At 38.0% G+C, this 72,089-nt stretch overlaps 2 protein-coding genes and 2 long non-coding RNA genes across 4 annotated transcripts; 2 read left to right on the forward strand and 2 right to left on the reverse strand.

Moving 5' to 3' along the window:
- Window positions 1-31,897: 31,897 nt before the first annotated feature.
- Window positions 31,898-32,738, reverse strand: LOC110890486 (REF/SRPP-like protein At3g05500). The gene is made up of 2 exons (XM_022138093.2): window positions 32,433-32,738; window positions 31,898-32,338 (listed from the first exon to the last, which is right to left on the reverse strand). The coding sequence occupies exons 1-2, from the start codon at window positions 32,649-32,651 to the stop codon at window positions 31,913-31,915; spliced, it is 645 nt and encodes a 214-aa protein (XP_021993785.1). The 5' UTR covers window positions 32,652-32,738; the 3' UTR covers window positions 31,898-31,912.
- A 13,687-nt stretch (window positions 32,739-46,425) lies between these two features.
- Window positions 46,426-48,669, forward strand: LOC110890485. The gene is made up of 3 exons (XR_002564529.2): window positions 46,426-46,635; window positions 47,596-47,655; window positions 48,459-48,669. It is a non-coding gene; the product is annotated as an uncharacterized LOC110890485 (long non-coding RNA).
- Window positions 48,670-54,684: 6,015 nt separating this feature from the next.
- On the forward strand, window positions 54,685-60,690 carry LOC110890484. Its single transcript, XR_002564528.2, has 3 exons — window positions 54,685-58,501; window positions 59,465-59,524; window positions 60,328-60,690. It is a non-coding gene; the product is annotated as an uncharacterized LOC110890484 (long non-coding RNA).
- An 825-nt stretch (window positions 60,691-61,515) lies between these two features.
- LOC110890483 (REF/SRPP-like protein At3g05500) lies at window positions 61,516-63,372 on the reverse strand. Its single transcript, XM_022138092.2, has 3 exons — window positions 63,186-63,372; window positions 62,172-62,396; window positions 61,516-62,075 (listed from the first exon to the last, which is right to left on the reverse strand). Exons 1-3 carry the CDS (start codon window positions 63,222-63,224, stop codon window positions 61,650-61,652), a joined length of 690 nt encoding a protein of 229 aa, XP_021993784.1. The 5' UTR covers window positions 63,225-63,372; the 3' UTR covers window positions 61,516-61,649.
- Between the last annotated feature and the right edge of the window lie 8,717 nt (window positions 63,373-72,089).

A 72,089-nucleotide genomic window follows, 5' to 3' on the forward strand; every position in this document is an offset into this window, starting at 1 on the left:
TCAAGGACTGATCAACTTTGAAGAAACCACTGAGTGTCAAACATCAGTGCTTGACATGCAACAATGGAAGGAAGAAGCAGTAGTTTAGTTTATCACTGTTCGGTTAAAATAGTGTTGTTAATGATATGTTTTGAAACCATTTTTGGGTTAACACTGTTTGAAACTACTGTTGATTTAAGGACAGTGTTTGAAACCAATGTTTTAAACCCAAAGTGTTTTCAAAACAGTTTTTTAACAACACTAAGTATAATTCACCAATCTATCATTGTTTGTATCTTCAATGGTCACACAACTTGAATCATCAAATCATAACATTGGGAGCAGCCCATTAACAAATATTACAAACTGTATTCTCTATAGAGTTTTCTTATAACTATTAATCATTCATTGAGAGCCCCTAAATTCATTTTTTGCTTTTTTCTTAAAAAATCTAATAATTCAAATTAATTCTTTTATTCTTAAATAAATGCAATCTAATAATTAACTCTTTTTAAATAAATGCAATATAATAATTAAATGTATAATATATAAAACAAATTATTAAAGCCTAAATTCCCTTTTATTTTTAAATAAATGCAATCTAATAAATGCAATATAATAATTAAATGTATACTATAAATAACAAATTATTAAAGCCTAAACTGTATATTAAACGTAAACTTTTAATACATACAATACAGAGACAAAACGCCATATCAACTTCGTAGACTTGACGGAACTTACAGACTCGATAACAAAAGACCGTAACATACAATACAGAGACAAAACGTCATACCAACTTCGTAGACTTGACGGAACTTACAGACTCGATAACAAAAGACCGTAACATACAATACGGAGACAAAACGTCAAAGATCCACAAGCAATTGTGGATCTTTACTGACGGGCGCACTTCGGAAAGTAGCAGATATGAATGAATACAACCCCAGTGTAGGTAATTACATATCTGCCACTGGGGTTATGAATGAATATAACCCAAGTGGTAGATATGTAATTAGCGAGCTCTGGAATTTCAAGGAAAATCGAAGAGCTACACTGGGGTTATATTCATTCATATCAATCACTTCCTTATGTGCACCGCGCCATCTTCTAGGAGGTTGTCAAGTGTTCTCGCCTTCGTAGTTGGTGTTTTGCGTATCTTTACATCCGCAGCCATTCTGTACAACAAAACACATTCAAATGAGGAACACATTCAATCCGAAACTGATCCGATCAGTTCTTAATATGAGGAATCCAAATCATCAAATCAAACCAAAAAATCAATATGATGAACACACAAGAATCAAAACCAAAACACATTGAAAACCACTGATCCGATCAGTTCTTAATATGAGGAACCCAAATCATGGAATCAAACCAAAAATCAAAACCAAAATGCATTCAAACCCTCTGTTTTGATACCTGTAACAACTCTCATCAAAAGTTATATTTATTTAAATAAATTGTCCAATAAGAAACCCTAATTGAGAAACCCAAGTGATTCTGAACAAACCCTAAAATTTTCAGAACATTTGGAATCAGGATCAGGGCCCCTAAAACTAGGGGGGTAAACCCTAAGTGATAATTATCTACAGAAAACGCTGTCAAAAATGAAATTGCATGCAACGTCGACTCATCAGGGCTAGATAGGTAACGAAGCATGCCTAGTCTACATTGACATCTCAGGCGAGTCGCGACAGGACCAGGGACATCTTCCGCGACACGCGGGAGGTGCAAATTTAGGGTATAAATACAGGGGCTTGGGACTTGATTCCTGGCTTCAGTTCGACGTTGAAATTCCTTACGTATACAAAGTTAGACACTGTTTACTACAAAAACACACACTGATTATAATTACAGTGATTAAGTTTATGTAATCGCCAAATTACAGCCAGTATGTGGGGTATTGTGCACATTACTACTGTTTTAATCACATTAGGTGGGCGAACCTAAAATTAAGTGATATACGTCATTCATTGGGGCAGCCAATGGTGATATGACCACAGTCACAGATCCGGTCGAGTGACAAATACTGTGGGTAGTTGGTAGATATCAGAAACATATGTAAAAACTCTTAATACTGTAAATTATAATAAACGAGTCGTTTTAGTAAACTGAATGATTCACTCAGTATTTTCCCGCTGACAAAATCTTTTTCAAACATGTTTCAGGTGATCTATTGTAATTCAGGAAAAGTGCTGGGGAGCATTTCAAGCTTAAGATAGTGGCTCATTATAAAATAAAGAAATATGTTTTGTAAAAATAAAGATTTCTCAGTAAAATCATGTTATTGTAAATTATCGGAGTTTTATCCCGAATTGTGAAATAAAATAATCGGGAAAAAGTTTTTAGCTTTACAACAATCCTGATGATAAAATTCCGCTGCTAAAATCACATAAATAAATGTCACGGGATTTCTGTCCCGCGGCTCCTGAAGCGGGTCAAACCGGGTCGGGGGCCGTGACAGAAATGAGGTGGTATCAGAGCCACTGAATTAAGCTAATTAAGTATTTAGAGATACTTAATTTTTTCCTGATTACTATTATGTGATTATGTGTTTTATAAACTGATTATTTGTTAGTTACAGTATGGGTAAGCAAAAGCTGCAAGATATCTATCTTAAATTAGATAGGTCAGGCTATGAAGAAGGAAGTTCATCTTTAAAACTCCCTACAATTCCTGAAGAAGGAATATTTGTGCGAAAGGCACAATATGAAAAACCGCTTTCTCCTAGAAAAAGGAGTATGATTATTAAGAAAAGTAAAGAGCAAATCCGAGAAAAGAGGATTAAAAAGGAAACCCAGGAATTAATCAATAAATCACCTTGGGAAGACAAGCTAGATGAGAAATGGGCAAATTTGTATATGCTAGCCACAGTAGCAGAACATGAAGATCTTTAAAAAACCCTAAGTTTAGTAATAGCACTTCCCAGTAAATAAATAAATAAATCCAAGTGTGTTCTTTCCTGTTATTTTGTACAAATAGTGTGCAATAAAACTTTAATGTTTATTTGTTAAACTTTGTTCCAAAGTTTTAACTTAGTATTTTTGTGCATTTTGCATATATGCTACACAGCATGAATGAGATATCTGAAGCCTTTCAGAACCTCGATCTTTACCCGGTGAATGTAGAAGTTTCCAAAGAATTCACTGGATACTTTGCTGATGTGGAACAACCTGTAGAATTCAATGCTCCACCTTTGACAAAGCCAAAACGAAAGAAAAGAAAGAATTATGTATGGGGTAGTCGTATCCGTAGGAAAAATCCAGCCACAAAACTTCCTAAAATAAACAACCCTTTAGAAAAAGGAAAAGAAATTGTAATCAAAGAAAATACTAAACAGCAAGAGATGGAAACTGAAGTCAAGAAAGATTCTAGGCAAATGGAAAAACAGTTTGAGGAATATTCTAAAGATATAGAAATGGAAGTAGGACAAGGTTCTAGACCAACTCAGATAGAAATTGGAGAGAGCTCAAACCAAAACCAAAACTAGGGAATAACTTTTCAGGATGAAATAGATTTTCTATTGGCAAACTGTGAGACTATTCAGCCTGTCAATACGAATGTTTTTACCTATCCTAGTGAAAATCCACTCCCTATGAATTTTGAACCAGCAATCCCAGAACCAATAGTCCATTCCCAACCTGTAGAAATGGACGAATGGTGGTCGAATGATTGGCAATTTCAGAATATTGTCAACGACCCTTATTCCTTTCTTCCACAATTCGATCCAGAACCCCTACCTAATCTACCAATGAGTAACGAAAATATGGTTGAACTTCGCCATTATGGTGAGGAATTGGTGGATGCAGGAAATAGAATCAGGGAGATAGGGGGCCAAATTGCCTGGAAGTATGATGAAAGGGAACTTCGTTTTTAGGATGACAAGTGACGAGAGATAAGAGGGTGGTAAAACTATAGTTGTGTAATAGTAAAAGAAATAGTGAAATCAGTCTGTAACATAACTACGAATAAAACTTTGTAAAATATTGGTGTGTATTGATGCATACTATAACCAATATAAAATGGAATCGAGAAATCGATAGTTTTGACTATACGTGTATTGTAAATTGTCTGATTGTTTGTGTATAATTGCTATTTATCAGATACTAATAAAATACTGTATATATAATCAGATGGCAAATATTGGTAATGAACCAGTAAATGAGGTTAATCAGTCGGAGCAACATCCAGGAGATCAATATATGACTAGACAAGATATTGAAAATATGGGTGGGGTTCGGCTACAAAGTCCATTTTTCCTACAAAGTGTACAAAGTCATAAAACACCACAATTTCAGCCATAAAACACACTCAAAACCCACAAATAACAGAGTGAAGATCACTAAAACACAATATCCAAACCTTAAGAGTCCATAAAAACTTCAAACACACCATCGTAGAACTATGAATATAAAACACAACATGATAATCAACATAAAACACACTAATATTAGTCATTCGATAATCAAAGCCTTATCATCCAAAACACAACAAAAAACCCACAAATATGGTGTTTTAGTAATCTCCACTTTTTTATTTGTGAGTTTTGAGTGTGTTTTACGACTGAAATCGTGATGTTTTATGACTTTTTACACTTTGTAGGAAAAATAGACTTTGTAGCCAACTCCCACCCTTGAAAATATTGTTGCTCAAGGGATAGCCAATGCTATTCCAGCATTCGTTGCTGCTATAAAAAGTCCAATCGAACCGCAACATATCATTCCTAGTAAACGTACTTCTGAAGATAACTTCAGTAATAGTATAAACGGGGTCAATAATCATGTTAATCATGATAATGAATCCCAGCACACGCCGCTCCCTAAGAAACTGAAAGCTGCAACACCTGGTTGCACTTTCAAAGAATTCCTTGCTTGTAAACCTACTGAATTTGCAGGCAATGAAGGGGCAACTGCATCACTGCGTTGGTTAGAGAAAACCGAAGCAGTAATTGCAATAAGTAAGTGTGCCAAAGATGATCAGGTCATGTACGCATCAAATCTGTTTAAAGAAGGAGCACTCGAATGGTGGAACACTGTGTTACAAGCTAAAAGAAGAAATAGGGCTTATGCTATGACTTGGGAAGAATTTAAGAATCTTGTAGAAAGAAAATTCTGTCCTGAGTATGAAAAGGAACAAATGGCAAATAAGTTCCTAACTCATCGGATGTTAGGTGTGGATTGTCGTGGTTATACTTCGACATTCTTTGAATATGCTAGAGTGGTACCAACACTGGCTTCGCCAGAACCGGTACTCATTTCTCGCTATATTTGGGGATTAATTAGCGAAATTCGCAATATCGTTAAGGCTGTGAGACCTCGCACTATTGACGATGCTGTAGAATTAGCTAACACCCTAACTGATGAATTGATACGCACAAGAGATGAAGACAGAAAGAAGGAACTAGCTCAGAAAATTACCCAAGGATTTAGGGTGGGTAATAGTAGTTTCAAGAAAAGAGGAGCAGGGCAATCTTCAACTTTGCCATTCTGCAAAATTTGCAAAAAGAAACATTTTGAAAAATGTAACAAACTTTGCAAAACGATAGGACATCGTGAAGAGAACTGCAGAAAGAAATCCGTAATTTGTTACAATTGTGGAGAAGCCGGACATTTCAAAACAGAATGTCCTAAGTTAGCCAAACCAGTAGACAACAAAACCAAGACGACCGAAGGAGCTACTAAGAAGAATGCCAGAGCATTCCAGCTAACCACTCAAGAAGCAGAGCTCATCCCAGATGTGATAGCCGGTACGTTTTTAGTTCACGACGTTTATGCAAAAGTATTATTTGACTCTGGTGCAAACCAAAGTTTTATAAATACTTCATTCTGCCAAGCTCTTAAGTTACCCTTAACTACCAGTAGGCAAATTTTTACAGTCGAAACTGCAGATGGGAATTCAGTAAAAATCAATCAGGTTTTGCAAAAAGTAGAAATAGAACTTTCAGGTCATAAATTTGCTGCAAACCTATTACCTATGAAATTAGTTGAATTTGATGTTGTGTTAGGAATGGATTGGTTAATAGCCAACCATGCTCAAATCATTTGTGATAAAAACTCTATAGAAATTCAAACACCTACTGGAGAAGTAATCATGATTACAGGAGATAAACCTCGAAAGCCACTGAAGTTCATATCAGTAATGAAAGTTGCTAATTATGAACGAAAACAAGGAATAGTATATATGATTTCAGTAATCATTAGTACTAAAGGTAAGGAACTTTAGGAAATTCCTGTAGTCTCATAATACCCAGATATATTTCCGGAAGATTTACCTGGGTTACCACCAGATAGGGAGGTAGAATTTAGGATTCATCTAATTCCAGGAACTACACTGATAGCCAAAGCACCCTATCGATTAGCTCCTACCGAAATGCTAGAATTGAAGAAGCAATTAGATGAATTACTAAGCAAAGGATTTATACAACCTAGTTCATCCCCTTGGGGTGCACCAGTGTTGTTTGTGAAAAAGAAAGATGGATCAATGAGAATGTGTATTGATTATAGAGAGCTAAATAAGGTTACAATTAAGAATCGATACCCATTACCTAGGATTGATGATCTTTTTGATCAATTACAAGGCGCTAGGTACTTTTCTAAGATAGACTTGCGCTCCGGATATCATCAATTAAAGGTTCAAGAAGAAGACATACCTAAAACTGCTTTTAAAACTAGGTATGGGCATTATGAGTTTACAGTTATGCCCTTTGGGTTAACTAATGCACCTGCAGCATTCATGGACATGATGAACAGAATCTGTAAACCATATTTGGATAAATTTGTAATTGTTTTCATAGACGATATACTTATTTATTCAAAAAGTCAGGACGAACATTGTCAACACTTGCATGCACTCTTAACTTTGTTAAGAAAAGAAAAATTGTATGCCAAATTTTCGAAGTGTGAATTTTGGCTACAAGAAGTGCAATACTTAGGACACATGGTGAATCATGAAGGTATTCACGTAGATCCTGCTAAGATAGAAGCAATTACCAATTGGAAGGTTCCGCAAACAGCAATGGAAATTAGAAGTTTTATAGGTTTAGCCGGATATTATAGACGGTTTATTAAGGATTTTTCCAAGATAGCTGTACCATTAACTAAGCTAACCTGTAAAGCCATTAAGTTTGAATGGGGACCTAAACAAGAAGAAGCCTTTAGAATCTTGAAGCAGAAATTAACCAATGCACCAATCTTAGCCTTACCAGAAGGAACAGAAGACTTTGAAGTATATTGTGATGCTTCAAAATTAGGATTCGGATGTGTGTTAATGCAATGCAAGAAGGTAATTGCGTATGCTTCCAGACAATTGAAGAAGCACGAGGAAAACTATACGACTCATGATTTAGAATTAGGAGCTATAGTTTTTGCCCTTAAGATATGGAGACATTATCTGTATGGAAGTAAGTTTACTATTTATACAGATCATAAAAGTTTAAGGTATATATTTGGGCAAAAAGAGTTAAATATGAGGCAAAGAAGATGGATGGAAATCCTGAGTGATTACGACTGTGATATTCAATATCACGAAGGAAAGACAAACGTAGTCGCAGATGCCTTAAGTCGTAAGTATCATGAGAAGCAAAGGCGAGTCCATGCTCTTAGAATAAATCTACAAGTAGATTTAATGGAACAATTAAAGGAAATTCAGGAAACGGCAATCAAGGACGATGCCGAAGGAATGAAGGGTTACCTAAAAGAATTGGAACAAGGAAATGATGGAATTTGGAAATTCCACAAAAGCAGAATTTGGGTACCTAAACAGGGAAATTTAAGATCGAAGATTTTAGAGGAAGCTCATAAATCTAGGTATACTGTACATCCAGGAAAAAATAAGATGTACCAAGATCTAAGAAAGAATTTCTGGTGGATAGGAATGAAAAAGGATATAGCAGAATACGTATCTAAGTGTCTAACCTGTTCACAAGTTAAAGCCGAACACCAGAAACCTTCAGGACTACTACAACAATTAGAAATGCCTGTATGGAAATGGGAACTCATAACAATGGACTTTGTTACTAAGTTACCCAAAACCAAAAAAGGTAACGATGCGATTTGGGTAATTGTGGATCGATTAACCAAATCTGCTCATATTCTACCTATGAAAGAAACCTTTAGCATGGAAAGGTTAGCCAAATTGTATGTGGATGAAGTAGTATCCTTACATGGAGTCCCACTCTCCATTGTATCGGATAGAGATAGTCGTTTCACTTCCCGTTTCTGGACAAGCTTCCAAGAAGCAATGGGAACCCGACTCAATTTAAGTACTGCATATCATCCACAAACAGACGGGCAAAGTGAAAGGACGATCCAAACTCTAGAAGACATGCTCTGAGCATGTGTAATTGACTTTGGTGGTAATTGGGATAACCATTTACCATTAATCGAATTCTCCTATAACAATAGTTATCACTCAAGCATCGAAGCCGCTCCATTCGAAGCACTGTATGGACGCAAGTGCAGAACTCCCGTATGTTGGGCAAAATAAGAGAAAGTCAATTATCAGGTCCAGAGATCGTACAAGAAACCACTGACAAGATAACTCAAATCAAAGAAAGATTGAAGACAGCCAGAGATCGTCAGAAAAGCTATGCAGATAATCGCCGCAAGCCACTAGAATTCCAGATAGGAGACAAAGTACTATTGAAAGTTTCTCCTTGGAAAGGAGTAGTACGATTCGGTAAGAAAGGAAAACTGAGTCCAAGATATGTTGGACCATTCCCAGTGATCCAACGAATAGGACCAGTAGCTTATCGCTTACAACTACCAGAAGAACTAGCTGGAGTACATGATGTATTTCATGTATCTAATCTCAAGAAATGTCTATCAGACGAATCCCTGTTAGTACCTCTTCAAGATGTGGAGGTAAATGAAAAGCTGAAATTCATAGAGAAACCCTTACAAATAGAAGATCGGAAAGTCAAGTTTCTCAAACACAAGCGACTAGTACTGGTAAAAGTCAAATGGAATTCAAAGAGGGGACCAGAATATACTTGGGAGCTAGAATCAGAAATGAAGCGGAAATACCCTCATCTATTTCAGGCGGGAGGTGCAAATTTAGGGTATAAATACAGGGGCTTGGGACTTGATTCCTGGCTTCAGTTCGACGTTGAAATTCCTTACGTATACAAAGTTAGACACTGTTTACTACAAAAACACACACTGATCACGAAGTGCTACCACAATTCAGGATAATAACTCGATCGCTATTACGATTCATTTTCCGACTGATCAATATATCCAATGGATGTTTAAGTGCCGCCCACATAGGGTTATACTTTGTCGTTCGTCGTTAAATCGATGGATGTTTAAGTATTGCACTTTGTCGTTCGTTGTGAGAATTTGATCTCGTGAGTTATCGTAACTGCTGTATTGATCACTAACCCGGTTTTGTGTGCATTATTATTAAATTAGGTTAACAAGGCTAAATCATATTCCGTCCGTGTTAAATCTGCAATGTGAGTCATTCTCTTTTTATCAAATGTTTTACAATACTCCAAATTATTTTCAGAATTATAATTACAGTGATTAAGTTTATGTAATCGCCAAATTACAGCCAGTATGTGGGGTATTGTGTACATTACTACTGTTTTAATCACATTAGGTGGGCGAACCTAAAATTAAGTGATATACGTCATTCATTGGGGCAGCCAATGGTGATATGAGCACAGTCACAGATCCGGTCGAGTGACAAATACTGTGGGTAGTTGGTAGATATCAGAAACATATGTAAAAACTCTTAATACTGTAAATTATAATAAACGAGTCGTTTTAGTAAACTGAATGATTCACTCAGTATTTTCCCGCTGACAAAATCTTTTTCAAACATGTTTCAGGTGATCTATTGTAATTCAGGAAAAGTGCTGGGGAGCATTTCAAGCTTAAGATAGTGGCTCATTATAAAATAAAGAAATATGTTTTGTAAAAATAAAGATTTCTCAGTAAAATCATGTTATTGTAAATTATCGGGGTTTTATCCCGAATTGTGAAATAAAATAATCGGGAAAAAGTTTTTAGCTTTACAACGATCCTGATGATAAAATCCCGCTGCTAAAATCACATAAATAAATATCACGGGATTTCTGTCCCGCGGCTCCTGAAACGGGTCAAACCGGGTCGGGGGCCGTGACAATACCCTAACACATTCAAACCAAAAATCAAAACCAAAACACATTCAAACCAAAAATCAAAACCAAAACACATTCAAACCCTCTGTTTTGATACCCTAACACATTCAAACCAAAAATCAAAACCAAAACACATTCAAACCCACATTCAAACCCTCTGTTTTGATACCCTAACACATTCAAACCCATAAGAATCAAAACCAAAACACATTCAAACCCACATTCAAACCCTCTGTTTTGATACCCTAACACATTCAAACCAAAAATCAAAACCAAAACACATCAAACCCACATTCAAACCCACAAGAATCAAAACCAAAACACATTCAAACCCACATTCAAACCCTCTGTTTTGATACCCTAAACCCTAAACCCACAAGAATCAAAACCAAAACAGATTCAAAACCTCTGTTTTGATGCATTTTTATACCCTAAACCCTAAACCCACAAGAATCAAAACCAAAACAGATTCATCGAATGGAACCCAAAATCAAGCCCAAAATCATCGAATGGAACCCGAAATCAACCCTCTGTTTTTTTCAAAGTCAACCCAAAATCATCGAATAGAACCCAAAATCAATCCTCTGTTTTTTCACAATATAAAGACATTCAAATCATCGAATCAAACCAAAAATCAATATGAGGATGAAGATGAACCTGATCTGTTCGATGATGAAGATGTTCGATGAAGATGATGAAGATGATCTGTTGAAGATGATGATGATGATGATCAATGAAGATGATCTATTGAAGATGATGATGATGATCTTGGGAGTTGGGAGAGGTATTGGGAGTTGGGAGAACTGTTGATGATGATAATGAAACTGATTGTCTGTTATTAAGTGTAGATATTAAGGGTGGGGGGTATTATGGACTTTTCCATTTTAACTTGTATCTAATCCATTAGTAAGCTTAATTCGAACAAATATAAGGGGCTTTATTGAACTGTTTAATAACATTTGGTTGTTTGAATTAGGTCAGGCTTTAATTATTAGACAATATAAAATTAAATCATGCTTTCAGTTTAGACAAGAAATTTTGAGTTAGTTAGCTAATTTCTATATCAAACATGAACTAAATACAAACAATTTAAATGATGTATTATAATCTATTTCGATGGTTATTAAAACTACGTGTGTGGTCACACATACTGTCTTCAACATTACTTTATAAAGATATAGAAATAAAGACCAAAATTTAAATGATATATTATAATTTGTTTTTTAGTATTTGATTTCGATCATTACTAAACCTACCTGTGTGGTTACACGGGAACTACACCTAGTGTTTTTTTTAAAGATAATACAACACAAGTTGACTTACTGTACATTTCTATAGTCAAAGCAACTTTATTTTTTTATGGTTTGTTTATTGTTTCTTGATATGTTTTTTTAACGTATTTTTGTGTTAGTTTTAAAAAGTAATAAACTAATTAAGTTTTTTTGATTACTTTAATATAATATAATAGGTTACTACTTTATTTTGTTAACGTATACTATTTAATATCGTTTATTCTATTTTTTATCTTAGATTTTTTTATCAAGATGTAATTTAAAAAAAAAAAATCATTAGAACTCTAAGCGAGTGTCAAAGCTTAATTAGATTTTTTAAATACCAATAACATTTAATAACAACAATAAGAGTAGAGTTAAGGTGGATTATAGTGTTAAAGCTTCATTAGATTTGTTAAATACAAATAACATATAATAACTACAAAGTGGAGGATTCAAATGAGAAGAATTTTTTTTAAGAAAAAAAAAAAAAAGTTTGAATCAATAAGAATGCTTTATTTTACTTCATTTAATATATTTGTAGTTAATTTTAATATAAGGGAATATTGGTAAACTTACATCAATCATTAATTTGTATTCTTCCCGTTTAATAACTAGCTAAATTAAATTTGTAACTCCTTTTCAAAATATATATTTTCTCCAAATTAAAAGAGTAAACTGTCATTTTGGTCCCTGTGGTTTGGTCACTTTTGTCACTTTAGTCCAAAACTCAAACTTTTTGCATCTGGGTCCCTGTGATTCAGTTTTATTACCATTTTGGTCCAAAAATGAAATCAGGTCATATTTGTCTTATAAAATCCTGCTATTTTGTACTTTTCTACAGGGGGCAAAATGATCATTTATTTTTTATAAATAAATACCATATATATATACACACGCATGGCATATGGGCAGCCCTTAAACACTTCGACCATCCACAAAAGATTGGCAGCATCTACACGAAAGTTTGGCAGTAGCCATAAAACATTATATGGGCTTCATAACTCACGAATTATTGGCAACACACAGGACAATTCTTTTGGAACATCATCATCCCATCGACTTATTTTGGGAGCAACTTCATTTTTTATTTTGGGCTCAAAATTCAGCCCAACTACATCATCCATTCTCGATATGGGCAGCCAGACATTTATTGTTTTGGGGAACTCTCAATATTAATACCTCGAATTCCATCGAATATTGGGGGTGGAGTTCTAAAAATCAAGAACTTCATCACTCAACATCATCGACCATCACACATCTTCCGCACATCCGATTCGGTCATGAACTCAACATTCAACCAAGCTTTTGAGGATCACACGAACGTCATGAGCGGCTAATCGTCCCGTGACCGTCTCCGGGAATAGGGTTTGTGTACGAAACGTTGGTTGCTTATCGTTACGACTTTTTGGATTAGGATTCGGTTAAACATTTGGTTAGTCGTTCCTATTGTTTTTGTTTCGATTAAACATTATTAGATTATCGTAATCATTTGAGTTCATCAATTATTTGGTTTGTTCATCAACGATCGGGATTAAATTCTAGATTGTCATTGTTTTAAATCTTTAATCATTGAACTTGACTATGTTTATGAAATCTGAAATTGGTAATTAATTGGACTACTATTCATTTGCATCAATCTTTCGGTTTCGATCATGGATCATTACAATCAAATATATTGTCCGTTAATTATTTATCAAAACAAGTTTTACGGATCATGTCTATGTGATTTCCAACTGGTCGTAACTAAGTAACTTGATTTTCTGCATAACCTGAAACCCGGAGATTGGTCATTTCTCTCATTATTGTTTACAAATACAATTTTACAATCGTTTTCATAGTTACTCTCACAAACTGCAAAAAGCAATTAGGTTTTAATTTAGTTAATAGTCATAAACAATGAGCTTTCATACTTTCCACTGATTACCCGTGGATTCGACACCCTACTTGCCCTTTACTAGTAAAAGGTGAATATGGCACTTTTTAATTATACTTTTGACTGACCTTACGACATCGATCAGGTACTCTAGCACAAAAGATACAGAATTGGATTTTAGGTTAGGGTTTAGTTACTAGTTTATCCCTATGTGTAAACGGGTCATCATCGACTAAACGAAGTGTGGTGAACCGATCTACAACAATAGACTACGATATCTGTTGAGGTTTGACTGAATGAAGTTAGTATACGACTCACATAGGTTTTTATACTAGTACATTAGTACATATACGAGCCGTAAAATATATAATGTTTTTTATATAATTACAAAGGTTTCTTATGAACTTAATTAAACTATAGTGATAACGAAAATTTGATTAGATAAAATTTAACAAAAATAATAATTACAATAAATTGATATACATTGTTGTTTTCGTGTCGTCTAACATATTTTTATATGCTTGAATTAGTGGCCCGTTCCCAACCCACTGCAACCTGAATTTTGTAATTTGTCAAGTAGCGTAGTGTAACACCTCGAAAAATTTCGTCCAATAATGTCTTGACACGTGTCATAAGGTTCCGGTATGTGAAAACATACCTTAGAGGGACTAAAAGTGACAAACAGTGAAAACTATGGAACGTAAGGGTCCAAAGTGTCGACAATGGATAAATAGGCTCTATGATAACCCTACATAATGTTTATAACCTTAAACGGATGGTTCATGGATCATACGACGCGGAAATTGCACAAAAGTGAAGTATTGCAAACTATAGGGGCCAAAAGTGTCAACATGTTAAAGTTATACCTCTGAGTGAACTTTTGGCAGGCCCGAAGCTTTGAGAAGCTAAAATATACTCACTAGAATATGTGGTTAAAATTTCGTGAAGTTTCGTCAACGTATGAGAAAGTTATGGCCAAAACCGTACTTAAGGGACTAAAAGCGTCAACGTCGAATTTCATGGCTTTTCGGTTGAGCGCAAAGTTATCCGAGGACATTACCATGTTGGTAAATGTCCCAAGGTTCTTAAAAACCAAGTTTGGGGGTTTACGGGTCAAATTAAGCAGCCGATTCATCGCGCGCAAGTTCAGGGACTAAAGCTGCCAAAAGGGAATCAAGTTTGGCTGACCAGGGGTCAGGCGACCCGCCTGGTCTGACCCAAGCGGGCCGCGTGGGGCTGCCAGCGACAGAATTCGCATTTGGGGCTGATTTGGGTCCGAAATTGAGTTGTAAACAGCTGGTCTTGCCTCCAAATACTCTAATTAAATGCCATGCATGGCTATTACTACAGTAGGCTACTCCCAAGGCTCAATTTCCAGCTTTAAATCAGATTTTCATCTCATTCTTGGGCATTTTCATAGTAACCAAGAAGCTCTCATTGCAAGAACCTTCAAGGCAGACTTCCTGGAGCTAATCTGATCATCAAGGCCGATTCCTAGTGTTCACTAAGCACCTATAGGACCTTTGTAAGCTTTCAATTCGTTCTCAAATCCGTTCTTGCTTTGATTATTGCTAAAAGTCAAACTGTTTGTTCATAAGCTTTGACTTTCTGATTAAACGGATTTCTTTCAGTCATTTCTCGAATTGAAACCTGATATATGTTGGTATTTATGTGGGAAACAAACCCTCTAAAGGGTACTATCTGAATCCCACTATAAGCATGCTAATTGTCGAGTCAAACGTGATTCTAAAAAGTCAACAGAAGTGATTTTTGAGAAAAATAGCTTAAATGGTAAAATAAATGACATGAAATCTGTTTGATCTTCATAGATAGCTTTATTATGAATATAAGAATGTATTTTACCACGATCAACTCGACAATCCATAGTATAGACACGAATCGGAACCGAAAGTCTTGTAAAACGATTATTTCAAAGACTATCGATTCGGATTCGTACATGCATGTTCGAGATCTGTATTGGAAAGTATTTTTTGACCATTTTTTTTTATTTTGGTTAAACTTTCTGGAATTTTCATTGATTAAGTCTATGCTTAGCCGATTAAATTGCATGTTTCCGATTATGCTTAAAAGTTGACTATTTTGCCCTTTTTGATATAAAACGTGATTTTTGGAAAAGTGAAAGGATAGAAATCTTTATTTCTAATATATAAACTTGCACCGAAAATTTCGGATCAGTTGGTGGTCCATATTGTGAGTTATGGCCATTAGCGTAAAACTATGTTCTTAATTTACATAAACGGCCCTTTTCGCATATGACCTATTTCTGGCCACGTTTTGATGCAAAACTTTTTACCAACTGATGTATTATAATATTCTGGGAATTTTGATGATTTTTAATTAATTTTTGGCTGAACGGATCCTAGATCGCCTAGCTATTTCGGGTTATGTCGGTTTTGACCGTTTAAGTCATAAAATGAGTTTTACACATCCTTTTGACCCGAAACCTTTTTCTACTGATTTTATAAGTTAAATAAATTATTTTAAGTATTCTGGAAATATAAAAATCTCAGATTTATTGTGAAAACCCGAAAACGCCCTTAAATCGCATTTTTAGCATTTTAAGCGCATAGTAAGCGTTATACTCATTTTAATTATATAAGACCTATACCTACTGATGTGTTTAGCATATTTTCATATAAAAACAGTATGTATAAGTATAAGAACTCAGATTTCCAGTTTTGGCTTTTTAGCCCTTGTGAAATTACTAAATTACCCCTACGGTGCATAGTTTGGTTTTAAATGATAAATTTGATATATGGGTCATACCCTACTGATATAATATGTTATATTAAGTATATTTACTGTATGAACCAGACCCGAAACTCAGATTTCTAATTTTACCCTTTTATTATCTTTTAAATGACCAAAATGCCCTTCTAAGGCATAAATTGAGTTTAAAATTATTCCGGGCAATATAGAACATAACTTACTGATATTATATCATAGTTAAAGCATATTATATCAGGGAACTTGCATTTGAATCATTTGTCTACCCGTATCGCCCTTTTCGCGTTCGGTTCGGTTTACGTAACTAGTTTGCGTAAATTGACCGAAACGGGTCAAACGATATCATTTTTATTTCAAAATCCAGAATGTATTTAGTATACCCATATTATACAAGTATTCAAACTTGTCGGGTCTAAATCACATTCTATCCGGTCTTTCGCTTAATCGTGCGTAAACCGTATCATTCTTAAAACTAACCGGTCAAAGCTTAGGCTTAAATAAAAGACCCGTTAGGAATCTAATAGGTTAATTATAAACCTTTGTTCCAGATTAGGAGGCCCAGTAAAAGCTACCACACTTACCGTTTGTGTTACATACTTGCTCAGGTAAATACATTTTGACTTATTTTCCCTATACGGGCTTGGGGTACGGTATTTAAAATACCGCTTGATCGGGCGCACAAGTCCTGCGCCTTATGGGTGTACAGTCTTGAATAGCTTGTGCGACTTCGTTTAAACAGTCTTGTCTTACTTAAAGGCTTTGGGGGGTTATTGACCGTGTCCCGGATATCCTTGGCATTATCTTACGAGATGGCCACGACCAGAGCACGGGGTGTAGGCGTACACTCGGCGTGTATAACTCTTTAATGTGGTGTGTCATTTAATTCTTAGCCCGGACAGCAGATCCCGGGCCACCAAAGATACGAGTGCATGTAAATCGTTCACAAGTTTATATTATATAATTATCCCAAGTTAATAAAAATATTTATGCCTTGTGCATTTAAATCAATTTTCAATCATTTTCAAAATGAGTCAGTCGATTTGTATTTACCAGTGTAAACTGACGTATTTTTCCCAAAAGGTTAAGTGCAGGTACTATACGAAAATAGGCTGGCTGTTTCCTAAGAGCGTCCACTATAGTCTCGCAAACTCGGACGACAAATATCTGTTGAACAATATTTTATCTTATTTTTATTTGATCCGCCTGTGGATCCGTTTCAACTACTGTGATATTTATTATTGCAATTTATTTAAAAGTTGAAATGTATCTATTCTGCTTCCGCTGTGCATTATTATATTGTGTTGATTGTCTATGACGATGCCAACTACGTCACTGTACCCCACACCGGGCCCACCGGTGACACGTGGAAATCGGGGTGTGACAGGTTGGTATCAGAGCCAACGCTGAGTGAATTAAACACTAGTCTTTTGTGTTTAATCTCAGCTACACAATTGCACATTCCTCGATTTTCGAGTCTAGACAAAGAACTTAGGAAATGTTCAACATTTCGTTTAATTTATTTTTATTATTTTGCTTTGTCTTATATATTTTGTTGTGCAACTTGTTTGACTTTTGACAGGATCACTATGCCGCCCCGTATGAGAGGTCGAGGAGGATTTGCTACATCTCACGACCATGAGGCAGGGCCCTCACATAGGCGAGCTCCATCCGCCACGCACAACACAGCCGCCAACGACCTTTGGAGGTCTTTCGCCGAGCCTGCTAGACACTCGGTATCCGCGAGCACTTCACCGTCATTACCCCACTCGTTTGGGCCCCACTCGGAGAATGGGCCCCATGGTTCGCATGGATCCTAGATACCTTTGCATCAGTCACCGCACCAGTATCCAGCACCAGTCTACCAGGGTTTATATAACCCTGATGCTTTTGTGGATGAGCCAGTGGGTCATAACCCACTCGGACCGGAGGACCGCTTTTCTGGTGGTCACGAGATGGACGTCGACGAGGATACGGACCCCTCGCTACCGCCGTCAGGTACGCCCAACCATCCCATCGAGATATCGGATGGGTCGCCATTTAGGGGATCACCCTACAATGGTGGGGACAGCTTTCAGGAGAGATTTAAGCAGCATGATTGGTATTACACCCCCAGCCACAACTCTCCGATGCTCCAGTCTCACCAGGTTTCGCCGGTGCACTCGCAGCACCACTCGCAGCAGCAGCAGCTTCAGCAGCAGCCGCCTCTACCGCGGGACCTATCTGAGGCCCTATGGCGTGACGTGATCACTCCGTCACCACCGCCGCCACCAGTTTTACCTCCTCCGCCTCAGAGGCCAAGGAGGAATGCGCGCATGTCTACGCGCGGAGGGATTCGCATAGGCACCCCTCCACATGTTGGTAGCAGCCGCTACACGCCTCTTCCCGAGGAGTCCGAGACGGGGGAGTCTCAGCATCCCGTATCGGAGGTCACTTCAGTACCGATCCCGCCTCTGCCGCCGCAGAACTATGGAGAGCCGATTCCGGCTTATGCCAGCGCAGCTCAGTTTAACCCGTTCGAGCAGGTTTTCCCTCAGGGTTATGATTACACAGGAGACCCTTATTGGCAAGCTGTGAACTACAGCTCACTCCCACCTAGTGGTCCATTTGGAGACACTTGGACTGCTGGGCAGTCTACTTTTGGTTACCCTCCGGGTTACCAGCAGCCACAGCCACCGCAGCCGCAGCAGTACCAGCCACCGCCACCGGCGCCTATGATGTCGCCGCCGCAGGTTCAAGAAATCCTGCATGGGATTGACAGTATGCGTCGCGAGTTGCAACACGAGATGCGAGCTGATCGCCGACGCAACAGTGGTATGTTCAAGAAGGTGTTTGACTTACTCAAGGGTAAGAGTAAGAAGGATCATTGAATCCTTTGATTGTTATCTCATTACTCATGTCCCTGCGTGGACATCTATTCTAGTATTCTACCCCTGCGTGGGTATATCTATCTTATTCTACCCCTGCGTGGGTATGTGGTTCTGTTAACCCCTGCGTGGGTTTGTTTTATTTTATTTGTTGTTGTTGTTAGTTGTTTAGCCCCTGCGCGGGCATGTTATTCATGTTATTTGAATTAAAGTCCCGTTTAGGGCAAATATGTACTAGTACTTTATTTGAAATTTGAAATGGTTAATTTGAATTTCTCATTTTATTTATATGCATGAATATAATATTAAAATAATGGAAAATATCAATTTTTATTTGATTTGCCATTTTATAAGAATCTTAGTAAGGCATAACCTAGCTTGAATGCCTTATTAATAGGCCTGGCCATGATGGTAAAACCTGGTTGAAAAGATTCAACTCCCTGTTAACGTCTGAGAACATGTTAACATTCTTGACTAAGCGTGATTCGTAAAATCACCCACGTCACCCTTTTTAATAAATTATCTACAGATTATATCTGTATACAAGTCTATTAATGACTTGATACCTACGGGTTATGACTATGTCATATAGTGACAGTTGTGGTTTATGACTCTCTGTCTAGTAAAGGATTATTTGTTTAACTATACAATTTATAATCCTATAAAAATCTAAATTTTATAATTTAGTGATTGTCCATGTGACTAGGCCTATGGTGCCAATATATATATTTTCATTCCTTGATTGCTAATAAGAGCCTGAATGAAATTTATTAAATTAACTGCTAAGGTTCTTGATACCATGGTTAATAAATCGTTTAGAACGATAATACTGTTAGGTTCTAAATTAGACCTTGTCCTTTATTGTAGCTTAAAGCTACAATGGCCAAATCGGAGGAGACCAACAGTCATTCTGGGGAACACTCAGATAATGCAAAGATTCACGTTACCGGTGCAGAGTTGCAAGCACTGATAGATAACGCTGTTGCCAAAGCTATGGATAGGCAATTCAGGGAATCTAGTGGTACTCGGAATAGGACCCGAACAGAAACGCACGCAAAGCCCAAGACTCATTCTGAGGCTCATAGTAAGCCACCTTCTAAAAAGAGTGAGCCGAAGAAAGCTGAGGATGATAATCACTCCTCCAACCACAGCAGCATCCCAAAGCAAGAAGTTAAGATGAACCATGATACGCACAGCAGGTCCTGTACATACAAATACTTCGTATCTTGCAAGCCCAGAGATTTCACTGGGGAAAAGGGAGTCGTCGATTGTATGACGTGGATTGATGAGATGGATACTGTGGTCGATATCAGCGGGTGTGCTGATAGGGATGTTGTAAAGTACGCATCCCAGTCATTCAAGGGAGACGCGTTAGCATGGTGGAAGTCGCTTCTACAAGCTACTGGAAAGACCGCTCTGTATAGCATGACTTGGGATCAGTTTGTAGCACTGATCAAGGAAAATTTCTGTCCGCAGCATGAGGTCGAGAGAATTGAATCGGATTTTGTGTCTCTAGTTATGAAGAATCTCGATTGTCAAGCGTATCTTACTACGTTCAACACCTTATCCCGGTTAGTGCCTTATTTGGTGACCCCGGAGCCGCGTAGGATCGCTCGATTTATTGGGGGTCTGGCACCGGAGATAAAGGCAAGCGTCAAGGCTTCAAGGCCTACTACATTTAGATCAGTAGCTGATCTATCCCTCTCCCTCACTCAAGATGTCGTCAGACTAAGAGCTATGAAGAGCTCGGAAGAGAACAAAAGGAAACGTGAGGATGACACCTCACGAAGATCTGAGAAACGACACAAGGGAAACAACGACCATAGGAAAGGGTCGGGGTTCAAGAAAGGGGATCAGTCGGGTGAGAAACCCAAATGCAAGGTTTGTAAGAGGCATCATTTTGGGAGATGCAGGCAGGAGTCTAAGTCCCAGTCTTTCGAGAAACGTTGTGGGATCTGCAAGTCCACAGATCATAAAGCTGTGGATTGCAAGAAAATGAAGGATGCAACTTGTTTCGGTTGCAACGAGAAAGGGCATATTCGGCCCAACTGCCCAAAGAATGCGAAGAAAGCAGATGATGGGAAGAAGACTAATGCGAGAGTCTTCAGAATGGACGCTAAGGAGGCAGTCCTTGACGACAACGTCATTACCGGTACGTTTCTTGTAAATGATGTTTTTGCTAGAGTCTTGTTTGATTCAGGAGCCGATAAGTCGTTTGTAGATGATAAGTTTTGTAAACTGTTGAACCTTCCTGTTAAAACCTTAAGTGTGAATTATGAGGTGGAATTAGCCGATGGAACCTTAGAAACCGCCTCGACTGTTCTAGATGGATGTGTTATATCCATTAGGAATCATTCTTTCCCGTTATCCTTGCTTCCCTTTAAGTTAGCTGGATTCGACATAGTGATAGGCATGGATTGGTTGTCGAGTAACCAAGCCCAGATTCTGTGCAACAGAAAGCAGGTGATAGTGAAGACTCCGTCTGGTGAGTCACTTACTATTCAAGGAGATACCCAGCATGGATTGCCTGAGCAAGTGTCCATGCTCAAGGCATCCAAGTGCATGCATAAAGGATGTGTCATTTATATGGCACAAGTTACCATTGATGAGCCGAAGCCGAAGATTGAAGATATTCCTGTTATTTCGGAATATCCTGAGGTTTTCCCAGAAGAGCTACCTGGTTTGCCACCAGATAGGCAAGTAGAGTTTCGGATAGATATCATACCAGGCGCTGCACCTGTAGCAAGAGCACCATACAGATTGGCACCAACGGAGATGAAGGAGTTGAGGACGCAGTTGGATGATCTATTAGCTAAAGGTTTTATTAGACCTAGCTCATCTCCTTGGGGAGCGCCAATCTTGTTCGTTAAAAAGAAGGATGGGTCGATGCGTCTGTGCATCGATTATCGTGAGCTTAATAAGGTCACTATCAAGAATAGGTATCCGTTACCCAGGATCGACGATCTGTTCGATCAGTTGCAAGGAGCAAGTTATTTCTCCAAGATTGACCTGAGGTCAGGTTATCATCAGTTGAAAGTCAAAGATGAAGATGTGCACAAGACAACGTTTAGGACTCGTTATGGACATTACGAGTTCCTAGTGATGCCGTTTGGGCTCACTAACGCACCAGCCGCGTTCATGGATCTCATGAATCGCGTCTGCAAACCTTATTTAGATAAGTTCGTCATTGTCTTTATTGAAGACATTCTTATCTACTCGAAGAGCCAAGCTGATCATGAGAAACACCTTCGTTGTGTTCTCAAACTTCTGCATCAAGAGAAGCTTTATGCCAAATTTTCGAAGTGTGAATTTTGGCTTCGAGAAGTCCAATTCCTTGGACATGTTGTAAGCGAGCGTGGTATCCAAGTAGATCCCGCTAAAGTCGAAGCAGTCATGAACTGGCAGGAGCCGAAGACTCCTACCGAGATTCGCAGTTTCCTCGGATTGGCAGGATACTATAGGCGATTTATCGAGAACTTTTCGAGAATTGCTGCGCCCCTAACTTCATTGACCCGTAAGAAGATTAAGTTCGATTGGGGCCCTAAGCAGCAAGAATCCTTCGATATCTTGAAGAAGAAGTTGAGCAATGCGCCAGTGTTGACATTGCCTGATGGAATAGAGGAATTTGTGGTGTATTGTGACGCATCACATACGGGCATGGGCTGTGTACTCATGCAGAAAGGCAAAGTCATTGCCTACGCTTCTCGCCAGCTCAAGGTGCACGAGAAGAACTACACCACCCACGACTTGGAATTGGGTGCGGTTGTATTTGCTTTGAAGCTATGGAGACATTACTTGTATGGAACCAAGTGTATCATCTATTCGGATCACAAGAGTCTTCAGCATCTGTTCAATCAGAAGGAATTGAACATGCGACAAAGGCGATGGATGGAAACTCTAAATGATTATGACTGTGAGATAAGATACCATCCAGGCAAGGCAAATGTGGTTGCCGACGCCTTAAGTAGAAAGGAAAGGGTGAAGCCAATCAGAATCAATGCCAAGCGCATTGAGATAAGAAATAATTTGAATGAAAGGGTGTTAGCTGCACAGAAGGAAGCTGTGCTGGAAGCTAACTATCCTGCAGAAAAGTTGGGAGTAACTGAGGAGCAGTTATCCCACGACAAAGATGGAATGCTACGACTAAACGGACGAATATGGGTTCCAGTATATGGAGGACTTCGGGATGTTATCCTCCAGGAAGCCCACAGCTCTAAATATTCCGTTCATCCTGGAGCTGATAAGATGTACCAGGATTTGAAAGCAAACTACTGGTGGATTGGTTTGAAAAAGTCAGTAGCTGAGCATGTAGCTAAATGTTTGACTTGTGCGCAAGTCAAGGCTGAGCATCAGAAGCCGTCAGGTTTGCTTCAACAACCTGAAATTCCCAAATGGAAATGGGAAATGGTGACAATGGATTTTATCACCAAGTTGCCAAAGACGAAAAAGGGAAATGATACCATATGGGTCATAGTAGATCGACTAACTAAGTCAGCTCATTTTCTACCCATCAAAGAGACGTATAGCTCAGATATGTTAGCTCAATTATACGTCGATAAGATAGTAGCGCTACATGGTATACCTATATCTATTATCTCCGATAGAGATACTAGATATACGTCACATTTTTGGAAAAGTTTCCAACAGTCGTTGGGTACTCGTTTGAATTTTAGTACGGCTTATCATCCTCAGACTGATGGTCAGAGTGAGCGTACTATTCAAACTCTGGAAGACATGCTTCGTGCATGTGCGATCGACTTGGGTGGTAGTTGGGATAAAAACCTACCACTGATTGAATTCTCCTACAACAATAGCTACCATTCCAGCATAAAGGCTGCGCCTTTTGAGGCCCTATACGGTAGAAAGTGTAGATCGCCCATTTGTTGGGCAGAAGTTGGAGAAGTCCAACTGTCAGGACCAGATATCGTCTTTGAGACGACAGACAAGATCGTTCAGATTCGCGATCGTCTGAAAGCTGCCAGGGATAGGCAGAAAAGTTATGCGGATCCTAAGCGCAAAGATTTTCACTTTGATGTGGGTGAAAAAGTATTGCTTAAAGTATCGCCCTGGAAGGGTGTGATGAGATTTGGAAAGAAAGGCAAGCTGAGCCCGAGGTACATAGGACCTTTCGAGATTATCGAACGTGTCGGGTCAGTCGCTTACAAGATAAACTTGCCTGAAGAGCTTAGTGCTATTCATAATGTGTTCCATATCTGTAATTTGAAGAAGTGTTTCGCTGACGATTCACTGGTTATACCGCATACAGATATACACATAGACGAAAGTCTAAAATTTGTGGAAAAACCCTTGTCGATTGAGGATCGACAGGTAAAGAAGCTTCGACGGAAGCACGTGCCTATTGTTAAGGTCAAGTGGGATGCCCGTAGAGGTCCCGAATACACGTGGGAAGTGGAATCCACGATGAAAGAAAAATATCCCCATTTGTTTGAATAAATCTCGGGGTCGAGATTTCTTTTAAGGGGGTGAAGATGTAACACCTCGAAAAATTTCGTCCAATAATGTCTTGACACGTGTCATAAGGTTCCGGTATGTGAAAACATACCTTAGAGGGACTAAAAGTGACAAACAGTGAAAACTATGGAACGTAAGGGTCCAAAGTGTCGACAATGGATAAATAGGCTCTATGATAACCCTACATAATGTTTATAACCTTAAACGGATGGTTCATGGATCATACGACGCGGAAATTGCACAAAAGTGAAGTATTGCAAACTATAGGGGCCAAAAGTGTCAACATGTTAAAGTTATACCTCTGAGTGAACTTTTGGCAGGCCCGAAGCTTTGAGAAGCTAAAATATACTCACTAGAATATGTGGTTAAAATTTCGTGAAGTTTCGTCAACGTATGAGAAAGTTATGGCCAAAACCGTACTTAAGGGACTAAAAGCGTCAACGTCGAATTTCATGGCTTTTCGGTTGAGCGCAAAGTTATCCGAGGACATTACCATGTTGGTAAATGTCCCAAGGTTCTTAAAAACCAAGTTTGGGGGTTTACGGGTCAAATTAAGCAGCCGATTCATCGCGCGCAAGTTCAGGGACTAAAGCTGCCAAAAGGGAATCAAGTTTGGCTGACCAGGGGTCAGGCGACCCGCCTGGTCTGACCCAAGCGGGCCGCGTGGGGCTGCCAGCGACAGAATTCGCATTTGGGGCTGATTTGGGTCCGAAATTGAGTTGTAAACAGCTGGTCTTGCCTCCAAATACTCCAATTAAATGCCATGCATGGCTATTACTACAGTAGGCTACTCCCAAGGCTCAATTTCCAGCTTTAAATCAGATTTTCATCTCATTCTTGGGCATTTTCATAGTAACCAAGAAGCTCTCATTGCAAGAACCTTCAAGGCAGACTTCCTGGAGCTAATCTGATCATCAAGGCCGATTCCTAGTGTTCACTAAGCACCTATAGGACCTTTGTAAGCTTTCAATTCGTTCTCAAATCCGTTCTTGCTTTGATTATTGCTAAAAGTCAAACTGTTTGTTCATAAGCTTTGACTTTCTGATTAAACGGATTTCTTTCAGTCATTTCTCGAATTGAAACCTGATATATGTTGGTATTTATGTGGGAAACAAACCCTCTAAAGGGTACTATCTGAATTCCACTATAAGCATGCTAATTGTCGAGTCAAACGTGATTCTAAAAAGTCAACAGAAGTGATTTTTGAGAAAAATAGCTTAAATGGTAAAATAAATGACATGAAATCTGTTTGATCTTCATAGATAGCTTTATTATGAATATAAGAATGTATTTTACCACGATCAACTCGACAATCCATAGTATAGACACGAATCGGAACCGAAAGTCTTGTAAAACGATTATTTCAAAGACTATCGATTCGGATTCGTACATGCATGTTCGAGATCTGTATTGGAAAGTATTTTTTGACCATTTTTTTTTATTTTGGTTAAACTTTCTGGAATTTTCATTGATTAAGTCTATGCTTAGCCGATTAAATTGCATGTTTCCGATTATGCTTAAAAGTTGACTATTTTGCCCTTTTTGATATAAAACGTGATTTTTGGAAAAGTGAAAGGATAGAAATCTTTATTTCTAATATATAAACTTGCATCGAAAATTTCGGATCAGTTGGTGGTCCAGATTGTGAGTTATGGCCATTAGCGTAAAACTATGTTCTTAATTTACATAAACGGCCCTTTTCGCATATGACCTATTTCTGGCCACGTTTTGATGCAAAACTTTTTACCAACTGATGTATTATAATATTCTGGGAATTTTGATGATTTTTAATTAATTTTTGGCTGAACGGATCCTAGATCGCCTAGCTATTTTGGGTTATGTCGGTTTTGACCGTTTAAGTCATAAAATGAGTTTTACACATCCTTTTGACCCGAAACCTTTTTCTACTGATTTTATAAGTTAAATAAATTATTTTAAGTATTCTGGAAATATAAAAATCTCAGATTTATTGTGAAAACCCGAAAACGCCCTTAAATCGCATTTTTAGCATTTTAAGCGCATAGTAAGCGTTATACTCATTTTAATTATATAAGACCTATACCTACTGATGTGTTTAGCATATTTTCATATAAAAACAGTATGTATAAGTATAAGAACTCAGATTTCCAGTTTTGGCTTTTTAGCCCTTGTGAAATTACTAAATTACCCCTACGGTGCATAGTTTGGTTTTAAATGATAAATTTGATATATGGGTCATACCCTACTGATATAATATGTTATATTAAGTATATTTACTGTATGAACCAGACCCGAAACTCAGATTTCTAATTTTACCCTTTTATTATCTTTTAAATGACCAAAATGCCCTTCTAAGGCATAAATTGAGTTTAAAATTATTCCGGGCAATATAGAACATAACTTACTGATATTATATCATAATTAAAGCATATTATATCAGGGAACTTGCATTTGAATCATTTGTCTACCCGTATCGCCCTTTTCGCGTTCGGTTCGGTTTACGTAACTAGCTTGCGTAAATTGACCGAAACGGGTCAAACGATATCATTTTTATTTCAAAATCCAGAATGTATTTAGTATACCCATATTATACAAGTATTCAAACTTGTCGGGTCTAAATCACATTCTATCCGGTCTTTCGCTTAATCGTGCGTAAACCGTATCATTCTTAAAACTAACCGGTCAAAGCTTAGGCTTAAATAAAAGACCCGTTAGGAATCTAATAGGTTAATTATAAACCTTTGTTCCAGATTAGGAGGCCCAGTAAAAGCTACCACACTTACCGTTTGTGTTACATACTTGCTCAGGTAAATACATTTTGACTTATTTTCCCTATACGGGCTTGGGGTACGGTATTTAAAATACCGCTTGATCGGGCGCACAAGTCCTGCGCCTTATGGGTGTACAGTCTTGAATAGCTTGTGCGACTTCGTTTAAACAGTCTTGTCTTACTTAAAGGCTTTGGGGGGGTTATTGACCGTGTCCCGGATATCCTTGGCATTATCTTACGAGATGGCCACGACCAGAGCACGGGGTGTAGGCGTACACTCGGCGTGTATAACTCTTTAATGTGGTGTGTCATTTAATTCTTAGCCCGGACAGCAGATCCCGGGCCACCAAAGATACGAGTGCATGTAAATCGTTCACAAGTTTATATTATATAATTATCCCAAGTTAATAAAAATATTTATGCCTTGTGCATTTAAATCAATTTTCAATCATTTTCAAAATGAGTCAGTCGATTTGTATTTACCAGTGTAAACTGACGTATTTTTCCCAAAAGGTTAAGTGCAGGTACTATACGAAAATAGGCTGGCTGTTTCCTAAGAGCGTCCACTATAGTCTCGCAAACTCGGACGACAAATATCTGTTAAACAATATTTTATCTTATTTTTATTTGATCCGCCTGTGGATCCGTTTCAACTACTGTGATATTTATTATTGCAATTTATTTAAAAGTTGAAATGTATCTATTCTGCTTCCGCTGTGCATTATTATATTGTGTTGATTGTCTATGACGATGCCAACTACGTCACTGTACCCCACACCGGGCCCACCGGTGACACGTGGAAATCGGGGTGTGACACGTAGGCATCAAGAATTCCCCATCTAACGGAACCATGATATAATGTTTACTGTTAATAAGAACAAATGAAACGGCTTGATGGCCATAATGATTTTGTGGAGACAACCATAACGACAAATATATAGAACCGTTATTTGTCGTTATTGTTTAACGACAAATATATATATAAATTATATATAAATTCTCCATTCCATTATCCCATACCAAACATATCCTAAGTGAGTAGATAAGTAACGTGTTTTAGTGTTGGATTAATCAGTTGATTTTTAAAAAGTTTTCTTATTGGTTTATAAGTGTTTTTTATTTCCTTATTTTTGGTGTTTTATACATGTTTTAAGTATGATTATGAAATTTTTTTAGTGTCATTATATATTATATAATTAAGTAAATAAGTATGAATAATTTACAACACCGTTAAGTAAATACATATGACCTGGTTTTATTCGACCCGTTTTGACCCAACCTATTTAGTCCTCACTTGTTTTACCCTACCAATTTTTGCACCCTCTCATAAAAATTTCTGAATCCGCCACTGAATTGTATAGACACCTTATAAATTAACAAACTCATTTCCAAAATATCAAACTCTTTGCCATTTCTTTCCATAAATAATCCTTTAAATAAAACAATTTCAAGCAGTTACGATATTTCAAATTTTTTGAAAAATAATACATTTACAGCTTACAAGGCTACCCTCATTTTGACCAACTTACCACTTTATCCCTATGTGTAAAGGGGTCATCATCGACTAAACGAACAGTAGTAAACCGATCTACAACAATAGGCGGCGATATATGTTGAAATTTGACTGAATGAAGTTAGTATACGGCTCACATAGGTTTTTATACGAGTTATATAGTACATTAGTACATATACGAGCCGTAAAATTTATAATGTTTTTTTTTATATAATCACAAAGGTTTCTTATGAACTTAAATAAACAATAGTAATAACGAAAATTTGATTAGATAAAATTTAACAAAAATAATAATTACAATAAATTGATATACATTGTTGTTTTCGTATCGTCTAACATATTTTTATATGCCTGTATTCGTGGCCCGTTCCCAACCTACTGCAACCTGAATTTTGTAATGCGTCAAGTAGCGTAGGCATCGAGAATTCCCCATCTAACTGAACCATGATATAATGTTTACTGTTAATAAGAACAAATGAAACGGCTTGATGGCCATAATGATTTTGTGGAGACAACCATAACGAAAAATATGCAGAACCGTTATTGTTTAAAAAGTGAACAATCACACCGAATCTGTTAGTAATCAACATTCCCGTCTGCAGCATGTGCATCCATTGATCTCTCGAAGCAAATGACGGCCCTGCCATGCCAGGGAATGACGTCAAATACTGCTGTGAAAACACATCTGTAATTTGTTTCCTGTTGGTACAGCTCCTATAGAATTTCATTCCGGATGGTGACCCACAGTTTGTCATGATACCCTAAAGCCACAGTTATAGCCCGAAAACCATAGTTGCCATCAGGAACGACATCTTGTGGTGAGACGTACGGGTGAAAGATAAGATGGAGTTTGACCACTTACCGGTTAATGATGTTCATTTCCGGATCACCCACGATTGCTGAAAACTCAAAAGTCTCGCGCTGTAACCCCAAGAAATCCTAGTCTCTTATTCTTAAAGTCGTTGAATGGCAGTGTTGCATTACGCGCTCCTGAGAGTTGGCAAGTGCAGTTTATCGTGTGAGCCTATGTTTCGCATGGGCTGCCTTTTTGTTGCACCTTTAAATTTGGACACCCAAGCTGCACTACAGGCTCCGTTAATATCGTTAAATTTGCATAGTTCGAATTGCGAGCGTGATGTTGATTAGATTAGTTCGATTTGCGTTTAGTTGACTTTATCGCATTGTTACTTCTTATTATTCACAGTCGTAAAGCGGTTCGTAGTGGTAAGTATACATCGATTACTCCGATTCTTTAACAATTACTCCACATAATACAACTAACGTAAAGCATAAAATAGACTAACTATAAGTCAAAGAAGTCAAACAGGAATTGAGCAAGGAGAGACATATTGCAATTAGCAATCTTTTCTTCCTTTGACTTCAATCTTTGACTTTGACTTTGACTTCGAAACACGGGGTGTTACAGGCGGGGACCTCAGGCACTGCGGGGGAGGGGCCCTCAGGCACCACTCAGGATCCATACGTTTAGGATCGTTGTACTTTTCTTGTATTTTGACGGTTTATGTATTTTAAACAATGGCCTGTATATGTACAAACTTATTATATAATTAAATTGGTAGTTTCAATATATTTGTGATTGTTTATTTTTACTGTTTAGATTCGTATGCTTGGTTACGTACAATCTATAATACGATATTAAGTTAAAAATGTGATACGGTATGACACGATATGCTATAATACGATAATTAACGATATAAAAATAATAAAGATGTGATACGATACGACACGATACACTATAATATGATACTTAACGATATAAAAATAATAAAGATTTTAAAACTTATTAAAATAAAAATAACCAATAATAAACACAAATAACAAACCCAAAACACCAAAATCCCAACACAACACACAAAAAATAAACTTCAAAAATTCAGGGCCTTAATACGCATCGTATAGGCCTATACGATGCGTATGATGTCAGCCGCCAGACAACACCTGCACCTGTCAGTGTGCAATTTTTTTTTTACTTTTTCAATACGCGTCGTATAGACCTATACGATGCGTATTGAAAATCCAAGGTGTGCGGATAGATAATGAGATGTGGGAATAGAATTCCCCATGTGTAAACGGGTCATCATCGATTAAACGAACTTTAGTAAACCGATCTACAACAATAGGCGGCGATATCTGTTGAATTTTGACTGAATGAAGTTAGTATACGGCTCACATAGGTTTTTATACGAGTTATATAGTACATTAGTACATATATGAGCCGTAAAATTTATAATGTTTATTATATAATCACAAAGGTTTCTTATGAACTTAAATAAACTATAGGTTTTTATACGAGTTATATAGTACATTAGTACATATACGAGCCGTAAAATTTATAATGTTGTTTTCGTATCGTCATATGCTTGTATTCGTGGCCCGTTCCCAACCTACTGCAACCTGAATTTTGTAATGTGTCAAGTAGCGTAGGCATCGAGAATTCCCCATCTAACTGAACCATGATATAATGTTTACTGTTAATAAGAACAAATGAAACGGCTTGATGGCCATAATGATTTTACGGAGACAACCATAACAACAAATATGCAGAACCGTTATTGTTTAAAAAGTGACAATAACACCGAATCTGTTAGTAATCAACATTCCCGTCTGCAGCATGTGCATCCAATGTTCTCTCTCGAAGGAAATGACGGCCCTGCCATGCTAGGGAATGACGTCAAATACTGCTGTGAAAAAACATCTATAATATGTTTCCTGTTGGTACAGTTCCTATAGAATTTCCTTCTGGATGGTGACCCACAGTTTGTCATGATACCCTAAAGCCACAACTATAGCCCGAAAACCATAGTTGCCATCAGGAACGACATCTTGTGGTGAGACGTATGGGTGAAAGATAAGATGGAGTTTGACCACTTACCAGTTAATGTTGTTCATTTCCGGATCACCCACGATTGCGAAAACTCAAAAGTCTCACGCTGTAACCCCATGAAATCCTAGTCTCTTATTCTTAAAGTCGTTGAATGGCAGTGTTGCATTACGCGCTCCTGAGAGTTGGCAAGTGCAGTTTATCGCATGGGCTGCCTTTTTGTTGCACCTTTAAATTTGGACACCCATGCTGCACTACAGGCTCCGTTAATATCGATATCATCATCATCATTTTTTTTCATTCTCAAGGCAAACCAAGACAATAGTTTAATGTGAATACGCTTGAACTTAACAAAACTATATACGAAAAAACAGATCTAACGTAGTATAACAGAACGTAAACCAAAACAAACATTTACACAATATAAATTCCAGCTTTCATCACAACAATCAAACCACAACATCATACAACCCTAATGTGACACAACCGCCCCTTCACCTCCACTCGTGCCCACCGGCTCAACAGGGTTGAACACCTTAGCAATCCTTTCGGTCGGCACCAACGGAAGATACGAAGAAACCTTGTACCCTTTCTCTGTTGTTTGCTGCACGGTTTGGTTGTACTTCTCTGAACAGTAAGCAGCTGTTGGCACCACCACCTTAGTCACCTTAGGAAAGAGTGGAAGCTGGTTCAGTGATTGCCAAGCCGAAACAGCATATTGCTCAGCAACCGGCTCGTATTTTGTGTAGAGTCCTTTAGCAGTCGGCTCAAGCTTTGTGTACGCGGTTTTTGCCAGCCCAGCAGTCTTAACCTCTGCAGACAAGTTCTTGGTTTTAGTTGACACTTGTTTCACAAAAGGCTGCACCCGATTGCCGAATTTGTCAACCGTCTCATCTACCTGATCTCAAGTTAAATATGTGTTAAGATTCACCATATATAATAGTACAAAAGTTGATTCGTTTTAGCAAAAAATGACAGGTGAATCAGCTCACCTTACGGTCAACGAACTTTAGGACCTCAACAGGAACATGATGGTACTTGTCGTACGCAGGGCTGACAACGGTCTTTAGGGTACCCTCTATCGTCTCCACCTTGGGTTTGAGTGGACCGGAGTTGTTCTTGGCATAACTATATGCTTTTGAAGCATAAAGAAAAGCATGGAGAGCTGCCATTTGTACAAATTGCAGGTACTTCAACCTCTGTTCTTCCATCTCAACCTGTTTTTAACAAAGAATTATAAACCAATACCAATATTGTTACTGTAATCAAGAAACAGTCTAGTTATGGCCTTATGGGTGTGAATTCATGATAAGGCACAGAATATGGGAGTTTTAAGTTTAGTAGAAATAGGTTCGGGTCAATTTTAGTCAAACCCGCAGACCCATTTAGTTATGGCCTTATCAGTGATATATCGGTCCCCTAGTAAAATATCGGTCCCCGATATTATCCGCGATATTGACCGATATCATATAACCAATATATCACCGATATTTGACCGAAATAACCGATATTTCACTGAATTATTAGTGTTAAATTATATATAAATTCTGCATCATATTAAAATTACCGATAGAATCATAATTCAGATTCTGATATATTTCAAATCGGTTGCTCATTACTGTAAAAACATTTTGCGATTCAGCAAAACAATTCCCCAACAAGAAAATCGAAATCGACTTTTGATTCGTAAACCCTAACAATCACTCGTAACTCTAGATATAATCAACTGTTAGGAAAAATAGATATGTATTAAGTACGTCGATGAAAACGATGACGAATTTGTCTAAGTACGGCTTGCAAACGCGATTCATGAGATCCATGAATGCGGCCGGTGCATTAGTGAGCCCCAAAGGAATCACTAGGAACTCATAATGACCATAACGAGTCCTAAATGCGGTTTTATGTACGTCTTCATCTCTAACCTTCAGTTGATGGTAGCCTGACCTCAGGTCAATCTTTGAGAAATAACTTGCCCCTTGTAACTGATCGAACAAATCTTCGATCCTCGGCAAAGGATACCTATTCTTTATCGTGACTTTGTTAAGCTCGCGATAATCGATGCACAGACGCATCGATCCATCCTTCTTTTTGACAAACAAGACAGGTGCTCCCCAAGGAGACGAACTAGGTTTGATGAAACCTTTAGCTAGCAATTCATCCAGTTATGTCCTTAACTCCTTCATTTCGGTTGGTGCTAACCTGTAAGGTGCTCTAGCAACAGGTGCTGCTCCAGGGATGATATCAATCCTGAATTCCACTTGCCTATCTGGTGGCAAACCAGGTAGATCTTCAGGGAAAACTTCTGGCTATTCAGAAATGACGGGGATGTCTTCTATCTTCGGTTTAGGCTCATCAATAATCACTTGTGCCATGTAGATGACACAACCCTTCTTTAAACATTTTGAAGCTTTGAGCATAGTCACTTGCTCAGGCAGTCCAGATTTGGTATCTCCCCGAATGGTAAGCGATTCACCAGACGGAGTCTTTATTATCACTTGCTTTCTGTTGCAGACGATTTGGGCCTGGTTGTGAGATAACCAGTCCATACCCAATACTATGTCAAAACCGGCTAATTTAAAGGGAAGTAGAGATAGAGGAAAAGAGTGGTTCTTAATGGATATCACACATCCATCTAATACAGCGGAGACGGTTTCTATGGTGCCATCTGCTAACTCTACCTCATAGTTTATACTCAAGGTTTTGACAGGCATATTCAGCAATTTGCAAAATTTATGATCTACGAAAGACTTATCAGCGCCTAAATCAAATAGTACTCTTGCAAAGATATCATTTACAAGGAAAGTACCTGTGATCACGTTATCGTCTAGCACAGCTTCTTTCGCATCCATCCTGAAGACTCTTGCATTGGTCTTCTTGGCCTCTTCAGGCTTCTTGGCGTATTTAGGGCAGTTGGTTTTAATGTGCCCTTTCTCATTGCAACTGTAGCAAGTTGCATCCTTCAGCTTTTTGCAATCCAAGGTCTTGTGATCCTTGGACTTGCATATCCCGCAAGCAAATGACTTTGACTGAGTCTGCGAGTTCGATTCGAGTCTGCACTTTCCAAAGTGTTGTTTCTTGCAAATCTTGCACTTGGGCTTCTCACCAGATTGATGCCCATCTTTTCTTGACTCAGACCCTTTCTTGCTGTCACCATTTCCACGGTGCTTCTTGCTCGACCTTCGTGAATTATCATCTTCACGTTTTCTCTTCTCTGCCTCTTTGTTCCTCAGCGATCTTTGTCTGACCGCATCCAGAGTGAGGGACAACGATATGTCAGCTACAGATCTAAAGGTAGCTGGCCGAGAGGCCTTTACCCTTGCCTTTATCTCGGGGGCTAAACCACCGATAAAACGAGCTATTCTTTTTGGTTCCGGGGTTACCAGATACGGAACCAACCGGGACATTGTGTTGAAGCTCGTGAGGTAAGCTTGACAGTCAAGGTTTGTCATAACCAATGATAGAAAATCAGACTCTATCTTTTCAACCTCATGTTGAGGACAGTAATTTTCCTTGATGAGAGCAATAAATTCCTCCCACGTCATGCTATACAAAACAGCTTTCCCCGAGGCCTGAACCAAAGATCTCCACCATGCCAGGGCTTCGCCCTTGAATAACTGCGAAACAAACTTCACCACGTCTCTCTCTGCACAACCACTGATGTCCACAACGGTGTCCATCTCGTCTAACCAAGTCATACAATCTACCGCGCCCTTCTCCCCAGTGAAATCTCGGGGTTTGCAAGATACAAAATACTTATAGGTGCAACCCCTGGCGCGGATGCATCAGTAAACACTTTTTCCCTAGGACGGACACTGTTTTCATTAGATGAGTGTTTATCATCGTCCTTCTACGGCTTAGACGGAGTCGAGGGTGGTTTGCTGTGAGATTTTGAGTGGGTTTTTGGCTTTGAATGTGGTGTAGATAAGGTTCTGCTCCGGGACTCGGTGTATTCTTCATACTGTCAATCCAAGGCTGCCTTAACAGCGTCGTCGACTAGAGCTTTCAATTCCGCGCCCGTTATATGAATCTGGGCGTTATCATTTTCATCCTCTTTTGAATGACTATTCACTTCATTAGGATCAGCCATTGTAACTTGAATCTGCTACAGAAGAAAATGACAAAGTTTTATTTAGGAGTTTCTTATGGAATTGTCTTTTATGGCAATTCATTAACCATGGTAAACATAGACCATATCTGGTTAATTTGTTACTCACTTTTATTTAGGATTTGAATATAACTTATCCTAATTACAAACAATATTGTTAGTGGCACAAAAGCCTAGTCACAAGGACGTTTTTATAATATAAGCCGGGATTACAGAGAATCAAGGCATGAAGGTTTGAACCGTAGTCCTTTTACCTTTTTGGACAGGGAGTCATAGACTACAACTGCTTTTTGTCTTATATGACAATAAGTATGGCCCGTAGGCACTACATCACTAATGGATGTTTTAATAAGTTTGGCCCGTAGGCACTACATCGCTAACGGATGTTTAATAATGATCATCTTTTATTGACGACTTAACCCATGATTTATAAATCATTAACTTGGGCCTTGAAATCCTTAGAAGGATTCTCATATAAGAATGACGTGTGCGATTTTAACGAATCACATCTGCCAAGAATGTTAACATGTTTACGGAGGTTAATAGGAAATCTGAATCTTTTAATCAGGTCTTACCATCTTGGCTGGGTCTTAATATCGACAACAGGCTAGGTTTCACCATTAAGATTCTTTATTTAGGCAGATTAATTTAAAAAAATGATTTTTGATTCATTGTATATAATAACAAAATGAAATTTATAACATATATTCCATTAATCATGATAATGGTTACACACTGCCCTAAACGGGACTTTTAAATAATTAAATACCTACGCAGAGGTTTACAGAAAACAAGTCCACGTAGGGACCAAATACATAGATAGATGTCCGCACAGGGACTAAAAAGATAAGTCCATGCAGGGACTGAAATGCAATTGTCCACGCAGGGACTAAATACGATAAATGTCCTCGCAGGGACTAAAATACTTAAGGCAAATGTCCTCGCAGGGACTTGATTGCAATAGTAAATATAATTATACATAAAGAGACTAATGATCTCACTTCTTCCTCCCTTTTAGTAGGTTTGCTAGGCCCTTGAGGAATCCCCGATTACTCTTACGTTCTTGCTCAAAATCTCGTTCCACTCGGTTTAAACGGTGGAGGATTTCTTCTTGCTCCGGTGGAGAAAAACGTGGCTGCTGCGACGGTTGCTGAACCGGAGGTCTAGGAGGTGCTGGATACCCATGAGCTGAGTAATCTGGTCTCCAAGAGGTTCCATGGAGGGCATTGTAATTAGCCGCTACCACGTATGGATCGGCATCATAGTTATAGTTGTAGTGCGTGTGAGTCGGCTGCTCAAACGGGTTGTACGCGGTGGAACCGCCGTATGCTGGTATTGGATTGTCGTAGCCGAATGGTGGTGGAGGTGGTGCAAATGGTGCAGAATTCACCTCTGCAGGGTGACCAGAAGGTTCCCCTAACTGTGGTTCTTCAGGTACTGGCGGAAAGTGACTCGCACTCGAGTGGCGAGGGGTGCTAAAATGGAATTCCCCTCCTCGGGTGGACATCCGCGCGCCTGATCTCCTACGCCTTGGCGGATCTGGAAGTACTGGTTGTACTGGTGGCGGAGGAGGCGGTGGCGTAACTGCCACGAAACGCGAATCCTCGGAAGGATCCTGTTGCTGTTGCTGCTCATGAGGCGAGAAATGATGAGAAGGTGTGAAGTACCAATCACAGTGGTTAAACCTCGCCTGGTAACTGTCGGGACCTTGATAGGGCGTTCCATGGAAGGATGACCCATCAGAGATCTCGATAGGGTGGTTGGGAGTACCTCTTGCAGGTTCTATGGGATCCGTGTCTTCATCCATATCTACCGCATTATCTTCGGAGAAATGGTCTTCAGGTCCTAAAGGGTTATAACCTATTGGTTCCTGGACATAATCAGTCGGGTTAAATCGGCCTTGAAAGAAAGGTGTAGGATCGCCATAGGAACGGTGCGAAGCAGATCGCTGGAGAGGTATAAACGAAGGTTGAGGGTTACTGGGATCGTTTTTCGAGTTTGGTCCAAAAGAGTGACGGTATGAAGGTGTCGAACTGTGCGAGGTAGAATGTCTTGCAGGCTCAAAGAGGTTTCTTCTACGTCTCTGAGGTTCTTCACTCCTTGTAGTCGAAGGAGCTCGCATGTTCGAAGGTCCGGCCTCGTGATCATTGTGAGTAGTGATCGGCCCTTTGCCTCTTCCTCCTCTTCCTCTTCAAATTGCTAGTGGCATATTTCCTGCTTTCAACACTTTAAATCACCATAAACAATAAAAGACAACTGGAATAAAATTTCGAATTTGTCCTATGTTCTTGTCTAGACTCAAGTATGTGCAATTGTGTCATTGAGATTAAACACTTAAGGATAGTATCTAATTCACTCAACGTTGGCTCTGATACCAACCTGTCACACCCTGATTTCCATGTGTCTCACCGGTGGGCCCGGTGGGGGATTACTGTGACGTAGTTGGCAACAATATAGTCAAACCACACAATATATGAATGCACAGCGGAAGCATAAGATAATTGTATTTCAACCATTGCTTGTAATATCAATGTATTACGAATAGTCAAAAAGTATCCACAGGGGATCAAATAAAAATATAAGTATTGTTCAACAGACGTAGGCATCTTAAGCTTGCGAGACTCTTTATTGATGCTAAGGAGGATTATCCAGCCAATTACGCTTAGTACCTGCATTTAATCTTTTTGGGAAAATACGTCAGTTTACACTGGTAAATACGTTCAACCGACACTTTTTGTAAAAGGTTTAATAAAAAATTGATTTGAATGCACAAAGCACAAACTCTTTATAACTTGGGAGAATTATTTAAATTTATAATCTCGTGAACGAATTACATGTTCCTTATGCGTTCAGTAGCCCGGACGTACTGGGTTAAAGATCAATAGACACACCACATCAACTATTTATGCACTGACGAGTGTACGCCTACACTCCGCGCTTAGGTCGTGGCCATTTCGTAAAATGCTGCCAGGGATATCCGGGACATGGTCATTAACCCCCCAAAGGCGTTTAAGTAAACAAGACTGTTTAAACGAGCCGATCAAATTATTCAATTAACCACCAAACGATGGAAGATTTGATGCCCGATCAAGCGGTATTTTATATACCGTAACCCAAGCCCGTATAACGGAAAATAAGTTAAAAGTATTTACCTTTGCAAGTATAAATCCTTAATCGAATAATGCAACTATCTTTTACTGGTCTCCTATTCTGGAATGAAGGTTTAAATTAACCTATTAGAATCCTAACGGGTCTTTAATTTAGCCATAGCTTAGACCGGTCAGTTTCAAAGGATAATTACGGTTTAATCGCGTGAAAGGCGAAAACCGGGAATGGAATGTGATTCAGACCCGACAAGTTTGAAGACTTGTTTTATATGGGTAATATAACCACACTCTGGATTTTGTGGTTAAAGCAATAAGGTTTGACCCGTTTCGGCTAGTTTATGTAAACTAGTTACATAAGCCGAACCGTGCGCACAAAAGGCGTAACGGGTAACCGTAAGAGTCCTACACAGGTTTCCTAAGTCAATATGTTTTAAAGAGGTTGTGGTATCAGTAGGATACCTTCCATAATGCCCGTAACGAGTTTAAATCCATTTTATGCCCCGTAGGGGTATTTCGGTCATTTTAAAGATTATAAAAGAGGTTTCTGAGTTCTACAGGAGATCAGAGTTTTCCGAACAGTTTATAAAGTTCATAATACTCTATTTATTATTTAAAATTAGTAGCAACTGGAATCGGGTCAAAAGACCTTGTAGAACTCAAGTTATGCTCGAAAAGGGTATATTCGGTATTTATCGAACCGATGCCATAACCGCAGGTTATGAGCTGGTTAAAAATCATTAAAAATCTTTAAAAATCTCCAAATATTATTTTACATCAGTGTGTAAAAGGTTTGGTGTCGAAATCTGGGTTTAGATAGGCGTTATGCTAATTGCGCCATTTAATTACTAAAGTTTCCGTAATTGCGCTATTTAGCATAACTCCTATTCTGGACCTCGGATTGACGTGAAATTTTAGGGACATGCTTAGAAATCAGTAACTAAGGTTAGGGTCCTTTCATATGTCCGAAATTCTCGTTTTAAATTAAAAAAGGGCGTTACGGTCAACTTTTAAGCATTTAACGGAAAGGTGTAAAAGACTCGGACAAACAACGAACCGGTCACAGAGGGTTATCCCATCATGTAACCAGGTCCTAGGAGAGTCCTAAGGCATATCTAAAACATTCTTTAACGGGTCGGAACTGAAGTCAAAGCAAAAGTCAACGTTTTGCGACTTTCGGCTCCGAACCGGGTCAAAATAGTAAATGGTCGGATCATAAGCTTAGACTAGTTAATATACTTGTTATCATGTTTTATGAGTGTTAAAACAAGTTACACACCATCTACATTACTGATTATGCATAAAATCGCAAAATAACATTTCTGTTGACTTTTTCTAAGCATGTTTGACTCGACATTCGGACTAGTTAGAGTGGGAATCAGAGGGTGCCCTTTTAGGGGTTTAATGCCCACATGATTACCAACATATAACTACTTTTGATTCGACAAACCACTGGACCATTTGTGATTTATCGTAAATTCAATCGTTAATTACGACGGATTGACTTTTAAGCTAAAACTATGGAAAACTAAGCCACAAAGGGTTAGGCAAACTTACAGAAGCTTGGTGCATGACCAGAGATGTTAGAAGAATGCCTTAGAGCTTCAGAAATGATCAAGAAGGCAGGTTTGAGGTGTGTTGAACTATAGTGCACTACCTTGCCTTTTATAGTGAAAAATGGAGCTCAAGATCATTACAACTCAACCTATGATTGCTCATGGATGATCAACAGGTGTCCCTGAGTGCTAGGGGACATGTAGGGGGCGCCCATGCTTCAATTAATGCATCCAAGATCGTTTACAAGCTCAAACAGTGAATCTGTCCAAGTTTTCTGCATCTGGGGACTTGACGCGGCCCGCATTAAGGTTCAGGCTGGGCTCACGCAGGCCGCCTGAATCCTTATGTCAGAACCCGTATCTTCATATGGCTTGCGGCCCGCCTGAACTTCCTTGTTTCTCTAATGCGGGCCGCCTGAGGCCTGAATTTCAAGATTTTCAGATCTTTTGTAATCATTAACCTGACCTTTCGGTTTTGAAGGGATAACTTTGCGATTTGGCCCTCGATTATTTACAAATAAGGGCCTCGTGACTTTTACCCGTGCCGTTAAGTCCCCGGTTAGTTTAATTACTATCCGAAAAGCCTTAACTTTTATTGTTGACGCTTGGACCCCTCGCATACGAGATTGATCATAACTTTCTCGTTTTAAAACGGAACTTTGCGAAATTTATATCGTACATTCTAATGAGCGTAATTTACTGTTACAAGGTCTCGGGTTCGTCAAAGGTCACTTAGAGGTATAAATTAAACATGTTGACACATTTAACCCCTGTAGTTTGTAATCTCTCACTTTCTTCCGCATTTCGCTCCGTACGATCCATGATTCATTCGTTTGAAGGTACGAGCATCAATTGGGGTTACTACACAGTATATTTACCCCTCGTTGTCATTTTTAACCCTCGAATTTACATACTTTCAAGGTTTGTCAACTTTAGTCCCTTATTTAGTATTTAATACTACGTGTAAACCTACGACACGTGTCAATACATTATTGGACACAAACCTTCGAGGTGTTACAAACCGATTTCCACAAAACAAGTCAAGATCTACCAGAGATCTAAACATTTACATGATGTAAAGGATTGAAAGGAGGATTTCCAACTTTCTTTCAACTCTTTTACACTCAATGCCTTCAAACCGGTAGAAACGGAACTTGAGCTAACCCACTAATCATTCCGATGGTGGTGTGATTCAAGATTCGGGTTCTATCTACGAGGTTCTCCGACCTCGGGTTAAACGTTAAACTGACGTTCCGAACCATTCACCAGCCGGACTTGGGTGATTCCTGTCCGAGCAGGAGAAACAAGTAAGAACGAGGGTGTCATAGTTCAACTCGTTGTCAAACTACCTCAATATAACGTCAAATAATCAGAACAGCCAAGTGTTAGACGAACAGGCCGACCAGGTCAGGATGCTGACCGAACGAACAGCCCAACCGATCGGACATGTCAGCCGAACGACCAGGCCAGTCGATCGGCTAGCATGTGGCCCCACACTTTGACAAATTCATGAAGTATAGTATTGAACGAGGTGATGTTCGATCGAACGAACTGTTTGGTAACATTACTCATCAGATCATGAGATACTATGCTACAACACTTAATCGATTTTCAACTCGTTCGACGCATTGGGGTGCCACCCGATCGAACATGCTATCAGAACGAACAGGCTGTTCGATCGAATACGCTGCTCGATCGAGTGACAACCTGCTGAGGACTATTACTGAAGTTCCTAACCGATAGGTTAAGCCGACCGATCGAACAGACCGTTCGATCGATCGACCTGAAAGGTAAGAACACTTCAATGTTCTCAAATGCTACAACAAAAACTTCAAAAGTTCAAACCATCATACACAAACACATCCTACTCAAAGGAAGAAACAATCCACTCGAACAGCCCAACCGATCGAGCCTACCGGCCGATCGAGCAGGCTGTCCGAACGGATTGTCCAGCCGAACGAACAACCCACTCGATCGAACCTGCCGTTCGATCGACCAGGCTGTTCGACCCACTTACACTTGTTTCCATTCTACGCGTATTCATCGTTATGCTATCGAACTGTTCAGGCTAACCCTACTCTCAAGCGCTCCCTTCAATCCATCAATCAACCGCTGTGAGTGGCATCCTACCCAAGGAGGATGGCCGTACATATCCTACCCAAGGAGGATATGTAGATTCCGTTTTAGTTTATTAACCCATTCCCAAACCACCGGGAATCCCATGCCTTGTAGAAAGTGTGAACTCACCTTGGTTTGCTCGGTATGCTAAACTATGTGCTCATAAGAAATCAATCAAGTCCTATAGTATGCACGTATACTCAATCAGTTCAAACTCGTAAATGTTTCACATGCAATCAATATTACAGAGTGTGTTTGGCAGTTAACATCATGTAACACATAACAGTTATTTCATGTTCATACAAGCACACTTCATATAACTGAGTCCTCAGGCAAATTCTAACATGGTTATTCTTTAACACACTTAACAAAGTTAACAAACTTAACTGGATTAATATACATAATTTAACAGAGTTAATAGACTTAATTCAGTTAATAGACTAACTGGGTTTACATTCTTAACATGCATAATAGAGTTAACATACTAACAGGGTTACTGTGCCAGACACTCGACGAAAACACTCTTGGCGAAATCACCTAATGGCGAAATCCCTTTTCTGGCGAAAACCCTTTGGGCGACGAAATCCCAAGGGTTTTCGTTGGCTTAAGATGTGACGAAAACACTTAGGGGTTGTTTGGTAGCCTCTGAATGGTCATTAAGAGGCTACCTCTTAACCATTCAGACTTGAGGTTACCTCTTATTCATTCAGAGGTTTTAAACCATTAAGAGGTAGCATCTGAATGGTCATTAAGAGGTTACCAAACAACCCCTTAGTGTTTTTGGCTGGTCTTGTGTTTTCGTTGGCCCTTGTGATTTCGTCTAACCCTAGTCGTCATCACCACCATTTACCCAGATCAATTCACGAAATCATTATCATCATCATCATACACATCATCAACAAGTTATTGTGATTATCAAGAATCCTAACCATCATTAACTGTTATGTGATTAAATCATCATCTCTATCACACAGGAGCATCAACCATAGTCAAAAGAATGAATACTAATCATGAGTTTATAGATAACCCTAATTATTAACAGATTCATCATCTCCTCATGACAGAAAATCAGATCATCATCATCACGCTAAACTACATCCTATTGAAACCTATCATTTATTCAGATAAATTAACGAAATCATACATATAGTCCTAATAATAACACAAGATCCCACACCCTAACCATGAACATGCATACCACAATCCACAGAACTTCTTTAATTGGTTTTTCATATACAAATACACATCGATCAAACAAGGAATCACGTAACGACTAACAATAGTGCGAACTAACCGAGATGGAAGGGTCACTAGATTGATCGAAAGGGAAGGCTTGAAGTCTTGCAGTTGCCGTCGCACAGGGAAGGCAATAGGGGCTCTAGGGTTTGGCGATTAAGCTTTTACGTAACAGTGGGGGACAAGATATTAAAACAGATTGCTACTGGGCCAAAGCCCATTTGTTGTTTTTGCCAGTTAGTAGTGGACGAAAACACTAAAGTGTTTTCGCCAACATGGGTGTTTTCGTGGGGTAGGGGTTTTCGCCAAGGGGTGTCTTCGGGTGTGGGTGTTTTCGGCTGGGGGTGATTCCGTGAGAGTAGGGGTGTTCGGCCAATGTTCCATATTTAATTATAAAACACAAATTAACACAAAACACATTATTAACATACACTTAAATATAATGCACATCTAATATATATATAAAACACACTTTGCAAATAAGTACAAGGTTAAGTCGAATAGAGATCTTGAAAACTCGGGTTGTCAGATTATCCCCAACTTGAAAGAAATTTCGTCTCGAAATTTAGCACGTGGTTACTGAGGAAGTTAGTTGTGTTGTGTTGTTTCCTGGTTTTCCTGGGGTGTCACATCGTTTTAAAGCCTACTACGACAGCGTCCCGGGCGGTGAGATAAGTCACGAAGACCGGGTGGCAGTGGCCAACATCGAGTCCCGGGGCAAGGAGCGGAAGCCGTTTGACAAGCTCGCCCTTTTCGAAATCTACCTAACGCTTTAGATTTTTTTTGTAATCTTTTTTTTGTAGAATTTTGTAATTTTTAGGAAATTTTAATAAAATTTTAGGCTTAATGTTGTGTGTATTTTTAAATTTTAGTTTTTTTTTTATTTTAATAAAGCTGGCCAAGCCATGCGGGCTAGCCACGCCCCGCCATACCCCACGGATACGTCACACACCAGCGGGGGGGGGGGCTTGAACTCTGCGTGTCAACCCATGCCCCAAACCTCCGCCCCACCATACCCCACGGTCTAACTGTATTATTCTGACTTCTCAAAGGTTTACCATATCTCTTGAAAGAAAAATACACATGCAATTCTATTCATGGATTCCCAATACCCTTCTCTAAGTGAGTAGATAAGTAACGTGTTTTAGTGTTGGATTAATCAGTTGATTTTTTAAAAGTTTTCTTATTGGTTTATAAGTGTTTTTTATTTCCTTATTTTTGGTGTTTTATACATGTTTTAAGTATGATTATGAATTTTTTTAGTATCATTATATATTATATAATTATATAATTAAGTAAATAAGTATGAACAATTTACAACACCGTTAAGTAAATACATATGACCTGGTTTTATCCGACCCGTTTTGACCCAACCTATTTAGTCCTCACTTGTTTTACCCTACCAATTTTTGCACCCCCTCATAAAAATTTTTGAATCTGCCACTGAATTGTACAGACATCTTTTAGAATTAAACAACATAAAGGGTTGAAAAACATGAGTCGTATTGTATCACACACACGAAATGCATAGAAAGTCATTTCTACGACTCGTATGGGTGGTTGTATAAAAAAATTAAACCGCTTTACATATATATAACTTTTATTATTATTTTCTAATAAATTTAGTCGTATTTATTACGATATATGATAAACAATCAATCAAACAAAAAATAACAAACCAGTAACTAAAATGATAAATATATATTAAGTTTCATGAGTTTTACATCAAAGTACAACCAAAACAAATAAAACATCGCATGTGGATCATGTAGGTAGGCCCAAACAATGGCTTCTCGCCATATGGATCATGTAGATAGGCCCAAACAACACTAGATCAAAACAAACTATAAAAAGTAAGGATAGAAGTACAAATCATTTTGATACAGATTCACCACCAAACGAGATAGTGGGGCTGCGAACTCTAACAAAAGATTGTACACCACCTCAATTGAAAACTCGGGTCTAAGAACACCACCCAACGTACCACTGTTGAGCTAGCATAGACAATTAATTTAACTCACACTAAAGAGATAAATTAACAAACTCATTTCCAAAATATCAAACTCTTTGGCCTTTCTTTCCATAAATAATCCTTTAAATAAAACAATTTCAAGCAGTTACAATATTTCAATTTTTTTGAAAAATAATACATTTACAGCTTACAAGGCTACTGTAACACTCGAAATTTTCTTAAATCGTTATAATATTTATTAAGGTTTAGTATAATTTAAGTTGCATGTTTAAAAGAAGTTAAAATGAAATACTTTGATTTTTTTTTTAAAACAAGTTAGTTAGTGTTCTACGCATTCATTATCACCAACCATGAATATGGTATATATTTTAAAATACAGTGAGTTATTTAAATTTTATAAAACGGTTATTTTTTTTATAATCTTGTTAAAGCCATTTATGTGTGTAATATATATATACATATATATATATGTGTGTGTATGTGTAGATAACTAGTAAATCTATCTGGTTACAAAGAAGTAAATATCATAATTTTGTCCTAAATCTTTGTGCAAGACTAAGTTAAAAAGAAAAAAAAACACCCATCTCAACTCTATTCTCTTTCTCAATATACGGACATACACACATACCAAACAATACACTATGTATGCACCATGCTTTAACATCATTTCTTTTTGAATCAAACTATTTGATAAACAAATGAGGAAAATCAAAATCAATCCAGTAGGTGTGGATAGTATGAAACCTAAGATATATATGTTTTGACTTTTGTGAAAGTTTAGCACATGTGTAGGATAAATTAAATCATAAACCTGTTACCTACCTACCATTTACCTTACTTCCTTTCTTTTCTTTTTCTTTGGGCAGAACCATCACAATCAAACTTTAATTTTGATTGTCATACACTCAATTACACATTACCCTATTATTATATTGAGGAGCACATGGTGTAGAACAACCCATTTCTGATTTCTTATAAAGAGACCAATATGATTTTATTATCAAACCACACTAAAATACACATACACCCAAAAGTCTAATCTAAGTTCAAGAGTTCAAGTTCGAAGTTCAGTGCTTTCAAAATCCATCTTTTTGCTTGAATCAAGTGAGTGTCTATAATTCAAAATTTTATTTTTTTTCCTCTCTTACATCTTCATATGTTACAGGATAAGATTATATGTAAATCTTCACCCATGTGGGTGGGTGTTTGTCTAAAGTATGAAAAGTATGATGCTAACACAATATAAAACTTAGTTATCTTGAAATACTTTGTGGTATTTTATTGTTTCTTTTTAAAGAGTTCAATGACTTAATGTTGGTGTTTATGTATTTTCATATGTTCGTTTGCTTATATAGTATAAAAACTAAGCCTAAATATAATTCATGTTTTATTCCATAAAGGCATAGGTATGTATACAAATGTTGATTTTTGAACTCTACGTAGGATCTTGAACTTCCATATATTTATGCATATGTATATGCATGAGATTTACTTTAAGGGTTACTATAATATTCTCCATGTTCTTTTTATACATACAGATAGTCATACTTATGGTTTTTAAACTTTTCTTCAAGTATCAAAACCAAGATTTATATAAAGATTATGTAATAGATTTGGATATTATGTAGTTATATTATTTAGTGTGTAAAAATGTAGATTTGTGACCCAAAAATGATTCAGGGGGAATTTACATATTTTATAAGTTTCATAAGATAGTAAAAAAAATAATAATAAATAAATAATACTTATGTTAAGTGTCTTTAGTTATCCTACGTATGTATTATCTCAAAACCTTACAAAAATTGTGTATAGTAAATAAAGATCTAAATTTCTATGTTTATTATTCTAAAAAGCTATATGCAAAGACGATAAGGAAGGTTAAAAGCTATATTTGTGCTTATATGATATTTTTAGTCACTAAATAATTTATGGTGAGTGTAACCCGGAAGCATATGTTAACAAAGTGTGTCAAACAATTTTAATTTGGGGTCGCCGGGAAAATTTAATGAAAGCTTTACATCTAAATAAATTATATAATACTAATATTGTAAATACGGGATTTAGGTTCGCATAAGTTTTGAGGACGACCCGATTTGTGGATTCTCTTTTGCTTGCTAAACTAAGGTACGGATTCCCATTTCTGACATCATAGTATTTTTATCCTATCCGTCACTTTGTAGTGCGGATTTTTGTGTGTCCCTGTTAGCCGTTTGATATGTGATGCGAACCAGTCTGGTATTGTTTGTATGATTATTAGAGTGATGTAGCATGCCATACCTTAGACTTGTACTCATGGTCGCATGTTCCTATTAGTATTATTTTCAGTTGATTGTAAACTATTTACATGGCCTTAGTTTTTGTACTCTGTCACCCAAGCGTCTGGCTTGCCGTTTGGGCATCAACGGCATGGCACTTATCGTGACAGTGCGTAATAAAAGTTCACGGCGTCTCTAGTTTGTGCTCGTGTAGCGCCTTGGACCCTAGAGGCGTATAGATCGATCTTAGTTCCGAGTTTGAGTTTGTTGTGTGGAGATGGAATAATGAGTGAACGCCACACTCACCATCTCATAGGTACATGGACTAGCTAGCTGTGTACCAGTCTGTTTTTGGCTCTGGGTGCTTCGTTAGTACATGACTTATTGTTGTGACATTCAAGGTCACCTAATTAGTATATGCATTTGATACGTTTGTGATATGATATGATCTGTCCGCTATTGTGCCAATTATACTTTAGACGCATATTTCTAATTTGGTTCAACATCTACTTCAGTTTAATTTCTGCACCGTATTTGATTCGTTATTTCAATATTGTTTCGTGTTTCCTTCTTTTCGTCCATCCTTACTTGTACTATTGATTTCTCCGTTACTAAGCAATTCTTTGGCTCAGCCGTAGTTTCGTTGTTGTATTTTTCTTGTCTTGTTTACAGGTAATCAGGGATAATATGGGGAATCAGTAATGAGAGATTAATGGATGTTCAAGAGTATTTAAAGACTCTTTATTTTGTTAAATCATGTACTTTTAAATGAACTTCAGACTTAGGGTATTTTGAGACGTGTATGTCACCTTGAATCCTATCTTATATTAAGTGGATGTGTTTTGGTTATGGTATTCGTAATAGTGACGCTCCGACCTGCCCCATGTTGGGGTGTTACAGTTATGGTATCAGAGCCAAGGCTCCTTCCTGTAGAAAACTTAAACCTTAATAACAAAACACGTGAGGTAATGGGTAGACATCGGGTTAGGATTCCTCTTTGCCATTTTTCCGCTTAATGTAAAATCTCAATGCTCATCTGAAAGTCTTCTTTTCAGATGGCTCCTAAAAGACGTGTGAACACTCGTCGTAGTGGGACTAATACCTCAGACGACACTCCTCTTGAGGCTCTAGTTGCTAACGATGTCAATGCAGCTATTGCGGGTTTAGTTCCTAACTTATTACAGCAGTTACAACAAATGAATCATGGAGGTAACCATAATGGACCACCACCAGGAGGTAACCATAATGGACCACCACCAGGAGGTAACCACGACAGGCCACCTCTCGGAAATAATGTTAACCCTCCTGTTAGCATCCATCAATGGCTTGCACACTTCCAAAAACAAAAGCCAAAATCATTTAGTACTGCTACTACACCAGTTGAGGCGGAAAACTGGATCGCTCATATCGAGAAATTGTTTGAAGTGTTGGGCGTTGATGATGTGTTCAAAGTCAGGCTTGCTACTTACAAATTGGAGGACGATGCTCATAGGTGGTGGAAGATTTTGAAAAGTTCTCATGGAGGAGATAATTACGCAGCTACACTCTCATGGGATGAGTTTCGCTCATTATTTTATCAGCAGTATTTCACCGATGCTGATCGTAGTGAATATCTGAGAGAATATTCATCCATCATGCAGAGAAATGATGAGCCTATCATGGAATTTAAGAACCGTTTCTGTCGCTTGGTTAGTTTTCTAGGCCCCGCCGCTGGCACGATAGAGCAGCAGACAAACACTTTCAAGTGGGCTATATGTGACCGGGATAGGAAGTTTATCCTGAATCTTCGTTTCAATGACATTAATGAGATTGTTGACGCGGTTAAGAACTTGGATAACGATAAGAAGCATCGTCAAATGGCGTTTGATGATAACCGCAAACGCCCAAGGGAAAATAATCAGGATCACTCTTCTTTTCGCGCTGGAAACGATCAGTCCTTAGCACCCCGAGACCGTAAACATCGTTCTGATAAGAATTTCAACAATCAGTCACGAAATGGGGGGAATCGAAATCAAAATCATAAGCCTGCACAGAACCAGACACAACAAAATCAGGCCCCCAGTAGAGCACAACCACTAAATCAACAAAACCCACAACCGAATCGTGATCCTCCTTGCGCTACTTGCGGAAAACCTCACAAAGGTATTTGTCGCCGAGCTGAAGGCCTTTGTTTCAAATGTGGAGATGCAGGACACATGATTAAAGCTTGCCCTCAGCTTGCCCCTAAAGCCAATACCGGGGGTAATGCTAGACCTACTGTGGGAGGACGTGTGTTCGCGTTGACAGCTGATGACGCAGCAAATGCCCCAGGTACGGTTTCTGGTTATTTACGCATTGGTGAACGTGAAATTTATGCCTTGTTTGATACTGGTGCGACACATTCTGTGGTATCGCTCTTAATTGCTAAGCACTTGATGATTATGCCTACTACTTTAGAGTATCCTTTAGTGATATCTACTCCCTAAGAAATTCTACTATCATCTCTCATGTTTATCGAGATTGTCCGATCCAAATCGCGTCCATTATTCGTCCCGCAAATTTGTATCCCATTCAGATGAATGACTTCGATGTTATTCTTGGCATGGACTGGCTCTCTCGGCATAACGTCTCGATTGAATGTCAGACTCGCCGCATTCTTTTTGGAAATCCTCAACGTCCGGAATTCATTTATCAAGGGACTCAACCTCGTAAGCCATTGAAAATAATCTCTGCATTTAAGGCCCAAAAGTTTCTTTCACACGGGTGTGTAGCATTCCTGGCTTCGATAAAAGCTACATCGTCGAATGAGCCTAACATCTCCGATTATCCAATTGTCCGTGAGTTTCTGGATGTGTTTCCTGAAGAGCTGCCTGGACTCCCACCAGATCGCGAAGTGGAGTTCACTATTGATCTGATTCCTGGTGCCGAACCAATTTCTAAAGCACCGTACCGCATGGCGCCTCTAGAGCTCAAGGAGCTCAAAGAGCAGTTGCAAGAGTTGTTGGAACTTGGTTTTATTAGACCAAGTGTCTCACCTTGGGGCGCACCGGTCTTGTTTGTGAAAAAGAAGGATGGTTCTATGAGACTTTGTATTGACTATCGAGAGTTGAACAAAATCACCATTCGGAATCTATATCCGCTACCTCGCATCGATGATCTGTTTGATCAACTTCAGGGTGCTAAATGTTTTTCTAAGATCGATCTAAGGTCTGGGTATCACCAGCTGAAGATCAAAGATTCAGACATTCCTAAATCAGCTTTCCGCACTCGGTATGGTCATTATGAGTTTTTGGTTATGCCATTCGGATTAACCAATGCTCCAGCTGTTTTCATGGACCTAATGAATCGATTCTTTCACGAGTTTCTCGATAAATTTGTCATAGTCTTCATCGACGATATTTTGGTCTATTCTAAGAGCAAGGAAGAACATGAGTACCATCTTCGTATCGTACTTGAAATTTTACGACAGAAGAAGCTTTATGCAAAATTTTCGAAGTGCGAGTTCTGGTTAGACCAAGTAGCTTTCCTTGGTCATGTGGTTTCCGCTGAAGGTATTTCAATGGATCCTGCTAAGGTGGAAGCAATCACTAAATGGCCTACACCTACCTCAGTCACCGAGGTTCGCAGTTTTCTTGGCCTCGCCGGATATTATCGCAGATTTGTCGAAGGATTTTCAACCATTGCCTTACCTCTAACCCAACTTCTAAGGAAAGGGGTTAAGTATGCTTGGAATGATGATAGAGAGAAAAGTTTTCAGGAGTTGAAGAAAAGGTTGGTGTCTGCCCCGATTCTCACACTTCCATCAGGTACAGGTGGATATCAGATTTATAGTGATGCTTCGAAGAAGGGACTCGGATGTGTTTTGATGCAACACAATAAGGTCATTGCTTATGCTTCACGCCAGTTGAAGCCGTATGAGGTTAATTATCCGACGCATGACCTTGAGCTTGCCGCCGTTATCTTTGCTCTAAAGATTTGGTGACATTATTTGTACGGAGAGACTTGTGATATTTTCACTGATCATAAGAGCTTGAAGTACATTTTTACACAAAAGGAGTTGAACATGAGACAACGACGTTGGTTAGAGCTTTTGAAAGATTATGATGCAAACATCCAGTATCATCCGGGAAAGGCTAATGTTGTGGCCGATGCTCTTAGCCGAAAGAACTTTGGGGCAATTTCATCTCTCCAATTGCAACCTCATATTCTAACTGATCTTGAAAAGCTAGGTATTGGTATCCATCTTGGTGACGCTGACGGTTATCTAGCCAGATTTCAGATTGAGCCCGACTTGATCTCACGTATCAAGAGTGCTCAACAAGATGACGGAGAACTTTGGGCTATTATACAGAATTTGGAGGTTGGTAAGCAATCAGAATTTCGAATTGATGAAAATGGAGTAGTTTGGTGTGGAAAACGGTTATGTGTTCCTAATGATTCCACCCTACGTGAATCATTATTAGCTGAAGCTCATAGTTCACCATTCTCTATCCACCCTGGATCTACAAAGATGTATCGAGATCTTCGTCAGCACTTTTGGTGGAACGCTATGAAAGAAGATGTAGCCAGATATGTTAGCAGATGTCTTACTTGTCAACAAGTGAAGGCAGAACATCAGAGAGCCGGTGGTTTGCTTCAACCACTAGATGTTCCAATATGGAAGTGGGATGACATTTCAATGGATTTTGTAACTGGTTTACCGAGGACGTTCAAGAAGAATGACACTATCTGGGTTGTAGTCGACCGGTTGTCAAAGTCAGCTCACTTTCTTCCGATTCAGTAGGGATTCTCAGTCAGTAGATTATCTGAAGTCTTTACCCAAGAGATCATTAGACTTCATGGTACCCCAGTCTCTATCGTGTCTGATCGAGACCCACGGTTCACTTCATGCTTTTGGAAGGGATTTCAAGCCGCTTGGGGCACCAAATTGAGATTCAGCACGGAATTTCATCCTCAAACAGACGGTCAATCAGAGCGTACTATTCAGACACTCGAGGATATGCTTCGAGCTTGTGCTCTGGAGTGGACAGGAAATTGGGATGAATATCTTTGCCTTGTCGAGTTTGCCTACAATAATAGTTGGCAAGCTAGCATTGGTATGGCACCATTCGAACTTCTTTACGGACGGAAGTGTAGAGCACCTATCTGTTGGGAGGAGGTCGGTGAGAAAATCATTGAAGGACCCGAACTAGTGCAAATTACCAATGAGAAAGTTGCTATCGCTAGGGAAAAGTTGAAGGAAGCGCAGAGTCGACAGAAAAGCTATGTAGACCGACATCGTCGAGCTTTGGAATTTAATGTTGGTGAGCGTGTTTTCTTACGAGTTTCACCTTGCAAAGGCGTTCGTCGTTTTGGAATCAAGGGAAAGCTTAGCCCTAGATTCATCGGTCCATTCGAGATTCTTGAAAGAGTCGGTGAAGTTTCTTACCGTTTGGCATTGCCACCTCAACTATCGCACGTGCATAATGTCTTTCATATATCCCTCCTTAGGGGATATAATTACCATCCGTTACACGTTGTGAATTATCCTTATCATCTTATTCATGAGGACCTATCTCTTGAGGAGGAGCCCGAAGCTATTGTTGACCGCCAAGAACGAATTATGCGTAGGAAGACTATTCCTTTTGTTAAAGTCCTATGGAAGAACCATTCTGAACGTGAAGCTACATGGGAATTAGAAGACACGATCCGTTCTCATTATCCAAATTTGTTTTCGTCTTAGTATCTTAAACTTTAATGTGTTGTGATCTTATACGACCTTGGAGTTGTTTCAGTCTCCGTTTACCGCCCTTTTTGTAACTCAGTGTTTTCGCTAATGTGTAATGTTTCGCTTATGCTTATATGTGAACTAAATTGTGTCCGTATCGGTTATTAGCACTTTGCAATTTCGAGGACGAAATTTTTTTTAGAGGGGAAGAATTGTAACACTCGAAATTTTCTTAAATCGTTATAATATTTATTAAGGTTTAGTATAATTTAAGTTGGATGTTTAAAAGAAGTTAAAATGAAATACTTTGATTTTTTTTTTAAACAAGTTAGTTAGTGTTCTACGCATTCATTATCACCAACCATGAATATGGTATATATTTTAAAATACAGTGAGTTATTTAAATTTTATAAAACGGTTATTTTTTTTATAATCTTGTTAAAGCCATTTATGTGTGTAATATATATATATATATATATACATATATATATATATGTGTGTATGTGTAGGTAACTAGTAAATCTATCTGGTTACAAACAAAATAAATATCATAATTTTGTCCTAAATCTTTGTGCAAGACTAAGTTAAAAAGAAAAAAAAAACCATCTCAACTCTATTCTCTTTCTCAATATATGGACATACACACATACCAAACAATACACTATGTATGCACCATGCTTTAACATCATTTCTTTTTGAATCAAACTATTTGATAAACAAATGAGGAAAAGCAAAATCAATCCAGTAGGTGTGGATAGTATGAAACCTAAGATATATATGTTTTGACTTTTGTGAAAGTTTAGCACATGTGTAGGATAAATTAAATCATAAACCTATTATCTACCTACCATTTACCTTACTTCATTTCTTTTCTTTTTCTTTGGGCAGAACCATCACAATCAAACTTTAATTTTGATTGTCATACACTCAATTACACATTACCCTATTATTATATTGATGAGCACATGGTGTAGAACAACCCATTTCTGATTTCTTATAAAGAGACCAATATGATTTTATTATCAAACCACACTAAAATACACATACACCCAAAAGTCTAATCTAAGTTCAAGAGTTCAAGTTCGAAGTTCAGTGCTTTCAAAATCCATCTCTTTGCTTGAATCAAGTGAGTGTCTATAATTCAAAATTTTATTTTTTTTCCTCTCTTATATCTTCATATGTTACAGGATAGGATTATATGTAAATCTTCACCCATGTGGGTGGGTGTTTGTCTAAAGTATGAAAAGTATGATGCTAACACAATATAAAACTTAGTTATCTTGAAATACTTTGTGGTATTTTATTGTTACTGAGGTTACCTCTTATTCATTCAGAGGTTACCTCTTTGTGGTATTTTATTGTTACTGAGGTTACCTCTTAACCATTCAGACTTGAGGTTACCTCTTATTCATTCAGAGGTTTTAAACCATTAAGAGGTAGCATCTGAATGGTCATTAAGAGGTTACCAAACAACCCCTTAGTGTTTTCGTCTGGTCTTGTGTTTTCGTTGGCCCTTGTGATTTCGTCTAACCCTAGTCGTCGTCACCACCATTTACCCAGATCAATTCACGAAATCATTATCATCATCATCATACAATCATCAGCAAGTTATTGTGATTATCAAGAACCCTAACCATCATTAACTGTTATGTGATTAAATCATCATCTCTATCACACAGGAGCATCAACCATAGTCAAAAGAATGAATACTAATCATGAGTTTATAGATAACCCTAATTATTAACAGATTCATCATCTCCTCATGACAGAAAATCAGATCATCATCATCACGCTAAACTACATCCTATTGAAACCTATCATTTATTCAGATAAATTAACGAAATCATACATATAGTCCTAATAATAACACAAGATCCCACACCCTAACCATGAACATGCATACCACAATCCACAGAACTTCTTTAATTGGTTTTTCATATACAAATACACATCGATCAAACAAGGAATCACGTAACGACTAACAATAGTGCGAACTAACCGAGATGGAAGGGTCACTAGATTGATCGAAAGGGAAGGCTTGAAGTCTTGCAGTTGCCGTCGCACAGGGAAGGCAATAGGGGCTCTAGGGTTTGGCGATTAAGCTTTTACGTAACAGTGGGGGACAAGATATTAAAACAGATTGCTACTGGGCCAAAGCCCATTTGTTGTTTTTGCCAGTTAGTAGTGGACGAAAACACTAAAGTGTTTTCGCCAACATGGGTGTTTTCGTGGGGTAGGGGTTTTCGCCAAGGGGTGTCTTCGGGTGTGGGTGTTTTCGGCTGGGGGTGATTCCGTGAGAGTAGGGGTGTTCGGCCAATGTTCCATATTTAATTATAAAACACAAATTAACACAAAACACATTATTAACATACACTTAAATATAATGCACATCTAATATATATATAAAACACACTTTGCAAATAAGTACAAGGTTAAGTCGAATAGAGATCTTGAAAACTCGGGTTGTCAGATTATCCCCAACTTGAAAGAAATTTCGTCTCGAAATTTAGCACGTGGTTACTGAGGAAGTTAGTTGTGTTGTGTTGTTTCCTGGTTTTCCTGGGGTGTCACATCGTTTTAAAGCCTACTACGACAGCGTTCCGGGCGGTGAGATAAGTCACGAAGACCGGGTGGCAGTGGCCAACATCGAGTCCCGGGGCAAGGAGCGGAAGCCGTTTGACAAGCTCGCCCTTTTCGAAATCTACCTAACGCTTTAGATTTTTTTTGTAATCTTTTTTTTTTTGTAGAATTTTGTAATTTTTAGGAAATTTTAATAAAATTTTAGGCTTAATGTTGTGTGTATTTTTAAATTTTAGTTTTTTTTTATTTTAATAAAGCTGGCCAAGCCATGCGGGCTAGCCACGCCCCGCCATACCCCACGGATACGTCACTCACCAGCGCGGGGGGGGGGGGGGCTCGAACTCTACGTGTCAACCCATGCCCCAAACCTCCGCCCCACCATACCCCACGGTCTAACTGTATTATTCTGACTTCTCAAAGGTTTACCATATCTCTTGAAAGAAAAATACACATGCAATTCTATTCATGGATTCCCAATACCCATTCTCTAAGTGAGTAGATAAGTAACGTGTTTTAGTGTTGGATTAATCAGTTGATTTTTTAAAAGTTTTCTTATTGGTTTATAAGTGTTTTTTATTTCCTTATTTTTGGTGTTTTATACATGTTTTAAGTATGATTATGAATTTTTTTAGTGTCATTATATATTATATAATTATATAATTAAGTAAATAAGTATGAACAATTTACAACACCTTTAAGTAAATACATATGACCTGCTTTTATCTAACCCGTTTTGACCCAACCTATTTAGTCCTCACTTGTTTTACCCTACCAATTTTTGCACCCCCTCATAAAAATTTTTGAATCTGCCACTGAATTGTACAGACATCTTTTAGAATTAAACAACATAAAGGGTTGAAAAACATGAGTCGTATTGTATCACACACACGAAATGCATAGAAAGTCATTTCTACGACTCGTATGGGTGGTTGTATAAAAAAATTAAACCGCTTTACATATATATAACTTTTATTATTATTTTCTAATAAATTTAGTCGTATTTATTACGATATATGATAAACAATCAATCAAACAAAAAATAACAAACCAGTAACTAAAATGATAAATATATATTAAGTTTCATGAGTTTTACATCAAAGTACAACCAAAACAAATAAAACATCGCATGTGGATCATGTAGGTAGGCCCAAACAATGGCTTCTCGCCATATGGATCATGTAGATAGGCCCAAACAACACTAGATCAAAACAAACTATAAAAAGTAAGGATAGAAGTATAAATCAGTTTGATACAGATTCACCACCAAACGAGATAGTGGGGCTGCGAACTCTAACAAAAGATTGTACACCACCTCAATTGAAAACTCGGGTCTAAGAACACCACCCAACGTACCACTGTTGAGCTAGCATAGACAATTAATTTAACTCACACTAAAGAGATAAATTAACAAACTCATTTCCAAAATATCAAACTCTTTGGCCTTTCGTTCCATAAATAATCCTTTAAATAAAACAATTTCAAGCAGTTACAATATTTCAATTTTTTTGAAAAATAATACATTTACAGCTTACAAGGCTACTGTAACACTCGAAATTTTCTTAAATCGTTATAATATTTATTAAGGTTTAGTATAATTTAAGTTGCATGTTTAAAAGAAGTTAAAATGAAATACTTTGATTTTTTTTAAACAAGTTAGTTAGTGTTCTACGCATTCATTATCACCAACCATGAATATGTTATATATTTTAAAATACAGTGAGTTATTTAAATTTTATAAAACGGTTATTTTTTTATAATCTTGTTAAAGCCATTTATGTGTGTAATATATATATATATATACATATATATATACATGTGTGTGTATGTGTAGGTAACTAGTAAATCTATCTGGTTACAAAGAAATAAATATCATAATTTTGTCCTAAATCTTTGTGCAAGACTAAGTTAAAAAGAAAAAAAAAAACCCATCTCAACTCTATTCTCTTTCTCAATATACGGACATACACACATACCAAACAATACACTATGTATGCACCATGCTTTAACATCATTTCTTTTTGAATCAAACTATTTGATAAACAAATGAGGAAAAGCAAAATCAATCCAGTAGGTGTGGATAGTATGAAACCTAAGATATATATGTTTTGACTTTTGTGAAAGTTTAGCACATGTGTAAGATAAATTAAATCATAAACCTGTTACCTACCTACCATTTACCTTACTTCCTTTCTTTTCTTTTTCTTTGGGTAGAACCATCACAATCAAACTTTAATTTTGATTGTCATACACTCAATTACACATTACCCTATTATTATATTGAGGAGCACATGGTGTAGAACAACCCATTTCTGATTTCTTATAAAGAGACCAATATGATTTTATTATCAAACCACACTAAAATACATATACACCTAAAAGTCTAATCTAAGTTCAAGAGTTCAAGTTCGAAGTTCAGTGCTTTCAAAATCCATCTCTTTGCTTGAATCAAGTGAGTGTCTATAATTCAAAATTTTATTTTTTTTTTCCTCTCTTATATCTTCATATGTTACAGGATAGGATTATATGTAAATCTTCACCCATGTAGGTGGGTGTTTGTCTAAAGTATGAAAAGTATGATGCTAACACAATATAAAACTTAGTTATCTTGAAATACTTTGTGGTATTTTATTGTTTCTTTTTAAAGAGTTCAATGACTTAATGTTGGTGTTTATGTATTTTCATATGTTCGTTTGCTTATATAGTATAAAAACTAAGCCTAAATATAATTCATGTTTTATTCCATAAAGGCATAGGTATGTATACAAATGTTGATTTTTGAACTCTACGTAGGATCTTGAACTTCCATATATTTATGCATATGTATATGCATGAGATTTACTTTAAGGGTTACTATAATATTCTCCATGTTCTTTTTATACATACAGATAGTCATACTTATGGTTTTTAAACTTTTCTTCAAGTATCAAAACCAAGATTTATATAAAGATTATGTAATAGATTTGGATATTATGTAATTATATTATTTAGTGTGTAAAAATGTAGATTTGTGACCCAAAAATGATTCAGGGGGAATTTACATATTTTATAAGTTTCATAAGATAGTAAAAAAAAATAATAATAAATAAATAATACTTATGTTAAGTGTCTTTAGTTATCCTACGTATGTATTATCTCAAAACCTTACAAAAATTGTGTATAGTAAATAAAGATCTAAATTTCTATGTTTATTATTCTAAAAAGCTATATGCAAAGACGATAAGGAAGGTTAAAAGCTATATTTGTGCATATATGATATTTTTAGTCACTAAATAATTTATGGTGAGTGTAACCCGGAAGCATATGTTAACAAAGTGTGTCAAACAATTTTAATTTGGGGTCGCCGGGAAAATTTAACGAAAGCTTTACATCTAAATAAATTATATAATACTAATATTGTAAATACGGGATTTAGGTTCGCATAAGTTTTGAGGACGACCCGATTTTTGGATTCTTTTTTGCTTGCTAAACTAAGGTACGGATTCCCATTTCTGACATCATAGTATTTTTATCCTATCCGTCACTTTGCAGTGCGGATTTTTGTGTGTCCCTGTTAGCCGTTTGATATGTGATGCGAACCAGTCTGGTAATGTTTGTATGATTATTAGAGTGATGTAGCATGCCATACCTTAGACTTGTACTCATGGTCGCATGTTCCTATTAGTATTATTTTCAGTTGATTGTAAACTATTTACATGGCCTTAGTTTTTGTACTCTGTCACCCGAGCGTCTGGCTTGCCGTTTGGGCGCCAACGGCATGGCACTTATTGTGACAGTGCGTAATAAAAGTTCACGGCGTCTCTAGTTTGTGCTCGTGTAGCGCCTTGGCCCCTAGAGGCGTATAGATCGATCTTAGTTCCGAGTTTGAGTTTGTTGTGTGGAGATGGAATAATGAGTGAACGCCACACTCACCATCTCATAGGTACATGGACTAGCTAGCTGTGTACCAGTCTGTTTTTGGCTCTGGGTGCTTCGTTATTACATGACTTATTGTTGTGACATTCAAGGTCACCTAATTAGTATATGCATTTGATACGTTTGTGATATGATATGATCTGTCCGCTATTGTGCCAATTATACTTTAGATGCATATTTCTAATTTGGTTCAACATCTACTTCAGTTTAATTTCTGCACCGTATTTGATTCGTTATTTCAATATTGTTTCGTGTTTCCTTCTTTTCGTCCATCCTTACTTGTACTATTGATTTCTCCGTTACTGAGCAATTCTTTGGCTCAGTCGTAGTTTCTTTGTTGTATTTTTCTTATCTTGTTTACAGGTAATCAGGGATAATATGGGGAATCAGTAATGAGAGATTAATGGATGTTCAAGAGTATTTAAAGACTCTTTATTTTGTTAAATCATGTACTTTTAAATGAACTTCAGACTTAGGGTATTTTGAGACGTGTATGTCACCTTGAATCCTATCTTATATTAAGTGGATGTGTTTTGGTTATGGTATTCGTAATAGTGACGCTCCGACCTGCCCCGGGTTGGGGTGTTACAGCTACCCTCATTTTGACCAACTTAACACTTTATCCCTATGTGTAAACGGGTCATCATCGACTAAATGAACTGTAGTGAACCGATCTACAACAATAGACGGCGATATCTGTTGAAGTTTGACTGAATGAAGTTAGTATACGGCTCACATAGGTTTTTATACGAGTTATATAGTACATTAGTACATATACGAGCCGTAAAATTTATAATGTTTTTTATATAATCACGAAGGTTTCTTATGAACTTAAATAAACAATCGTAATAACGAAAATTTAATTACATAAATTACAATAAATTGATATACATTGTTGTTTTCGTATCGTCTAACATATTTTTATATGCTTGTATTCGTGGCCCGTTCCCAACATACTGCAACCTGAATTTTGTAATGTGTCAAGTAGCGTAGGCATCGAGAATTCCCCATCTAACTGAACCATGATATAATGTTTACTGTTAATAAGAACAAATGAAACGGCTTGATGGCCATAATGATTTTGTGGAGACAACCATAACAACAAATATGCAGAACCGTTGCCATCAGGAACGACATCTTGTCGTGCGACGTACAGGTGAAAGATAAGATGGAGTTTGACCTCTTACCAGTTAATGTTCATTTCCGGATCACCCACGATTGCTGAAAACTCAAAAGTCTTGCGCGGTAACCCCATGAAATCCTAGTCTCTTATTCTTAAAGTCGTTGAATGGCAGTGTTGCATTACTCGCTCCTGAGAGTTGGCAAGTGCAGTTTATCGCCTATGAATGAACTATGTCCCGCAAGGTCATGTGTATTTTGTTGTGAGTTTATGAATGAGCTATGCCTATGTTTCGCATGGGCTGCCTTTTTGTTGCACCTTTAAATTTGGACGCCCATGCCGCACTACAGGCTCCGTTAATATCGATATCATCATCATCATTTTTTTTCATTCTCAAGGCAAACCAAGACAATAGTTTAATGTGAATACGCTTGAACATAACACAAAACTATATGCGAAAAAATAGATCTAAGGTAGTATAACAGAACATAAACCAAAACAAACATTTACACAATATCTAATTCCAGCTTTCATCACAACAATCAAACCACAACATCATACAACCCTAATGTGACACAACCACCCCTTCACCTCCACTCGTGCCCACCGGCTCAACAGGGTTGAACACCTTAGCAATCCTTTCGGTCGGCACCAACGGAAGATACGAAGAAACCTTGTACCCTTTCTCTGCTGTTTGCTGCACGGTTTGGTTGTACTTCTCTGAACAGTAAGCAGCTGTTGGCACCACCACCTTAGCCACCTTAGGGAAGAGTGGAAGCTGGTTCAGTGATTGCCAAGCCGAAACAGCATATTGCTCAGCAACCGGCTCGTATTTTGTGTAGAGTCCTTTAGCAGTCGGCTCAAGCTTTGTGTACGCGGTTTTTGCCAGCCCAGCAGTCTTAACCTCTGCAGACAAGTTCTTGGTTTTAGTTGACACTTGTTTCACAAAAGGCTGCACCCGATTGCCGAATTTGTCAACCGTCTCATCTACCTGAAATCAAGTTACATGTTTTTAAAATTCACCATAAATAATCGTAAAAAAGTTGATTCGTTTTAGCAAAAAAAAATGACAGGTGAATCAGCTCACCTTACGATCAACAAACTTTAGGACCTCAACAGGAACGTGATGGTACTTGTCGTACGCAGGGCTGACAACGGTCTTTAGGGTACCCTCTATCGTCTCCACCTTGGGTTTGAGTGGACCGGAGTTGTTCTTGGCATAACTATATGCTTTTGAAGCATAAAGAAGAGCATGGAGAGCTGCCATTTGTACAAATTGCAGGTACTTCAACCTCTGTTCTTCCATCTCAACCTGTTTTTAACAAAGAATTATAAACCAATACCAATATTGTTACTGTAATCAAGAAACAGTCTAGTTATGGCCTTATGGGTGTGAATTCAGGATAAGGCAAAGAATATGGGAGTTTTGAGTTTAGTCAAAACAGGTTCGGGTCAATTTTAGTCAAACCCGCAGACCCATTTAGTTATGGCCTTATCAGTGATATAATCCCCTAGTAAAATATCGGTCAGAATATCGGTACCTATATTATCGGCGATGTTGACCGAAATATCACCGATATTTGACCGATATAACCAATATGTCACTGAATTATTAGTGTTAAATTATATATAAATTCTGCATCGTATTAAAACTACCGATATCCCATGGATATTGCATTAACTGCATAGATTATTATTATTGTTATTATATTTTTAAAAGGCTTAGTTTTGATATTAAAAAAGAGATAGTGGCGCAGCTTGTTGCCCGTTTACCAACTATGTCGATGTAAATTCATTGTTATAACATTTAAGCGTCTTCCACAAAAACTCATTGTGGCAAAAAAAAAAAAAAAAAAAGAATCATAACTCAGATTCTGATATATTTCAAATCGGTTGCTCAATTGCTGTAAGAACATTTTGCGATCCAGAAAAAACAATTCCACAAGAAGAAAATCCAACTCGACTTTTGATTCGTAAATTTAGGTTTATTCGATTTCAAAAGAACCCAAACAATCACTCGTAACTCTAGATATAATCAATTGTTTAAAAAATAGATATATATTAAGATTAACTAATGCCTTAATGGTAAGAAAAGACGAACCTCTGATTGATTGGTAACAGGAACATTGTTTTCGGCCATGATCGAGAAAGAGAATTCGAATCTTCTTATTAACAATATCTGATCGTTGATTGAATTTGAATGTGAGTAATACTTGAGTATCGATCAACCGATGAATATATTTATAGGGTTGCACGATTCTCGATAGTTATCGAACTTTCGATTCAAGCGTGTGAAAGAAAACGTGTGAAGGGATGGATATTGACTGCAATTTGAAACTAAAAATCATGTTGCACTTTGGACCCTATGTTCATCTAAAATGACTAAAGTAACCCCTATACATCTTGAACGTTACATGTTCAACTTTGACTAAAGTAATGATTAAATCAGTATCAAATTGAAGCTAAGGGTGTAAGGGGCACTCACCTAAGAGGTGAGTCCTCTCTCTTACGCCCAACCAATCAATCAGTGTCACGTCAACTCCCCTCTTAAACTCCCCTAACACCACATTTTGATGGCGGCACTCCCCTCTTAGGGGAGTTGGTTTTTTTTTTTTTTTTTTTTTTTTTTTAAATTATGCATGTTTACAAATCAAAAAAATATTAATAAAAATAAAAATTAAATAAAAGACATTTGATTAAATTAAAAAAAATACATTCAAACTAGAAAAAAAATTACATTCAAACTAGAAAAATATAAAAACAAACTACTCGTCGTCCGAATCAACTTCAAGGTGAGGCAGATCTAAACTTCCGAGATGCTCAACGAGATCGTGTTTTAGTCTCCAATGCGTGTCTTCGTCAATGAGCTCCGTATAAGCTGTATCATCGAAGACGGGTTCGACTGGAGGATCTTGAATATGTACCGGAGCTATCGCCCTTCCGTCGTCTTTTATAATCATGTTGTGTAAAATAAGGCACGTATACACGATGGACCTTATCTTTCTCACCGTTTTCGCACGCATTGGACGATTTAGTATTCCCCACTTCGACTTTAACACACCAAACGCCTGTTCAACATCTTTTCTTGCGGCCTCGTGTTGCCTCTTGAACTTTTTTTCATTCGGGTCGTGTGGATATGGAAAAGACTTCACAAACACGGACCAGGTAGGGTAGATCCCATCAATAAAATAATACCCGCGTTTGTATAAGTGGTTGTTCACTTGAAATGGACAATTTGGCGCCGTTCCGTTTCGTTGAGCAAGAAATAATGGAGATTGTTGCAGCACGTTAATGTCGTTTTGTGAACCCGCCGGGCCACAAAAAGCATGCCAAATCCACAAATCTTGAGACGCCACCGCTTCTAACATAACCTTCGGGTATTGATGATCGCCTCTCATGTATTGTCCACGCAATTCTGTGGGGCACATTCTCCAGACGAAGTGTGTACAATCCAGACTACCCAACATACCAGGTAGGTGATGACTCTCCTCATGAGCCTGATACAATAGCGCAACGTCGTGGCTCGTTGGTCTACGTAGGAATTCACCGCCATACCTTTTACAGACCGTCTCGCGGAAATATTCAAGACACTCACGAGAGGTCCTTTCAGACATATTTAAATACTCGTCCCCCTCGTCTGGTGGGTTACCGGTTGCAAGTTGTTTAATCGCCGAAGTAACCTTTTGCAACGGCGTGAAACTTTTCTTCATTCTCCCGTCTTAGCCTTCTTTAAACCACTCGTCATACGCTTCCACGTCACTAACAATTTTTAGGAACAAAGACTTGGACATACGAAATCTGTGACGAAAAGTATCGTCATTAAATTTTGGATTTTCATCAAAATAATCGGCCATGAGTGTCTCATGGCCCCCCTCACGATCTCGACGGATAACTTTTTTTTTACTAGACGATGCCGTGTCTAGTAGCTCCGCTTGTTGGATGAGATTTTGGAAGAAAATTAAGCTAGTATCGCTTGACGATGCATCTCCATCGTCGGGAAAGTCGGGTAGGGTAGAAAGAAACGGGAGCTTGGAATCCATTTTGTATTTGAAAGATTTGAGTTTGAGAGTTTTGGTGTGAGTTTGAGAGTGGTGAGTGTGGTAAAAAAATTGATTTAGGTTGGTTAGATATATATTGTTTAAAAAAGTTGATTTTTTTTTTTTTATAAAAGTGACCGTTGTCAAACGGTCTTCTTCCGAAAATCGTGCCAAACCAAGCGGTAACTCCACACCGCTCCCTATCACCGATTCGGGTCCCCGCTTTGATGGCGGCGGTGTTCCCGATCGGTGACTAGGGTCACCGAACCCCCACCCCGTACACCCTAAAATGTTTATACTAGTTCTTAGGGTGTAGGGAGTGGTTACGCATTTGAAAGTGGCAAACTTCAAAATCAACCAAGAAGAGTATGCTATATCATCCAACCTTAAGAGTTTAAACTATTCTAAAAAATGTTGGCAATGGTCAGACACTTTAGAATAGGTAAACTATTTAAAAAAAATGTGATTGGTTGAGAAGGCATGGACCCCACAACACACCCCCTCTTTCTCCTCTTCCCTCCCTCTCCCCGGTTCGGCGAACCTTTACCGCCTCTCCATCTTTACTGATCGGCAAAACCCATCGGCAGCAGTATTACCGCGCGGTAAACCGCTTTGCCGAGTGGGTTTGCCACCCACTCCGGACACCCTTAAGCCATAGGTTCCAACTTCCAAGGTTAACATTGGAGCCGGCAGCTACATATATTGATAAAAATCCGTTGATAACTAGCCATTGAAAATCCGACCAAGTGTGATGCATGAATGCTTACACGACAAATAGTTTAAAAAAAACATTTAAAAAATATATGTGATCATTTAGAGAAACAAACGCTAGTTGAATTATTTCCAAATAAATTATAAATATCATAATTTTAAATATTGACGTGATTAAATACCTAGTTTGTATATGACCATGTTGGTTTTATAATATCATTTTTTTGTTTACTTTGTTACACACAATAGAAGCCTTTCCAAATTTATTACATATTTACATTACATTTTGCTACATTCTACGATTGATATGTTAAGTTAGATGCATTTTAATAAAGCTAATCCTTCATGGTAACATAATATATATATTAGTCAATATTTGTATTTAACCGAGTTAAATAATTATTATATCTAAAAAATTATATTAGTTAAATAAATAAGTGGTATTTATCACTTTTAAATTTATATATATGATCCAACAATGTAATCAATCGTGTCGGTATATATTTGAGTTTGTCTACGTGTTACGCTGGTTCACAATATAAGACTGTGGGGTATGGGGCGGGGGTTTGGGCGTGGGTGGGCTGAAAACGCCCAAGCCACCACCCCGGGTGGGCATGGGTTTGGGCGTGGCCCTTTTTCGTGGGTTTGAAGCCGGGCGTGGGGCGGTCTGGCCAAGCTGACATGGCGGGCTCTAATTGGACAAACCAAAGAAGCCATTGGGCTAGCCGTTGATTTAACTATCAATGGCTCAGATCTAGCGAAGCCCACCAAACCCACGCCCCCAACTAGGGCTGTTCACGAGCCGAACCGAACCGAGCGGACCTTTGCTCGTGCTTGGCTCGTTTACAAACCGAACCGAGCGGCTCATTTCAAACCGAGCATCAAATCAAGCGAGCATTTTTCGAGCAGTAAAAATTTCGAGCGAGCGTCGAGCGAAGTTCGAGCGATTTGGACAACCGTGTCGCCCAATTTAAATTTGCTAAGAGAGATAGTGACAATGTTGGGTCTCAAGTTTTTATGTCTTTAAAAACATGCACATTTCATGGCATAATATTTTTCTTATGAATAACAATGTTGTGGCTGACGAGGTGATGATCATATTGCACGAACAATTATGTTGAGAGCAGGAGACGATTGACTTAGGGTAACGGCATGAAACGTTGAGGCGATGAACAGACTGTCGTTTATCGGTTTAGGGTTTAACTTTTAGTTTTGATTTTAATTTTTATTGGCGTGGTTGGGCTAGTACGTATAGATATAGTTGTAAATTTGTATATAGTTGGCCAAAATCTAATAGATTGTTACATATAAAACTATAAATTTAATTTATATTTAAGTATATATGTATGTGTAAGTGTGTGTGTATATATAGGTGTATGTGTGTATATATATGTATAATTTATATTTGTGTATATACATGTTTATAGATGTATGTGTATATGTATATGTATACGTATATATATACTATTTAAAATAATAATTCGAGCCGAACCGAGCCGAGCGGACCTTTGCTCATGCTTGGTTCGTTTCCAAACCGAACCGAGCAGAGCGGCTCGTTTACAACCGAGCGTCAAATCGAACGAGCATTTTCCGAGCAATTTCCGAATGAGCGTCGAGCGAGCGACGAGCGGCGAGCGATTTGAACGGCCCTACCCCCAACCCCCGCCCCACCATACCCTGTTTAAATGTGGGTCGCCCCATGTCTGCCACCCCAAGCCACGTGTCAACAAATGCCCCAACTCAAGCCCAACCCCCGCCCCACCATACCCCGCAGTCTAAGTTTGTGTTTGTCTTTGTCTGCGTTTTACATAACGTAACGGTATAAATTCACCTTTTTACTTTATGATTTTTGCCTGTTATAGCCGTTGTTTGCTTGAAACTTAGCATATTTTTACTACTCACGTCCCGTAACGCGGGGGTTAAACAGTAGTTACAAACATTTGTTTTAGTCATTTTCAATTTTTATAATAAAGCTAAAAACTGGAAGAACAAAAAAAAAAAAAAAAAGAAAAGAATTTTCATCGTTTTACTCGGAGCCCATTTCAATCATAAACTTACATACTCAAACTCTGTCATAGTTAGCCTACGTTTATCAGTTTATTCATTTGAAAGGACAACTAAATATGTTAGAAATGTAGGTGGGTCATATGCAACATGTAGACATAATATAAGGTGTAAAATACAAATATTGAAGTTGTTGACATCCTTAAGTTTTCTTTCAGCAGTCTTCCTAAGGAATCACGCAAAGATACTTCCCCGTTAATCTACCCCCAAGGTTCGTGTTCAAACAGTCGCCGACTTCCCTTTTTAAACTTTTTAATTTTTTTAACGATAAATTTGGATCACTACGAACCATTGGATTATCACCTGATCATATTCATCTCCACCAGCCATAATGTTTATACACCAATTCGGAAGAGCACCCAATAAATATGGGAAATACCCCCTTGTGGGAATCAAACCGATGACCTATTGATTTCAAAGTCTTATCCCACCCCTAAAATACCACCTGACTATAAATTCATTCACTTAATAATAACGATAACAAAAGAGAATTATGTTATAACACACCAAGTAATTTTTAATTGACTTAAAAAACAAATTCATTCACTTAATAATAATAATAACAAAAGAGAATTATGTTATAACACACCGAGTAATTTTTATTTGACTTAAAAAACAAGAGAATTCTGTTATTATTTTTTTTTGAACGGTGACTTTCTTTTTTAGTGATTCAATGTTACACCGTTTAATCGGCGGCCCTTGCCAAGTCTGCCCAGACTTACGTTGTCTTAACTGGGTCCGTGCTGGGTTTGCCAGTCTTGATTACGGCATTCCACCGGAAACCATACTGCCTCCACACGAATTAGCTCGCTGAAGTAACAGCCGGATGAAAACAAGGGTGTGGCTCAGGATCGAACCCCCTCGGTCGGTTTTTCACCATCAGTGCCATACCACTAGACTACAACCCAATCATAGAAAATTCTATTATAACACACCAAGTAATAAGTTCTCATTTCTGCCATAAAAAAATAAAGAAACTTATTTCTTAGTCTCTTTTATGCATACATACATGACTATAATAGTGTGTCGAAATTACGGGCTAACAGGTTAGGACGGATTTGAGTTGCAACATTTTAATAAATTTTCATTTTAACAAAAATAGATAGGTGAGTCGAAACCAAGAGGTAAAGGGTTGGGACGAATTTGAGTTGCAATAAATCGTTTTAAAAAGTGATCATTTTAACAAAAATAGGTAGATGGATCGAAAGCAAGGGTTAGGATGGAATCTGCATGCAACAAATGGTTTTAAAAATTGACCATTCTGACAAAAATAGGTAGGCGTCAAAACGGACTCCTTTAAAAAAATTAAGATTATTGTAACCAAACATTAACAAGAATATGGTCTTATAATTTGGTAGGGTCAAAATGGAGTTTATTTTAGAGTAAACTGTCATTTTGGTTCCTGTGGTTTGACCAGTTTTATCATTTTAGTCCAAATCTTAAACTTTTTACATCTGGGTCCCTGTGGTTTGCATTTTATTGCCATTTTAGTCCAAAATCCCAAAACCCTCTATTTTGACTGTTGAAAACTGATTATTTTGTCCTTTAGTGCAGGGGCATTTTGGTCATTTTGCTTTTCATTTAACATTTTGTTAATTAACATTTTGGTCATCTTCCCTAAATAAATCATCATCCCCAAATAAAACCCTAACTGACTCTCTCCCTCTTCTCTCTCTATAAACAACATAAAACCTCAAATAAATCAGCAGCAGTGACCACCATCGCCGCAACCCAGACACATTCTTCCCGTATCCGCCACCGCCGGCGTTCGCCGCGGAGTCTGTTTTCGTGACGCACATGTCTCGTATTCTTCAGATCTATCGTAAAATTCACCTTCTGCACCGTCACAGTCGGAGGATCTCACCGGCGACATGCCTCGATCTGAACAGTACTGCTTCCGCATCACGCCGGTTCTGGCTGCCGTTGAAGCGTCGTTATGACAAAACTGCTGTTTCTTCCGGCAACCGCCACCGGACCTAGGGTTTGAAAACCAAAACGGTGATGACTTTGCTGACGTGGCACTATCATCACCACCTCGAGACCTAGGGTTTGAATTCTCATTTCGTTTTTTAGATCTGAACAAATTTGATAAGAACGAGAACCGGAATAAACTGTGCTTCTTCTTTGACATGAATTAGAACTTCCGGTGACAGGCTGCTCTTCCAATAATATCCAATATTATAATACAAGGTTATTGAGATAGTTCGACCATGGCTGCTCTTCCAATAATATCCAATATTATAATGATGATAGTTGAGTAAACTGCTAAAATCGTCCCTGTGGTTTGACTCAAATTGCTAGATCAGTCCAAAATCAACTTTTTTTTTTGCTAAAACAGTCCCTGAGCCTAGTTTATGTTGCTATTTCAGTCCAATAAATTAAAACCGTTAGAACCTCCGTTAATGAATGGGTAAAACTGTTAAATTCGTCCCTGAGGTTTGATTCAAGTTGCTAGATCAGTCCAAAATCAAGTTTTTTGAATTTGTTAATTATAAACTTATTTAGGTATATAATTTTTCTAGACTTGCATTAATTTTTTGAATTTGTTAATTATAAACTTATTTAGATTATAAACTTATTTAGAAAAATTATATACCTAAATAAGTTTATAATCTACATTTATAATTAACAAATTCAAAAAATTAAGAGTAAATTGCCATTTTAGTCCCTGTGGTTTGGGCCATTTTGCCAGTTTAGTCCAAAGGTTTCATTTTTAACATCTGGATCCAAAAAGGTTTCATCGTTGCCATTTTGATCCAACTGACTTAACTCCATCCATATCTGTTAAGGCTGCCAAGGGCATTTTTGGCAATTAAGAAAAAAGGGTTAATAAAAAGAAAAATGAAATGAAAAAAATGCCCTTGGCAGACTTAACAGATATGGATGAAGTTAAGTCAGTTGGACCAAAATGGCAACGATGAAACCTTTTTAGATCCAGATGTTAAAAATGAAACCTTTGGACTAAACTGACAAATTAGCCCAAACCACAGGGACTAAAATGGCAATTAACTCAAAAATTAATGCAAGTCTAGAAAAATTATATACCTAAATAAGTTTATAATTAACAAATTCAAAAAACTTGATTTTGGACTGATCTAGCAACTTGAATCAAACCTCAGGGACGAATTTAGCAGTTTTACCCATTCATTAATGGAGGTTCTAACGATGTTAATTTATTGGACTGAAATAGCAACAGAAACTAGGCTCAGGGACTGTTTTAGCAAAAAAAAGTTGATTTTGGACTGATCTAGCAATTTGAGTCAAACCACAGGGTCGATTTTAGCAGTTTACTCATGATATTTAATGAAAAGCAAGGACAAAATGTTAAATGAAAAGGAAAATGACCAAAATGCCCCTGCACTAAAGGACAAATTAATCAGTTTTCAATAATCAAAATAGAGGGTTTTTGGATTTTGGACTAAAATGACAACAAAATGCAAACCACAGGGACCCAGATGTAAAAAGTTTGAGATTTGGACTAAAATGGCAAAACTGGCCAAACCACAGGGACCAAAATGGCAGTTTACTCTTTATTTTATTTGAGTTACAATTTATAAATTATTTGTACTTCATGTCCTAAATACACAAGTTCTATAGACTCGGATTCTACACGTCCTCCTACAACGAAGATTGCTCCTGCTAGTGGTGCGCTGACGTGAACCACTTGGCAAGGCAATAGTGCAGGGTGCACAACACTTTATATAGTAAATAGTAAAAATAAAAAAGGCCACTTTAATTGCATCACTCGCGGCTCATCTCGCGTGGTGCAATAGATGCACTGATAAGTCTGTGCATATATCGTTACAGGAAGTCTGTAATAGCGGTGACCCTGCCTTTATTCTTGCCAAAGGCTTTCAGCAAGATCACTCCCCAAAAACTAACGAGAGTGGATCTCGACACGATATGGAGTGCGTTGGTGAAGAGTGGGGTCACTGTTTCCGGCTCATAATATAAGTCGGCGATCCAAGCAAAACGGTGGAAAGACATCTGATATGTCTTGTCACCAAGCGAAAACTAACCTCGATCCACGAGTGCTCCGGGTCATCCTCTTCCTCCGGGCGATCATCTGGTCTCGGGTTGAACTCCAATGATGATAAAAACTTGACGACCATCACACGAAATGACAGCTGGTACACCAGCTCGAACAACCTATCCAACGCGAAATGACGGCTGGTTGGCCAATCGATCACCGC

This window comes from Helianthus annuus, chromosome 11, assembly GCF_002127325.2.
Source record: "Helianthus annuus cultivar XRQ/B chromosome 11, HanXRQr2.0-SUNRISE, whole genome shotgun sequence".
Lineage (NCBI taxonomy): Eukaryota > Viridiplantae > Streptophyta > Magnoliopsida > Asterales > Asteraceae > Helianthus > Helianthus annuus.

Bases quoted from the DNA above. Each gene is read 5' to 3' on its own strand.
- LOC110890486 (XM_022138093.2), bottom strand. From the start codon at position 32,651: ATGGAAGAACAGAGGTTGAAGTACCTGCAATTTGTACAAATGGCAGCT. The intron at 32,339-32,432 runs GTGAGCTGATTC...ACTTGAGATCAG, and splicing joins TAAAGTTCGTTGACCGTAAG to GTAGATGAGACGGTTGACAA.
- LOC110890483 (XM_022138092.2), bottom strand. From the start codon at position 63,224: ATGGCCGAAAACAATGTTCCTGTTACCAATCAATCAGAG. The intron at 62,397-63,185 runs GTTCGTCTTTTC...TGTTAAAAACAG, and splicing joins CTGTTACCAATCAATCAGAG to GTTGAGATGGAAGAACAGAG. The intron at 62,076-62,171 runs GTGAGCTGATTC...ACTTGATTTCAG, and splicing joins TAAAGTTTGTTGATCGTAAG to GTAGATGAGACGGTTGACAA.